Here is a 72,089-nt window from a genome sequence, read left to right on the forward strand (position 1 = left end):
CATCAACAAACTCTTGTCATACTGGGGGAGGTGCATTTTCTCCCCGTGAAGCCATCCATACCGTATACCACTGAATCAAGACATCTCTCAATCTATATGACGCTAACTCCACTGACTCGGTGTCCGAAGCATGCATCAACTGGAGCGTCCTTAGCATACCATCAATAAAGTCCTGGGGATCCTCCTCTGGTTTTGACCCAAAGAATTCTGGAGGGTTCAAAGTAATGAAATCACGGGCTCTTGCACTAACAGCCCTATCATCATACCCTGAACTGTGCCTCTGAGCCTGGGCCGCAACCAATTGAGTCAATAAAGTAATGGCCTCTTTTACATCTTGGCCCGAAGCATTTGGTGGAGGAGCTGGAGGTGCTGGAGCTGGGGCTGAGGCTCCCTCACTCTCTTCAGAGACGGGCACTGTCTGGGAGGACTGAGATTGAGCCGCACCCTGGGACTCACTTTCCTATACTACCGGTGGCGGTGCTTTCGTAGCCCGCTTCTCTGCCACCGTCTTGCCTTTTTGGGCTACCGTAGTCTTTCCCATTTTAGGCATCTCTGAAATACACAACACACGATTTAGGAGCAAGAATTTCCTACATCATAGCTCTATCGCACGATTCTTATGAAGAAAGAAGGTCATTTATTCCTAAAATGTCCGCAGCTTCTTGTTTATAAGTGTGGCGCGCAACACACCCATAACCAAGACTCTACTAGACATGGCTCGTAGACACACCCTAGGGCTGAACTGCTCTGATACCACTTTTGTCACGACCTGACTCGGGGCCGCGACAAGCACCCGGTTCTAGCCCACCCGGGCACCCTCTTAGCTTACTCTTATGCTTACATCTAGGTGAGCCACATAATTATACATGCATTTCCATTCATTCGTCAACTAGTCCCATTTGGACAACAGCACATTTATATCATCATAGGCATCTATGCCACATCAATGTACATGGGCCAACGTGGCCGACAAAATGATATACAAAACATAGGCCGACAAGGCCAAACACATCTACCCACACACACACATGTCTACGAGCCTCTAAGAGTATAACATATCATATTAACGGGACAGGACCCCGCTATGCCTATAATTATATACACAAACGAATGAGTACCCAAAAGATATGGCTCCGAAGGAAATGGAGCTCTCTATGTAATCTCTGAATAGGCAGCTATGGATCAAGTCTGTCTCCCTGTGCACCTGCGGGCATGACGCAACGTCCACAAACAAAAGGACGTCAGTACGAAGAATGTACTGAGTATGTAAAGTATGAGAAACATCAATAAATAAGCATCATGAACAACATATGAAATAGCATAGGAGGGGGAGACAATAATATCATTGTAACACCTCGTAACTTCGGACTAAAGTTTGACTATAAGATGATAATATAATGGAACCAAGATGAGGATTATAGGAAGTGTTTTGAAAACCAATTAAGTCATAAGAAATGTCTTTGGGCAAAGAAAAGTTGGAAGCCACTCTACGGGGCGTGTTTTCAAACGAGCTTTTGGAAGGTCTTACTTCCAACGACCATAACCCCTCTATTAATTTTGAATTTGGGAAAACTTCCTTGTTTATAGTTGTAGCCCCTTGAAATATATTTCCAACGGTATATTACGGGCCTCAATCGGACATCTGTACGAAACGTTATGCCCATTATACGACAGACTGTCCGAGCAGAAGAATTTTGACGGACCATTTGACGGTCCGTAGAATATTTGACGGTCCGTATAACATTTATACGGTCCGTCAAATGGTCACAGAGGGTCACATTTTGCTGGGCAGTTTTACGCTTCATTTTTACGGTCCGTATAAATTTTGACGGTCCGTAAAACAGTTATACGGTCCGTAAAATGGTCACAGAAGACCATGTTTTGCTGGGCAGTTTTACGGTTCATTTTGACGGTCCGTAAAACAATTATACGGTCCGTCAAATTGACTCAGGCCAGCGTAAAATGGTCACAGAAACTCATTTTTTTGCTGGGTAGTTTTACGGACCATTTTGACGGTCCGTAAAAATGGGCGTAGAATTGCCCGATGGGTCAGATTTTAAGATATTAATAAGAGACCCAAAATCATTTTTTCATTCCCATTTCTCTTACACAACTCAAGGGTTCTCTAGAGCCATCCAAACACTTCATATGCAAGAATCCAAGTGAAACTAAAGATCCACTTCATTAATTCACAAAACTAAGTGTGAGAAACACATCAAATCCATTCAAGTCAAGAAATTCCATAGAAGGTGGAACTAGGGTTTTGTTCAAGTGAAGCTTTTCAACTCAAGGATTATTCCTACAATAACTAAGGTAAGTTTTATGATGTTTCATGATGATTAAAGTGTTGATACGTTCTTGGGAGAATAGTAAATGGGTTTGATAAAGAAAATTATATGAACTATGCTAGGGTTTTTGGATTGTTGACTTGGGATTGTTGTATTCATATGGGTGATGAGGAATGATGTTAATTACATCTAATTAAGATTGTAGAATCACCTAGAAGTCATAGAATGGGGATTGGGTGAAGAAAACACCATTAATGAAGGTTGTAGAGCTTCATGCCCACTAAGTGTTTGATAAAATGCTTAGATGACCAAAGCATGAATATTATTGCTAATATAGAATCCCTTTAACTTGTATTGATATAGATCAAAGTTGAGAGGGTTGACGAACATTGTATTACGCTCAAAGGCTGGAATTAAGGTATGTGAGGCTAACTATCTACGTTAGGGAATAATCATGATTCTCCCTATGCCTCATTCTTCATGCTTGTCAGAAATTTGACTCAGAACATAGTTTAGCCTAGTTTCATGATATGATATAGAACTGTAATCTTCTAGGGTTGCAGTTACAGAATTCGTTCATGGTTGTCACTTTGAACATCATGAACTCAGCACTTAATGTTTATAGACTTATGCATTATTATCACATGAGTCTCAGTCAGTGTATAACCAGTTATTTGCAAGCGTCCCATAATCAGAAGCAGTTATCATGCTATCAGCTATAGCCAGAATCAATTTTGTAAATTGTTAATGTTGAACACCTGTATCTGTACTTTTGGGCCCTAGGCCACAGTTTATGCATACGTATTGCTTGGGCCAGAGGCCACAGTTTTTGTGCACATTATTTGGGCCCTAGGCCACAGTTATATTTATAGTTTTACAGGTGATTCTTCATCCAGAACAGGGAGTACTTCAGCTTCTTGCTTTCCTGTTTAGTTCAGTTTCAGTTTTCAGTTTCAGTTCCAGTATTTTTATTGCTTCAGTTGCTTTATATACCAGTACAATCCAAATGTACTGATGTCCCTTTTTATTGCTTGGGGGCCTGCATCTCGCGATGCAGGTAACGATACACAGGTTGACGACCCAGCTAATTAGGAGTGCAAGTATCAGCTACTGGTGAGCCCCACATTCCTTCGGGGCGTTGTCAGCTACCTAGTTATTTCAGTTTATAGACAGCTCTATCATTCAGTACTCTTAGAGGCTTCATAGACACAGTTCAGACAGTTAGATATTTATTATGATAGCCTTGTTGGCAGTTGTTAAATCGTTTTGGTTTAGCCATGTAGGCTACTGTCAGATATATTTCAGATTGTCTAAGTATTTCCGCATTATGATATTTCAGTGAGACTTTTAGTTAATCAGCATGTGTTAGTTTTATTTTATAAACTAGTCATGTTTTGGTATCACATGTTGATTCAGCCAGCCAGATGGTTCGCTCGGTCACATGCAGTCAGGCACCGGGTGCCGTGTTACGTCCAGGCCCAGGTTCGGGGCGTGACAAAGCTTGGTATCAGAGCCCTATGTTCAAGTGTCTTAGGGAGTCTATGAAGCCGTGTCTAGTGGGGTCTCTTTTATATGTGTGAGGGCCCCACACATATAAACAGTTGACCACCAAGACATTCAGGATTTGTTTCATTTCTTTCATACACTAGATCGTGCAAGATAGAGTAATGCTTTTAGGAATTCTTCTAACTCGTGCGAATTACGTATTTCAGACATGGCTCCAAAAAGGAAGTACAACAAGAAAAATGCGGCCACTACCCAGAAGGCAACCGTTGACGCAGCAACAGAAGGGGGCACTCAGGCCCAGGCAGCCGCCACAGCTAATGTCACTGCTACGCCTTCCAATACTTCTGATGCAGATGTTAGAGGAGCTATTCAGCTGCTCACTCAAATTTTGGCAAATCAAGCCCAGCGACAGGAAACGGCCCCTAGCTCAGGCGCTAGTAGTGGGTCAAACAGTTCTAGGACTCAGGAGTTTATGCGGATGAAGCCGCCAGTGTTCACAGGGTTAAAGAAGGAGGAAGACCCCCAGAATTTCATTGATGGACTCCAGAAAATATTTCGTGTGATGCATGCTACTGATACAGAGGCAGCAGAATTCGGGGCTTTCCAGCTGCAAGATGTGGCCCATATTTGGTATGAGACATGGGAACAGTCCCGAGGGGAGGATGCACCTTCTGCTACTTGGGACGAATTTGCAGACGCTTTTATTGAACACTTCATGCCAATTGAGGTTAGAGAAGCCAAGGCTATAGAGTTTGAGAATCTAAGGCAGAAGGACATGACTGTTCAGGACTATTACCTCAAGTTCGTGTCATTGTCCAGACATGCTCCTCACATGGTTCCTGATATGAGAGCCGTGGTTAGGAGATTTGTACTTGGGCTTAAACCCGAGTTGCACAGGGATGCCAACACAGTTGCTCAGAACGACAAGATGACTATTTCCAAGATACTGGCATTTGTGCAAGGTAACGAGACAAGAATGAAGGAAGAAGAAGCCCTACAAAAGCAAAAAGATAGGGAGTTCAGCAAGAGGGCTAAGTCTGCTGGTAATTTCAGTTATGGGGGATCTCAAGGTGATGGCAACCGTCAGTTTTTTAAGAATAGGTCATCAAGACCTACTCCCTCAACAGCTAGTGCTCCATTTCAAAGGTCCAAGTTTAACCAGAAAGACCGGAACTCCGGAACGGCAAGCTCACATTCACAGGCCAGCGTGACCAACCGTGGTTTTCAACACCCTACATGCAACACTTGTGGTAAGAAACATTCAGGAGTATGCCGTTTGGGCATGGATGGTTGTTTTGGGTGTGGTCAGCCGGGTCATTTTCTGCGGGATTGTCCGTCCGCAAGACGGAATACCGGAGGTAACAATAATGTAGCTCAGTCCACAAATTCAGCAACTCCCCGAACTTTCCAAGCCCAGCAGGGGCGCGGAGCAGCAAAGCCCGGTAATACGAGCGGTGGTCAGAATCGTCTATATGCACTGTCAGGTCGCCAGGATACAGAGGCTCGTGGAGATGTTGTCACAGGTATGCTAACAGTCTTCACCTTCGATGTATTCACTCTTATGGACCCAGGATCCACTCTATCTTATGTAACCCCATATATTGCTAAGAAATTTGGGATAGAGCCCGAAAAGTTGCAAGAACCTTTCGAAGTATCCACACCAGTTGGGGAATCAGTTATAGCTAGGCGTATTCATAGAGGTTGTCCAGTGTTAATCTACCATCGCAGCACCATAGCAGACTTAATAGAATTAGAGATGGTAGATTTCGACGTGATTATGGGTATGGATTGGTTAGAGTCTTGTTATGCCTCTGTGGGTTGTAGAACCAAAACTGTGACATTTGATTTTCCCGATGAACTTATAGAATGGAAAGGTAATTCAGTAGCACCTAGGGGTAGATTTATTTCCTACCTTAGAGCCAGAAAGATGATCTCCAAGGGGTGTATTTATCACTTAGTTCGAGTCAGGGATGCAGATGCCCAGACTCCAGCTCTTCAGTCAGTACCAGTTGTCAGTGAATTTCCAGAAGTCTTTCCAGATGACCTACCCGGAGTCCCTCCTGATAGGGAAATTGATTTTGGAATTGACCTACTTCCCGGCACTAAGCCGATATCTATTCCACCGTATAGGATGGCCCCAGCAGAGTTAAAGGAGTTAAAAGTTCAGTTGAAGGATCTTCTTGATAAGGGATTTATAAGGCCAAGTGTCTCACCTTGGGGCGCACCGGTCTTGTTTGTCCGAAAGAAGGATGGATCCTTGCGTATGTGTATAGACTACCGCCAGTTGAACAAGGTCACCATTAAAAATAAGTATCCTCTTCCCAGAATAGATGACCTATTTGATCAACTTCAGGGTGCTCAGTGTTATTCCAAGATTGACCTCAGATCAGGCTACCATCAGTTAAAGGTTAAGGAAGTTGACATTCCGAAGACCGCTTTCAGAACCCGTTATGGTCATTTTGAATTTCTTGTCATGTCGTTTGGGTTGACGAATGCACCAGCAGCTTTCATGGATCTTATGAACAGAGTATTCAAGCCTTATCTTGATTTATTCGTCATTGTGTTTATTGATGACATATTGGTGTATTCCGGTAGTGAGACAGATCATGCAGAGCATCTCAGAATAGTGTTGCAGACTCTCAAGGATCGTGAGTTTTATGCAAAATTCTCAAAGTGCGAGTTTTGGCTCAAGTCAGTGGCATTCCTAGGCCATGTAATTTCAGGTGAAGGTATTAAGGTGGACCTTCAGAAAATTGACGCTGTCAAGAACTGGCCCAGACCCACCTCAGCAACAAACATCCGAAGTTTCTTGGGTCTAGCAGGTTATTATAGGCGTTTTGTTGAGGGATTTTCCTCTATCTCAGCTCCGCTGACTAAGCTGACTCAGAAGAAAGTCAAATTCCAATGGTCAGAGGTATGTGAGCAGAGTTTCGAAGAGTTGAAGAAGAGATTGACTTCTGCTCCAGTTTTGACACTACCAGAGGGAACCGAGGGATTCGTTGTCTATTGCGATGCTTCGGGAGTTGGTCTCGGATGTGTTTTGATGCAGCATGGTAAGGTTGTTGCTTTTGCGTCCAGACAACTTAAGACTCATGAGAAGAATTATCCAACCCATGACTTAGAGTTAGCAGCTGTGATTTTTGCACTCAAGATATGGCGGCACTATTTATATGGAGTACATGTGGATATTTTCACCGATCATAAAAGCCTGCAATATATTTTCAAGCAAAGAGAGTTGAATCTTAGGCAGAGAAGATGGCTCGAATTGCTTAAGGATTATGATGTGGATATTCTTTATCATCCGGGGAAAGCGAATGTTGTAGCTGATGCTCTTAGTCGGCGTTCCATGGGAAGTTTAGCCCACGTGAACGTGGATAGGAGAGTTATGACAAAGGAAGTTCACCGTTTGGCCAATCTTGGAGTTCGACTTTTGGACTCGGAGAATGGTGGTGTGGTTGTTCAGAACATGGCACTTTCCTCTTTAGTCGTGGAAGTCAAGGAGAAACAGCTTAATGATCCCTACTTGTTGCAGCTAAAAGAGGGAATTCACAAGCATAAGACAACGGCTTTCGAACAGGGGGGAGATGATGGTACCTTGAGGTACCGAGGTAGATTGTGTGTTCCAGATGTAGATGGGCTCAGGGAGCGAATCATGCCAGAAGCTCACAATTCCAGGTATTCCATCCACCCAGGTTCCACTAAGATGTACCATGATCTTAAAGAGATTTATTGGTGGAATGATATGAAGAAGAATGTAGCAGATTTTGTAGCTAAGTGCCCGAATTGTCAGCAAGTGAAAGCCGAACACCAGAGGCCTGGTGGCTTAGCTCAGAACATTGATATTCCTGTCTGGAAATGGGAAATGATCAATATGGACTTTGTATCAAGACTACCTCATTCCGCTAGGAGACATGACTCTATTTGGGTGATCGTTGACCGGCTTACTAAGTCAGCGCACTTTTTGCCAGTCAAGACCACGGATTCAGCAGAAGATTATGCCAAGCTGTATGTTAATGAGATTGTCAGATTGCATGGGACACCAGTGTCCATTATTTCAGATCGTGGTGCTCAGTTTACAGCGAACTTCTGGAAATCCTTTCAGAAAGGATTGGGAACCAAGGTGAACCTCAGCACAGCTTTTCATCCACAAACAGATGGTCAGGCAGAGCGTACTATCCAGACTCTAGAGGACATGTTAAGAGCATGCGTTTTGGATTTCAAGGGTAATTGGGATGATCACTTGCCTCTTATCGAGTTTCCTATAATAATAGTTATCATGCCAGCATTGGGATGGCACCATTTGAAGCTCTGTATGGGCGAAGGTGTAGATCACCAATTGGTTGGTTCGAACTAGGTGAAGCAGAGTTGTTAGGACCAGATTTGGTTCATCAGGCCATGGAGAAAGTCAAGTTGATACAGGAGCGTTTGAAAACGGCTCAGAGTCGCCAGAAGTCTTATACAGATGTGAGACGAAGGGATTTGGAATTTTCAGTCGATGATTGGGTGTTCCTTAAAGTCTCACCCATGAAGGGTGTCATGAGATTTGGCAAGAAGGGGAAGCTCAGTCCCAGATATATTGGACCTTACAGAATTCTACGAAAGGTTGGTCTAGTAGCTTATGAACTTGAGTTGCCACAAGATTTGGCTGCTGTTCACCCAGTGTTTCATGTATCCATGTTGAGGAAGTGTGTAGGAGACCCATCGTTGGTTATTCCTGCTAATACTATAACAGTTAAGGATGGCCTCACCTATGAGGAGATCCCTATAGCCATTCTTGATCGCCAGGTTCGTAAATTGAGAACTAAGGAAGTAGCCTCAGTGAAAGTCCTGTGGAGGAGTCAGAAAGTTGAGGAAGCTACATGGGAAGCCGAGGAGGATATGAAATCCAGATACCCGCACTTGTTTCAGCCCGCAGAAGAGATTTATGATGAAGCGCCAAGATTTTGAGGTATGTAAGCTTTCTTTTCATGTTTTTGGTCGTGTGTGGCCAATGTATAATGCTGTTGTGATGTAGCCCTGTGAGGCAATGATATTATGGGTTGTTGTGACAGGTTGGTAGTGCCTTATTACAGGGGAAGCTCTGGCAAAATTATTGTAGAATCTCGAATGGTTATCATTCGAGGACGAATGATCCCAAGGGGGGGATATTGTAACACCTCGTAACTTCGGACTAAAGTTTGACTATAAGATGATAATATAATGGAACCAAGATGAGGATTATAGGAAGTGTTTTGAAAACCAATTAAGTCATAAGAAATGTCTTTGGGCAAAGAAAAGTTGGAAGCCACTCTACGGGGCGTGTTTTCAAACGAGTTTTTGGAAGGTCTTACTTCCAACGACCATACCCCCTCTATTAATTTTGAATTTGGGAAACCTTCCTTGTTTAAAGTTGTATCCCCTTGAAATATCTTTCCAACGGTATATTACGGGCCTCAATCGGACATCTGTGCGAAACGTTATGCCCATTATACGACAGACTGTCCGAGCAGAAGAATTTTGACGGACCATTTGACGGTCCGTAGAATATTTGACGGTCCGTATAACATTTATACGGTCCGTCAAATGGTCACAGAGGGTCACATTTTGCTGGGCAGTTTTACGCTTCATTTTTACGGTCCGTATAAATTTTGACGGTCCGTAAAACAGTTATACGGTCCGTAAAATGGTCACAGAAGACCATGTTTTGCTGGGCAGTTTTACGGTTCATTTTGACGGTCCGTAAAACAATTATACGGTCCGTCAAATTGACTCAGGCCAGCGTAAAATGGTCACAGAAACTCATTTTTTTGCTGGGTAGTTTTACGGACCATTTTGACGGTCCGTCAAACAGTTTGACGGTCCGTAAAAATGGGCGTAGAATTGCCCGATGGGTCAGATTTTAAGATATTAATAAGAGACCCAAAATCATTTTTTCATTCCCATTTCTCTTACACAACTCAAGGGTTCTCTAGAGCCATCCAAACACTTCATATGCAAGAATCCAAGTGAAACTAAAGATCCACTTCATTAATTCACAAAACTAAGTGTGAGAAACACATCAAATCCATTCAAGTCAAGAAATTCCATAGAAGGTGGAACTAGGGTTTTGTTCAAGTGAAGCTTTTCAACTCAAGGATTATTCCTACAATAACTAAGGTAAGTTTTATGATGTTTCATGATGATTAAAGTGTTGATAAGTTCTTGGGAGAATAGTAAATGGGTTTGATAAAGAAAATTATATGAACTACGCTAGGGTTTTTGGATTGTTGACTTGGGATTGTTGTATTCATATGGGTGATGAGGAATGATGTTAATTACATCTAATTAAGATTGTAGAATCACCTAGAAGTCATAGAATGGGGATTGGGTGAAGAAAACACCATTAATGAAGGTTGTAGAGCTTCATGCCCACTAAGTGTTTGATAAAATGCTTAGATGACCAAAGCATGAATATTATTGCTAATATAGAATCCCTTTAACTTGTATTGATATAGATCAAAATTGAGAGGGTTGACGAACATTGTATTACGCTCAAAGGCTGGAATTAAGGTATGTGAGGCTAACTATCTACGTTAGGGAATATTCATGATTCTCCCTATGCCTCATTCTTCATGCTTGTCAGAAATTTGACTCAGAACATAGTTTAGCCTAGTTTCATGATATGATATAGAACTGTTATCTTCTAGGGTTGCAGTTACAGAATTCGTTCATGGTTGTCACTTTGAACATCATGAACTCAGCACTTAATGTTTATAGACTTATGCATTATTATCACATGAGTCTCAGTCAGTGTATAACCAGTTATTTGCAAGAGTCCCATAATCAGAAGCAGTTATCATGCTATCAGCTATAGCCAGAATCAATTTTGTAAATTGTTAAAGTTGAACACCTGTATCTGTACTTTTGGGCCCTAGGCCACAGTTTATGCATACGTATTGCTTGGGCCAGAGGCCACAGTTTTTGTGCACATTATTTGGGCCCTAGGCCACAGTTATATTTACAGTTTTACAGGTGATTCTTCATCCAGAACAGGGAGTACTTCAGCTTCTTGCTTTCCTGTTTAGTTCAGTTTCAGTTTTCAGTTTCAGTTCCAGTATTTTTATTGCTTCAGTTGCTTTATATACCAGTACAATTCAAATGTACTAATGTCCCTTTTTATTGCTTGGGGGCCTGCATCTCGCGATGCAGGTAACGATACACAGGTTGACGACCCAGCTAATTAGGAGTGCAAGTATCAGCTACTGGTGAGCCCCACATTCCTTCGGGGCGTTGTCAGCTACCCAGTTATTTCAGTTTATAGACAGCTCTATCATTCAGTACTCTTAGAGGCTTCATAGACACAGTTTAGACAGTTAGATATTTATTATGATAGCCTTGTTGGCAGTTGTTAAATCGTTTTGGTTTAGCCATGTAGGCTACTGTCAGATATATTTCAGATTGTCTAAGTATTTCCGCATTATGATATTTCAGTGAGACTTTTAGTTAATCAGCATGTGTTAGTTTTATTATATAAACTAGTCATGTTTTGGTATCACATGTTGATTCAGCCAGCCAGATGGTTCGCTCGGTCACATGCAGTCAGGCACCGGGTGCCGTGTTACGTCCAGGCCCAGGTTCGGGGCGTGACAATCATCGTCATAGCACTTACCTGCCTTTCGTAGGACTTTCCATTTTCCATACGTATTTGTACACCTACGTCATCATTCGTATTCCATAATAGTACTCATACCATACTTGTACTCATATTCGTATACATGTCCCTATTCGTATTCTTATACATAGTCTTATCACATTCATATTCATATTATATACATAGTTGTTTCATAGACATAGCATTTACATAGCATACCCGACCTCATAGGATCGGTGTTTCATACATACTTGGCCAACCAAGGCTCAAGGTTACTCATACCTGGCCCTACCAAGGCTTCAGGGTTATCCGTACCATCTGCGGAGGTGTGCGCGCGTTTCGTAATCGTATACATACTTTATACATATTCATATACATATATCCTACCCGGCGTTATAAGCTCGGGGTGTCATTATAGCCCTTCATAGGCACATGTAAGTATAATAGCCCATAGGCACCTTTAGCATCATTATTATTATCATCGTCATCACTATCATCATCATTTTTGCTACATATATATCTTATGCTTACTCGTCATATGGGGTGCGTAGTACAATCGTAGTACATATCGAGGATCGTGAGCTTATGAGCTCGGAGTGTCAATCATTTGAATACAACATACTCATATAGAGGATTTAAGAGTTTGACCAAGGAACCACGCCTTATGAAAGAAGGGTTAGCCTTACATACCTTTTCGTCGGACTATTCTACACTTGCACGCTTCCTTCCAATGCTAGCGTCTATACCTTCATTAATATCATAACAATGGCCATTAGTCATTCACATTATCCACATTGTCTAGATTCCTTAATTTGCCTCTAATTCACCCATATTCATGGTCATAACATCCAACTTCGTCCATTCGTCTAAAGTGTCTAGTTCATGATCTTAGTACCATTTATAATACATTCATATCACAACACAACAACATTCGTGATTCAATTCGAACTATTCCTCAAAATGTCACTATTCATCATTCATGACCTACTTGACCATATTTTCTACAATCCATGTATTTCAACTCTTCAATATCTTAAACATCATGTAAAAATCATGAATCTTACCTTAGAGGTTGTAGGAACAAACTTTGGTTAATAATACTCCACTTTGAGCAAAACCCTAGTTTTTCTCCATTTGGATTTCTTGACCTAGATGATCTTTGATGATGTTCTTACTCTTGGTTCACCTTGTTTTATGTTGTTGATCCTCAAATATCCTTGAAAACTTGTATAATAAATGTAGAGAGAGGTTTTAGAGAGAAGTGTGTAATGTTGTAATGAAATAAAACAAGTGTTGGTCCCTTTATTTAATGACTTGCAAAATCTGTGCTGAGGTGAACAGTGGTCGTCCATCATGGTTTACGGACCGTCCCCCGCGATCGTCTTTAACCATTTCCAGAACCAGAAGTTTTGACTGCTTGCATGGTGATTTACGACCATGGTTTACGGGCCGTAAATCACTTTACGGTCCGTCCTCCAGGTCGTATTTTACCATTTCTCGACTGGCAGAAAGTTGAAGCCTTGCATGGCAGATTACGACCTGCTAGTTTACGGACCGTATACCAGTTTACGGTCCGTCCTAGCACTTTACGACCACTGGGCAGTTGCAATTCTGCAACTTCCCATATTTCTCAGACTTCTCATTTTAACCACCCACGTCCATGCACATGCATTGCTCACCTTATATCTCATCTTAATTTAGTCAACTTTCTCATCTCACATCGAATACCTTCGAAATCTCGCCTAAGGTCATCAAACGTCGTTTCTTGCTCATGGACATCATGCACTCATACTTATCACTAGTTCGTTCACTTACGTACCAACGGAAAATCTTTCTGAGGTGTAACAGATACAATATGTACCTGTTATTTAAAGAATGATGACTTCACTCGGAGGAAATAAGGGAGGAATAGGAAGAAAGAAATAAATATATAGGAGATTCGCAAGTTCTTCGGTCAAGGTGAAACAACTAGCTAAGGGAAAACAAGCAAAGGAAAAAAGGCAAAGGGAGAAATGAAGTACTAATGAAGGGCAAAGAGAAGCAGCTAGAAAAGTAGCACACAACTCAGTTGCCTCTAAGGCTCATGACATATTTGTAGCATTGGTGGCCAGGAAAGTTTCTCAACTGATAACCGAATAAGAGGAATTAGGCGCTAACATCACGCTTCGACCCTGATTCCTATGAACAATATTCTTCCACCACACCAAGAATAGAATGAGAAGAAAAGAAATTTTTGGGAACAGAATACTCACGGAGCCCGATGGGAATAGCTAACTCCGGTTAAAAGCAAGCCCAGTGGCGAGAGATAAGGATGACGTTCAGAGTCTAGTCTGGGAAAGTGGAACAATAGGCGATGTATGGATAAAAGTACGTTAAGATATTAAGAGCATGATGATAAAAGTAAACTACGAGGATGAGGCCGAACGAATACAGGGACTGATGTCTACGGATAGCCAATACATAACCAGCTATACGCATGTATTGTTGAATTATCTTATGATCCGTTAGGTTCTATTAATGAGACCAACCCCTACATTCGAGGACGAATGTTCTTAAGGAGGGAAGGATGTTATTTCGCACCAGACGTTATATTTCGCACCATTCGAGTGATTAATCCGTTTCAAGATAGTTGGAATACGTTTGGGGAAAAGATCTTCCCTTGAGCTTATAAGGTGACTTAACTACGTCAATCCTAAATGAAGGGGGAGAGAGGTAATATTAAGGTCGCACCCCGTACCTTTTAAGTTAACCGCGTTGCGTGTTTTGGACATAAGCCAGAAACCTCGTAGACCCTCATCTAAAGAAAACTTAAGTCCAACAAGTTACGTATGTCGCAACTTTTCAGATAGACAATTAAGAGAAGTGCGTATATTAGATGATCAGTAAGAATTCTGAATCTCTTGAGGAGATAAGGAAGATCCCGTCTATCAACTTAGAACTATTAGGTAACCTACACGTATAGAAAGATTGTGAGGATTACGCGTTATGAAATAGCATTATAAAACAATGGTACGAAAAGAAACTCAAATTCACCATCTGGTAGTTTAAAAAGTGAAATTGTTCTACCGAACAAATGGCCAGTCTAAAGCTAACAAAGAATTGAGATATTGAGTCGAAAAAAAAATGAATTAGCAGGTAACTGCAGGTATTATTATGCATGAATAACCTAATGGTACAGCATGACAAGCGGATATATATGGATAATAATAAGATCGGTCTTATAAGAAACCTCAGAGGTACTACGCCAATAGGAATACAAATGAGATTATATAAGAAACAAAAAGGGGAAAGAAGGGTCGAGCGTTCAAAAGTAATCGTCTAGCCGAGCGTAATATGTTGAATGTCTCAAGATTATTAAAGATTAGAAGTACCCCGGTGCATCCTAACATTCGAGGACGAATGTTCCTAAGGGGAGAAGAATGTTACACCTCGCAATTTCGCGTCATTTGTATCGTCAGTAAGCTAACGTAAGCCCGGAGAGGCCATGGAACTCCTATGAGGTTAAGTAAGGATTTTAACAAGTGTTAAACAGGTATCTTAAGGCTCTGGGATCAATCAAATAGAAGAAACTAAGTTGTCAAAAATTTGGAGAAGATTTGGCAGAATTTCGAACAGAAATTTTGGGAGGCATATCTCCTACTGTATAAGGAGTTATGGAACGCATAACCTATGCAAATTCAAGTTTAGAGAGTCCTCTTTCTAACACAACTGACAGTTCGCCAATCTGAGAAGTACTGGCTGAGATACGTCCCGTACAAAAATATACGTCTTGGACGAAAACAAAGTACGAGACGTACTTGGAAGTCGGTTCCACCGACTTTAAGTTGAATATATACCCAATTTAACCCATTTTCACCTCATTTCTTATCCTTAGGAGCTCTAGAACAGTGTCTACCCCTTTCTTAACATCTTTTTGCAATTAAATCGAGGATCATAAGGATTGTACATAGATTAGCTCGGGATTGCATCATAGTCCTTGTATTCGTGCACGGGATGAGTTGAGGAGATTAGAATCTCGAACTCAAGTCCAGCAAGGAGCAATCTAAGCTTAATAAGGTAAGATCCCCACTTCATGATGTCAGAATTAAGTAGATTAAGCTCATAATGGTAAGATTATCACGTATTTAGTCGAATTGCACGAAAGACGGATAAGCCTTGGGTTGAATGTTGTTGATTGAGGAATATGGGTATTGAATTGGATTATATGTTGTAAATGTTGAATTGGATATTGTTGTAACTTTGGAAACGTAGTAGAAATAGAGAAATTTTGCCCGAATTCTCGTAACCCGAATCATCCTTCGATATACAACTTATATAAGTTGATGTATAAATATGATGGGATGTGACTAAGGATATACCATTCAATATAGGTTCGATTGAAGGGAGAGCATCGAAATAAGGACTCATTCACAGTGACGGCTCGAAGATTAAGGTATGTAAGGTGTTGCTATCCTCACTTCCTTGGCACGAATCTTAGTTAAGTCTATTAGCGTGCATAGCGTAACGACTCTACTCTATTTTACTCCAATGTTCCTATAAGTGTCCTTTGTTGGAAATGCTGATTGATTCCTAAACATGTTGATATGTTCCATACTAATTCTTATAATGATATTATGATTGATTTCATTGAGTCCTTTCTTGACCTCGATATGAGTTCATAATGTATTCGGAGGTTACGACCTTACGTTACTCTGAAAGGCTCGGGTACGACATGTAGATATGCAACCACTGATCAGTTGGGTATTCACACCGAGTCCTGAAAAGGCCGGGTACGTTATGAAGATGATGTTTCCCCGGACGCGGGATGATGATGATATGATGATGATACGATGATGACATATATTATATGTATATATTTGCATATGATTTTCAAAAACTCATGCATTGCATATTGCACGTTCTTCAGATGTCCCAGGTTCTACTATCCTATTATGCTTATGTCTTACTTATGTTATTATTTCCTGCCTTAGATACTCAGTACTTTTATCCGTACTGGCCGTCCCACTTCATGGGGCGCTGCATTTCGTGCTGCAAGTCTTGACAGGCAGAGTAGAGGACCTCCACAGTAGGATTCCACCGTTCTAGCGGGTGTCTGCAAGTGCCACTACTCCAGACTTGCTCCCTGGTATATATGTTATGACTTTACGATATGTATATGCAACTTTTGGGTACGACGGGGCCCTGTCCCGTCCAGTATGTTATGTATATATACTCCTAGAGGCTCATAGACAGTATAGTGTATGTCGATGTCATGTATGGTTCAGTTTGGTCATGTTGTTCATGTGATAGCCTCGCCGGCTATATGTCATTTTGAGTATAACCATGGCAGCCTCTTTGGCTAGCATATGTATATATGTATGTATGGTTATGCATATGTCTTCTATAGTATTGGGTCTTTTCTGCATGCAGGTATGTTTCTATGTACATTTGAATCCTACTACAGGTCGGGATAGTTGTACTACGATTAAGTTAGCATACAGTTAGGTGATACTCGATCGCTAGGGTCGGGTGCCCGTCATGCCCCTCGTCGGGGTGTGACAGAAATGTTACTATTAAAATTTAAATCTTGTAAATTAGTATACCTCAACTATTCTTTCCTTCAGTTCTTTCGCGGACTTTCTTATTAGCTGCATCTTGCAAAACTAACTCAATGGAATACAGTATTTTGAGTTTGAATTTCTCCGGGACTTCCCATAATCGAGCTACATGACCTTGTAGATTTCATTGCATGGAACAACTTGAAACTTGTCTGCTATAGTGAACGGTTGAAGGCATTGTTGAAAACAAAGGGAATGAAAAACCAAGGGTAAATAAGAATCGACAAACAGGGAATGAAAAACACAAGGTAAATAAGAATTAAAATCAAACATAAATAAGTTATATGTTTAAGAGAACGTGGATGAGGTAGTTTAATATTGTTGGATTGTTCCCACGTTTTCTTTTATTACTTGTTGAACGATATAGTTGTGGGAATTTGAATTTCTAGGGTTCTTTTATCCGATCAGTTGTTTTTCTTTTTTAGGATTTATGTGTTAAATGATTTATTTTTAGGATTTATATGTTCTACGATTTAATTTTATGTTTGAAACATTTCCCAGAGAATTGCCGAAAACTGTAAATAACAGTTTTTTCTTTTGTCCTAATTATTATGTTAGTATTTTAAAAAAATAAGGGATACATTTCTTAAATGAAGCCTTAATTTCTCAAAAGTAGGATAGAAACATATATTTTAGAATTAAAAAAGTGTTTTTATTGAATTTATAAATTTAATTTTTTAAAATTGTTAACCGTGCACGTGTTTGTGAGTTAGTGGCTGGCGAATAGGGGTATGGGACGTGGTAAGTTAGTTTTTCTTATATATATATATATTTTTTTTTTTTTTATCTTTTTGTCTTTTCTTTTTATTTTTTATTATCTTTTTTTTATTTTATTTATTAAATACGATTTTTCTGATTATGACTCATGCTTTTGCCTCTACTGTATATTATATAGATAGATAGATACATGGATAGATTTGACCCTTCATTATAGTACACGTACCCAAAAAAAGGTTTCTTCGCCCTGTTTATTGTGAAGAGAGCTGTATGGTCCAGAAGTTGGAACAAGAAACTCATCTTAGTTGCTTCCATACAAATGAGGTTTCGAACCAATCAGTCATGGTCACTCACTTGGCTTCGATCACTACCTGCTTCTTCTACACGCTCTTTCTCTCTGCTTCCACTACAGTTGTGTATATCATTACATTACATTAAATACATTACACACACACATATTCTCCTTTTCTTATTACTATGTCTTAATTTGAATGGTTTTGATCAGGTGTTCATCATGTGGGATAACGTTTGACATAAATGGGGTTATACTCCGTGGCCGAAATCCAATTGGAAATTCTCCCAATGCACTTCGTAGACTGTATGACGAGTCCGGTATAGTTTTGTTATAGCTTACAGCTTGCATGCATGTTTCTTCTCAACGGGTTAGTCCGTAGAGGCTCTAATTGCATCAAAATTTCATTCTCTGTGTTTAGCGAGTTTAATTGTTGCATTTTACCTGGGGGGTCTTTATGATAAATCTGAGATATTTCTACATTGTATCGTATGTGCTAGTGGGATCAACATGTAGGAACCATTTCTACTTTATGAAATCCTTGGGTTAAGGCATAGAAACAACTATGGCGAAATCGCCAACTACACCTAAACTATGGGTGGTCGTATGACCCTCCTTGAACTTATTTCTTTCGTATAATTTGCCCCCTTGTTTTAAACTAAAAAAATGGATCTTAATGTCTTTTTCTTCATTTAATTCCTTTAAACCCAAACAACCTGACATTCATCAAGTGATTTAGAAAAGAAAAAGAAAAAACAAAAAGAAGAGATGGAGATCGTAACAGTGAAAGAAAGAGGACAAAGGATTTGAGAGAGGATTAGGGTTCGTTCGTTTGGGTTTGAAAGAATCAAATGAGAAAAGACATTAAGACCCCTTTCTTTTAGTATAGGATAAGAACGTGTTTGCAGAGGCGAATACAGGATTTCAAGAGGATGGTTTCACCTTAGAAAAGAAAAATTAAGAAAAAAGACACAAAAGTGCATTTAGTAGGGTTTGATCCGACAACCTAAAGGTATTAAATCCAACACTTAACCAGTGCTCCACTTGATCTAATTTGACCATGTGTTCCTTCAGTTAATATTAGATATATTTTAAGAATTATATACATAATATACCGAGTTTTGTCGGATGGCGATGTGTTCACGTGACCCAAATTTTGCACATAGATTCGCCCCTGTGTGTTTGCACATGCTGCGTTTTTACTTATTTTCTTTAACAGGTAATTAGGGAAGGGGGTAAATAATTCAAAAAAATTAGTTCAGGGGGGTAGATATTACAAAAAATAATAGTTTAAGTGTGTAGTAGGCAATTTTGCCATAGTTTAGGGGTGTTTTTATGCTTTATCCCTAAATCCTTTTGACTTCTTTATATGATATATTGTAGGCTTGTAAAATAGACTAGATTGAGGTAAAAGAGACATGTCTGTTGTAATGTTGATAAACAATTTTTTTTATATATACTGAATGATAAAAGATTTGTACTTTTATACTTGTCATTTAGTTAATGCTTTTTCCTTGACGCAGGCAATCTGAAGCTTCCCTTTTTGTTCTTGACAAATGGTTAGTTCTATCAATGAACTGACATGCTTTTAGCTTATCATTTGAGACATAAGCCTGTTTTTCTTTTGATCAAATAAATCTGGTTGGTCATTCACAAAATTGATCCATGGCTAACATTCACATTCTTAACAATCCGTTTTGTCTAAAATTTTCTAGGAATTCAGTGTTTATATTCAGTGGCTGAAATATTTGCTAGGGTAGTGGTTTGCTCATCTACTAGATAGAATTTAGTTGTCACTGTCTCAATACTGACTGAAATTAGGAGGGCTCAACTAGAATCCACATTTGTGGACGTTTCGTATGTCCTCTTTCCAGATTTATGGCGATTGGTGAGGTCCAAAAAAATAGACAGGTGTCCAGAACGTTATCCTTGTTCCCCTAAATTGAATTTAGCATCTTGAGTAGATGATTTCCTGGAAATCTGTACTGGAAAAACTTGTGGCTTCTGCCTGAGCTTTGACATGATAAAATTAAGCACTACGTACAAATGAGTTGATATGTGTATACATTTTTTTCTCCTCTCTGTTTCACAATATTGACATTTATAGACGAATCATCGTTAGGTACAATTCTAAGAAGTGACGTTCTGCTCTAAGACATGATGAATAGACAGCAAAGTTTTATGTTGATTTGTCCGTCTGTGATCTTTCTGCAGGAGGTGGTACCCCAGAGTCTAAAAGAGCCTCTGAGTTAAGTGAACTCCTTGGAGTGAACATCTTACCTTCTCAGGTAATCTTCCGAGATCGAAGAAATAATAGTAGGCTTTTTGTTGTGTTGCTTCGCTTTTCAGCTGGATGCACCATCCTTGTTCCCCTATTGCTTACATAGTACTAACTCTTACAGGATAGGGACTACCGAAAATAAGAAAAAACTGTTAGGAGAGGGAGAGAGATCTAAATTGTATGTTTGTGGGTGCAGGTCCTGCTGGGGCACTCACCTTTTAGGAATTTGCTAAAGAGGTATATGCGCTACATAACATTATTTGGAGTAGGTCCTCTTGGATATAATTCTTCTTCTTCTTCTTCTGCTTGCTTAATCTTTAACATGTTGTTTCTGAAAGGAAAGGTGCCACAAGAGAGCACTTCTCACGTTGCCATTTACATAAAAGGGGGTGCTAATATATCAATCCATCAACAATCTTTTGTGTTAATAAAGATATTATTGTTGAAGACATTAAAAGTGTCTACAAATTTCGGATTTGGTAATAACAACAGCAAAGTTTTCCTTGATTTATGCAGATAACTAAGCAATAGAGTTTTATTTTGTTTGCCCTAGTCTCCTGTGTTGTTCTGCAGTTTAAGAGTCTTCATGAAACTGCTTCAGTCTTCCAAAATATACCATGCAAATCCTGGAAATTCAAATTCTTTCATTGGTTTTTTCTTTTACTAGATTTGAGAATGAGCTCATTGTTGTCACTGGAAAAGGTGAACCTGCTGAAGTGATGTCTGAATATGGTTTCAAGTAAGATTTAGCTTTTATATTAGCCTTCAAATTTTGCAAGTTCTCCTGGAAGAAGTACGTTTACTTCTTTTCCTATCAAACTATGGCCAGAAAAGTTCTCTCCCTGGAAGAGTATGCATCATACTTTGATGACATTGACCCCGTAGCTCAGTTCAAAAGGTGGACAAGAACAGCAAAGCCCTTAAAGTGGCCAAGAAATTCGTCAGAGTTGGTGGCACCACAAATAGTTGTTTTGTCTGATAGAGTTAAAGCATTATTTGTTGCCAGTGATCCTGTTGATTGGGGGAGGGATATACAGGTAAATTTTCTTCCTTTTCTTGGTAAATGGACAAAGATGATGGTTTTAGTTTCTTCTTTGATCTTGAACTAATAGTTCCATTGTTAGTTGTTTTTTTAATCTAAGGGACTATGAAATTATAGGTGTGTTTTTAGTAACTTAGCCCGAGATTGATTTTTCACAAATTATCAAATACACGTCTTCACCTTGTAGAAGGGGGGAAGAAATGAGCTTTATATATAGCTAACATTTTGTCTCTGTTTGTTACGCTAAAGATCCTTCTTATCTGTAGGACTTCTTGATGCTTCGTATAGAAATTATTCATAGTTACAGGTTATGGAAAAAAATGGTCTTTGGATGTGTTCTCTTAGCCAAATAAGGAGGCATTTCAGTCCTACTTGTAGCTATTTTTTCAAACAATAATCTATTTTCAGACAGTAGAAAATACCTGGACTATACCATCATATGTTTTTCTCAGTTAAGATGGTTAGTCTGGCACCAGCAATTTTAGCCATAAACAACAGCAACTACCACATCATCGAAGTCATTCCAAATGCTTTTACCTAAAATACTGAGCTTTGAGCTGCATCATGTAGGCACAAGAACGAAGTTTAGCAGATTGGTTGAGGACAAATCTTTTGGATGGCTTGAATTGCTTGATATTGGGCCTTATTTATTTTGGAATGCATCTTTCTTCGCCTGTTTGTTTCATCATATTAAAACCTTTGAAGAACATCACTAGAGAGCTAAGTGTGAAGGGAAAACAGGAATTGACAGATCATCAACCCTTTCCCTTTCTTTTCCATATGGGAACTAGGGTGTAAATGAAAAATCAAAAATATTTTAATTTCATTCTCTCTCTCCCCCCTGCCCTCCCCCGCCCCTAATGGTGTATCCCTGGCGCATACTTCGGCTGGTTTTCTCTAATTTACTTTCATGCATTCTGCTTCTTCTCACTAGCTGAATGATACAGGTTCTCTGTGATATTTTGACATCTGGAGGTCTTCCTGGAAAGGAGAGTGAGCATCAGCCATATTTATATTTTGCCGCCGATGATCTCGAATACCAGGTTGCTAATAAAGCTAATCCTAGATATACCTCACTCACTTTTGTTAGTATCCAGTACATCTGCAGAACTGCACGGCTTTTCAAGAAAAATGTTATTCCTTAAAAATGATTCTGATCTTCTCAGAATTAATTGAATCATGGAATCAAAGGAAAAAATCATCAAAAGAGGATGCTATTAATCATCAAGTACGACATAGGAGAATGGAGATAGTAGATGCTTTGTCTAAGCAGTTGCTATTTGCAAGTGTTGATTCTCTGCATGCATCTTCAATACTATGACATTATGGGTCAAGTCTGTCATATTTTCTTATTTTGCATATATAATTACTGGCATAGCTTCTGGTCTAACCTCTTATATGATGTTTGCTTATTGAGAGTACTGATCAGGCGTCAACTTAGGCAGGCAGCATTTTCTTGCGAGCATCTTGGTGCACATTCAGAATTGCCCTAGAAAGTGTCTTTAACAGGTAGTTCTATTTTCTTCCAACTTCTCACTTCTGCCTTTTGAGATATCTAATATACAGTAGCAGTATGGACAGACTAAAGATGTGCAAGAGATATTAAAATTTAGATCTCATGCTAAGAAATTCACAGAATTCACATGAAGCCTTTGGAGTATACAACTTTTGGGAAGCCAAATCCATTTGTTTTCCAAAATGCTGCGGCCTTATTGAGAAATCTTCAACTCTCTAGTCAAAGTAATGACTTCTCCGGCGATGGATACACTGTACATGTTTTCAGAACCCTGTACATGATTGGTGACAATCCTTTTGTTGACATAAAAGGTGCACGTCAGGTTAGTGGCTTGTTTACATGATTCCATCACACCCTGATTGCTTCTGATAATCACTATCTTGAAGTTCATTGTCTATATGAATGTAACGAGCATGCTGTTCAATTTTAGGCAGGGCATCCTTGGTTTTCAATTTTGACAAGGACTGGTGTTTTCAAGGAAAGAGGAAATCATGCAGAATTTCCTGCTGATCTAGTAAGTTTGTCTATTCTGTACTGATGCATAAGTTCCCTTGCTCATTATCAACTAGTGAAGTAGCCCACGCTTCGCGCGGTACAACCACGACATTAATGTATAGAGGATATAATTGATACCATTATAATTTACTCATGACATAATAGATTAAATTTCTTATGTATATACATATATAGTAATTAATTTTATATTAAATAAAATTTATAGTACAACAACAACAACAATCCAGTGAAATCCCACAACGTGGGGTCTGGGGAAGGTAGAGTGTACGCAGACCTTACTCCTACCAAGGTAGGACGGCTGTTTCCAAAAGACCCTCGGCTCAATAAAAAGCATAAAAAAGGTCAGATAAGGCTAAGAAATTCAAAGTGATATGAAAATGCAAATAACGAAAGCGACACAGATAAAATAGGATAATCAAAGTACAGGAAATAACAGATAATAGCAGAAATCAAAGCACAAGAAATTATACTGCGATAATGCGCCTACTAATAAGGAAGGATAACGAGACTATCTACTAGCCTACTACCCTAATCTGGGTCCTCCAAACCCTCCTATTTAAGGTCATGTCCTCGGTAAGCTGTAATTGCGCCATGTCCTGTCTAATCACCTCTCCCTAATACTTCTTCGGCCTACCCCTACCTCTTCTGAAACCATCCATGGCCAACCTCTCACACCTCCGCACTGGGGCATCTGTGTCTCTCCTCTTCACATGCCCAAATCATCTTAGTCTCGCTTCCCGCATCTTTTCTTCCACCGAGGCCACTCCCACCTTGTCCCAAATAGACTCATTCCTAATCCTGTCACTCCTGGTGTGCCCACACATCCATCTCAACATTCTCATCTCGGCAACTTTCATCTTTTGAACATGAGAGATCTTAACTAGCCAACACTCCGCCCCATACAACATAGTCGGTCTAACCACCACTTTGTAGAACTTGCCCTTAAGTTGTGGCGGCACCTTCTTGTCACATAGCACTCCGGAAGCGAGCCTCCATTTCATCCACCCTGCCCCAATACGATGTGTGACATCATCGTCAATCTCCCCGCTGCCTTGCATGAATGACCCAAGATACTTGAAACTACTTTTCTTCTGGATGGCCTGGGTACCAAGCCTCACTTCCACGCCAACCTCCTGAGGTGCTTCACTGAACTTGCACTCCAAGTACTCTGTCTTGGTCCTACTCAGCTTAAACCCTTTAGACTCCAAGGTATGTCTCCAACCCTCCAGCTTAGCGTTAACTCCGCTATGAGTCTCGTCAATCAGGACTATGTCATCCGCGAAAAGCATACACCATGGCACCTCACCTTGAATTTGCCGCGTCAATCCATCCGTCACCAAGGCAAATAAAAACGGACTAAGAGCTGATCCTTGGTGCAACCCCATCACAACTGGGAAGTGCTCTGAGTCTCCTCTTACTGTCCTTACCCTGGTTTTGGCTCCCTCATACATGTCTTTGATCACCCTAATATACGCCACAGGTACACCTTTAGCCTCCAAGCTCTTCATAGGATCTCTCTTGGAATTTTGTTGTAAGCCTTTTCTAGGTCGATGAATACCATGTGTAAGTCCCTCTTCCTTTCCCTATACTGCTCCACCAGTCTCCTCACAAGATGGATGGCTTCTCTAGTTGAGCGTCCTGGCATGAATCCGAACTGGTTCTCTGAAATAGACACGCCTCTCCTCACCCTCATCTCCACCACCCTTTTCCACACTTTCATAGTATGGCTTAGCTGCTTGATACCTCTATAGTTGTTGCAACTCTGGATATCCCCCTTGTTCTTGTATAGAGGGATCATTACACTCGACCTCCATTCTTCGGGCATCCTTGCCGTCTTAAAGATGACATTAAACAACCTAGTCATCCACTCCAAACCTACCGAGCCCACGCTCTTCCAAAATTTCCCAGGAATCTCGTCAGGTCCGGTCGCTCTTCCCCTGCGCATCCTACGAACAACACCCTTAACCTCCTAAACCTTAATACTCCTGCAATACCCAAAATCGTGATGCCTCCCTGTATGTTCCAAATCTCCCAACACAATGTCTCTGTCCCCTTCTTCATTCAAGAGTTTGTGGAAGTATGACTGTCATCTCTGTCTAATGAGAGTCTCCTCTACCAGTACTTTGTCATGCTCGTCCTTGATGCACTTCACTTGATCCACATCACGTGCCCTTCTCTCCCTCGCCTTGGCTAGCCTGAACAATTTGTGATCCCCGCCTTTCTCCTTTAGTTCAGCATAAAGGCGTTCAAAAGCTGCCGTTTTTTGCCGTCGAAACCGCCAACTTCGCCTCCTTCCTCACTATCTTATAAAGTTCCCTATTCGTCCATTTCTCCACCTCATCCTTACTTTCTATCAACTTCGCATACGCCACCTTCTTTGCTTCCACCTTCCCTTGAACTTCTCCATTCCACCACCAGTCCCATCGATGCCGACCACGACTACCTGTCGAGACCCCCAACACTTCCCTTGCTACAACCCTAATGCAACTAGCCGTCCTATCCCACATACTGGTCGCATCCCCACTACTATCCCAGGCCCCCATATTCTTCAATTTCTCTCCCATCTCCAGGGCATTAGTCGTGGTCAAACTCCCCCATCTGATCCTAGGTCGGTCATTCACGACCCTCTTCATCCTCGTCATCTTGATCCCTAAATCCATCACCAAGAGCTTATGTCGGGTTGTAAGGTTATCGCTCGGAATGACCTTACAGTCTTTGCACAGACCTTTATCATCCTTCCTAAGGAGTAAAAAGTCTATCTGAGTCTTAGCCACCGAACTACGGAAGGTTACCAAGTGCTCCTCCTTCTTTGGGAAACTCGAATTAGCTATCACCAACCTAAAAGCTCTAGCAAAATCCAAAAGTGACACTCCTCCATTCCTGTCCCCGAAGCCAAAGCCTCCATGCACATCATCATAACATCCCGAAATAGGCCCGATGCGCCCATTGAAATCCCTTCCCACGAAAAGTTTCTCAGTAGGCGGTATGCCTCCCATTAACTCATCCAAATCCTCCCAAAAGCTCCTTTTCTCCTCCTCGCCTAAGCCCGCTTGCGGCGCATATGCACTAATAATATTCAAAGAGAGCCCTTCAACGACCACCTTAACCGACATCATCCTATCAGTGACTCTCCTAACCTCTACCACCTGATCCCTTAATTCACTATCTACTACAATGCCTACCCCATTCCTATATTTCGACCTACCGGAGAACCAAAGCTTATACCTGTCTACCTCCTTAGCTTTAGGACCTACCCATTTGGTCTCTTGAACACAAGCTATATTAACCTTCCTCTTCTTAAGAATCTTAACTAGCTCTATGGACTTCCCCGTCAACGTCCCAATGTTCCAAGATCCTACTCTCAACCTAGACGCTCATTTAACCCACTTACCTCTCCTAACCCTCGCCCCCTTCCCTGAACGAGAACATGACCCTAGTCTACCATCAATACCCAAAGCCACGAAAATGAGTATGAACTAATAAATTATTCAAAGGTCTAAAGTCAGCAAAATGTAACTACAAGTGTATGAACAAAGAATAGATATGGCAACCGGAGGTACCAACTCCAGTTGAACTGAACCTGGTCGCCGCCAGGAACACTGTTCACCGTCGGAGGTACTGTTCACAAAGACCTGAAAGGGAGAAGAAAAGAGGGGGGAAAGGAGAGAGAAAGAGAGGACTGGCCGGAAAATGATGCCGGAAAAGGTCGTCGGCGACGGAGCAGCGATGTTCTGGCAGCGCCAGAAGCAGATAACAAAGGGAAAAAAAAGAGAAGAGAAGAAGAAGAGGAGAAGAAGAAAAGAGAAGAGAGAAGAACAGTAAATCTGGCCGGAAAAGTGGTCGGCGTTACCTGGTCGCCGGCGTTACCTGAACGTGACAGTGGCCGGAAAATCGTTACCTGGATCTGAACAGTGAATCTTACCGTTGGGTTGGGTGAGCAGAGGAGAATTTTATTTTTTAAAAAATAAAATTTATAGTATGTTTTAAACATAGGTAAATGAAAAAGTATATATATATATATATATAAATTTATAGATATTTGTTTTTGAAAACTTTTTGACTTCAAATCTAGATCAAATTTTAACGTCTGTATGTTAATTTATTTTAACACTTTTATATTTTTCTCTATTTTTTATTCTAAATTAATGATAACAACAATAAAAGAAGAAGGAATGGAAAAAATAAAATAAAAACTGAATAAATATAATCTGAAATTCCCTGAGTTAAATCGTAAGAATCTCGTCTACATATAGTCCTGTCAGTTTTCCTTTTATTTTTCTCTCTCTAGTTTTAATTTTCTTTCTTAATTCCCTACTTTGCCATTTTCCACAAAAATGTCAAATTCGTTTATGCGCAAGTGGAAGAGAGCAGTTTAAATTCAATATGTAATTACAAGCTTCTTGTACAATAGTAGTTTAAAACAATTTTGAGAATACAAGTGTTTAATTGGATTAGTTTCTTAAATAAAATTGAAAAGTATAAGTTTATTTTTTATTTCAATCAGATATTTGTAGAAGATAAAATCATAAATTACCACTATTTATGAACCATAACTTAAACCTAAAATATGATTAAAACTCGTCATCTATGATAGAATAACTAAATTATTTCAGCAAAATATACATACTATCAAATTAAAAGGTCTAATGAAATAAACAGATTTTATGGCTTTCCATTTCTACAACTCCACCTTTGTCTTCTTCCATTATTTTCTTCGTTGGACAATTAATTCTTGTCTTCGCATATATATAGAGAGAATAATTAAGAAAAGAAAAGATAGGAAACCGAATATCTTAGAGATAACCTTGCAAGCTATTGCACAGGAGCTGGGTTTACTTTGTGCGCACCCGAAGGGTAGCGGCTGCCGGTTCCCATGTCATAAAAAAAAAAGGAATATAATAAAGTATGGAATTGCATTTGTATTTTTTTGAGATTATAACATTATATCAAGGACCTCAAGAATGGCCTTGTCTCTTCCGTCTTTCAACAGTATTTTAATCCTGCTTGAATCATCGAAAAATTCAAGGAAGCTCCTTTAAGGTCTTAATCCTAAAAGCGGACAAAATAGAAAAAAAGATCTGGTACATTATATTAGTTTCGATAAAGCGTAAAAGAAATCGACGCATTGAATCATAGTTCCTAGACTTTTGCCAGAGCAGGAAAAGGAAAAAAAAATACAACAATCTAAGATTCACAATAGCACCAAAATTAAACTGAAAAATTTATGATAGAACAAATCAAACTAATTATATTAGAAACAAAAGAACAATGTAGGAACCAACAGAAAATAAATAATACTACTCCCTCAAATTGTTGGAAGAACAAAAGAACACAATATTACCCTATCATATTCAAGAATTTAGTTGGATGAACAAACTTAAAGTGCGTGAAAGATTTATTGCAACCTTCTTATTTCCCACTTAAATAGTTGAAGAATTCCTATGCTCTATTGATTAATAATTTAATTTAAAAAAAACGGTTACAAGTGACTTTATTAGAGAAATGTAAAGAAAACAAGCGGCTAGAGGTGGAGGAAAGGTGTAGTGAAAATAATTAAGAGGTGTAATTAAGAGAATTAAGAGAGTGGCTTTTGAATTATTTAATAGATAGCATATTGATTTTAAAGTGAGAGGAAATCCAAAAAAAAAAGGAGAAAAAAGATAAATGATATTCTAGGCCATGGAGAGGTGTCATCTCACCTTGTTTATCCCTAGCTTTATATTATATATAGATATAGATATAGATTCCTGTGCTTCAGTTTTCAAAGTTCCTTCGCTTATTATCAGTTCCTGTGCTTCAATTTTCAAAACTCCCTTACCCTTAAATAATCCAATCATTGCTGATGTAATTATTACCATATTACCATGCTTGGTTGCATGAATGGGAGAGAATGGTAAATTTACTCCTGGCCTTTTGGTAAGAATGGAAGAAGTAAAAGATATAGTTCCCCTGGACAATCGACTTCAGAGAAACCAAAAAATGGTATTTGAGTGTTCCATTTTCACTTGCCCTTTTTTACTTCCTTATCAATAGGTGGAACTAACCCTCACTTTTACTGCTTCTCCACCCACCGTTCCTCTTTTAGCTCCAATCAAACATCGCGTTTGTTTCCAACCTGGCGAGTAATTTACTTAGCCTTTAAAGCTCTCCAGTGTCATTCTCTCAGTAGATGGAACTATTATTTCATATCATTTACACGCGTTTTCCTGTAAACCCCTCCTCCTAATGTACTTCCCCTTAAAGAATTTACATTTCATCAGGAGGACAATTTTTTGTTTGAAGCTCTTGAGAGGTTTGAACATAGATCGTCCTGACCTTCCAAAATGAACTTTTTACAAATATTTTATGAATAAGCACCATTTCACTTTTATTTGCTGCTTCTGCAGGTGGTCGACTCTGTCGAAGAGGCAGTAGATTTCATTTTGAAGAGGGAGTCCAGTGAGTAGCATTGAGAGTTTAATTTTCTGACTTACTGCCGTGTTTCCTTTGCACGTAGATATTTGTGATCTTCAAGTTGAAGTTTGTTAAAGTAACTCAAATAGTAATTTTGTTGTCAGGACTAACATTATCGTTAGCATGTTAGCGAACTTGAACTGCTATTTTGTTAATTACACCTTAGTTTCATTTCTTCATTCTTTAGTAATCCCCCTCTTCTCAACTCAGGACTGTCATATCATTCATTATTTTTATAGATAACAGAAATGATGTTCGTCCAAGAGCATGGCCTAGTCGTTAATGATGTAGCAAAACCATGAGATACAATCCAAATCGAAGCAGAGGCAAAAAACACTAAATTATTTCATGTAGATTTGCATGTTAATGAAATTAAATTTCGTTTGTTTTGAGAGATAAATTTGAGCAAAATTTGAGCAAGTTTTTCAATAATAAGGGTCTCATAGTTGAGAGGCAAACTTGAGCCAGTCCACTAATGATAGAGGCATATTTAGGACCAAATTTAAATGGAGGGCCTGCATGTTTTATTTCTCATGGACTTTTTTTGCTTTTCCGTAAATAAATATTACAGACTGCAAAAGACTTTTAATAAAAATAACTTATAAAAATATTAATTCAATTGAGAATACTACAGAAAGTTTAGATAACTAAACAAACAAACAAAAAAATACAAGACAGATTGCTGAAAAAAGAAGGAATTTCCATTAACAATTGGAGAGAGATCCACCCAAAAAAGATGCAAATACGTGTAGTAATAAAAAAGAAAGGAACTTCATTTTTCAGACCTTTGATATTATCATTCTTCTCTCCATTCTCACGCTACCTTCAATTTAAATAATGCATGATTACTACCCTTGCAGATTCTCACGCTACCTTCAATTTAAATAATGCATAATTACTTAATGTAGATTCATCATACATATTGATACGGCTCATTATTGTCGAGATAATGATCCAGTTTTCACATTTGTCTTGTAATGCATTCGATTAATAATAAACAAGAAAATCATGGTATCTACTTTTGAGTTTTAGCAAAGGCGTAGATATGCTTGGTGGGGACCATCCCAATCACAACTTAATCATAAATTTAGTATGTTTTTTTTTTTTTTATTCTTTTATCTTATTTATATTTCCGATTAAAGACCTTTTGCACAGGAAGTATTTATGTTGAATCACTCCATAAATAAAATAATTAGCTCACCTTACGTTTTAGAAACCAAATAAGGAATAACACGTATAGCACAAATCAAAACCATACTTTTTCCTTCATCCTCATACGTCATACACTCTTTGACTTGCAAATCCAACTTCGAATTGAATTGTTGTTCAACACGAAATTATGATTTTCGTCGTACGGATCTTCACTATTCAACAATATTTGTTAGAGTATAATATACTAGATAATTCTGATCCCCAAGACTTAAGTAGAAATTACCTGTCATTTTTATCTCCGTTGGGACTAAATAAACAACATTTGTTCTTCAGGTAAGAAAAATATTTATCAAAGCTCAATACATGCATTAAATAGATAAACATGCTACCTATGATTATACATTAAGAGTGTGCTCGGTATGGAGGAAAATGTTTTTCTGAAAAATGCGTTTTGGAAAATAAGTGAGTTTCTACTTATTTTCTCATATTCGGTAGGGTAGTGAAAAATAAGTGCTTACTTATTTTCTCATGTTTAGTTGGTTAGTAGCAAACATTTTTCGGGAAATACCCACCCAAGCCTGACCAACCCTACCCCACACCCACGACCCACCATCCACCACCCACCCATCCACCCATCCCCCAACCAAATCCCACCCTTACCCAACCACCACCCTCGAACACACTTCATCTTCACCTATCCACCACCCACTCCACTCCAATTTAACCACACAAACTTCTCATTTTTTTTATAGGGGGTGGGTAGAGTGGGTGGGTGGTGTAGAAAACAAAAGAAAAAACTTTTCAAAACTTTTTTAACAAAACAAAATTGATTTTTTCGGAGGGGATCACTACAACACAGTGTACCTATAGCTACGAAATTTAAGCTATGAATTTAAAAAGCATAGCTATTACCTAGCAATAGCCACAAATTTTGGAATTCCGTAGCTATTTATAAATTCGTAAAATTTCTTAGCCACGAAAATCAAATTGGCAAAGCTAATTCCTTATTTTTGTTATAATTGCTAACAATCGTGGCAATAACAACCTAAATAGCTATAACTTTATTGCTACAATAAAATTTTGTAGCTGATAATAAGTTTTTGCCACGTAATGAAAATTATTGTATAGTAACTTTTTAGCCACAATAAATTATTTGAAACAAAATGTTGTAGCTAAAGAAATATTTTTGCTTCAAGTTATAAAAATTTGAGGCAATAGTTAAACAATATAGCCACAAATTTTTTGTTACACCTCGAAAATTTCAGGTCATTGTGCGGTGAATGGACTGATGCAAGTCAAGGTGTATATGACGTTCCTACAAGTAAGAAGGGATACTTAGTGATTCTAATTAAGATTCCAAAGACACTTGAGGCAAGAGAAGAAAGTTCGTCGAAGGAAGTGAAGTATAAGTTGTGTTCGGAAGGGGTTTTGTAACAACCGAGCTAAGGTTGATTTAGGAATGTCTTGAAGAGAAGCTATAAGGCTTCTTAGATGGTTAATGAAGTATTATACAAGTGCTAAGAAGGTTCCATAAGGATTGGAGGTCAAACGAATCAACGAGAATGACTTTGGAAAAATGTGAGTTGTACGACCATTTATACGGTCCGTATAACTTTATACGACCGTATAAAGGTCCGTATAACGGTCACAGTGAGGGGTCAGTCTTGGTGAGATTATACGGTCACTTATACGGACCATATAAAATTATACGGACCGTATAAGTGTCCGTATAACAGTTACAGTATGGGTTGATTGTTGATGCAATTCTACGGTCACTTATACGGACCGTATAAGTGTCCGTATAAATCGTGTCGGGTCAGATTTTCTAATTTATAAATAGAAGACCCCAAATTTCTTATTTTCATTTCTCATTTCCTCCACACCTCTTGAAACCTCTAGAACACTCTATACATCTTATTAACACAAATTTAAAAGGAGATCAAAGATCAAATGCCAAAAATTAGTGGAATCAAGTACAAGGATGCTAACTAGGGTTAAGGAAGCTAAAAATCCCTTTGGAATTGAAGTTGGGATTTTCTCCAAGTGAAGTAGTTTCATCCGAAGCCCATTCCTACATAATCAAAGGTGAGTTTTTCATTTATTTCATGTTATTAAGAGTATTGAATGGTTGAAAGACTTGGATTATGGAAGAAAATAGAGTATGAGGATCAAATATGGAAAAGGTGAAATTTTTGAATGGTAACATGACATGAATCATACTTCTTGCTATGCCATGAGCATAATCTTGTTAGGAATGATATTAAAGATGTTGAACAAGTATTATATGTGAATGAATATGACGCTGTGTTGTAATTATGGTTATGGATACCCTTGAAGGGGAATTATGAGAATTGAATAATGCTTAACTTGAAGAGGTTTATTGATTATGACATTGTGGGTGTTATTGATGATGTTTGGGAGTTGTATATTCTATGGAGGAAGTTGTTGAAACAAAGGAAATGCTGCCCAATTTTCATTAGCTCTTAGTTGCTTTAGCTTAAGCTTAAGTATGTTTCTGGTTGTCTAATCTTAGTACAAATTCTCTTGAATGTAGAATCGTGAGCTTAGAAGGAAAGCGTTTAGTCGATAAAGTTGAAGAGACGTAAAGGTATGTAAGGCTAGTCCCCTTCGTTCAAAGGCATGACTTCTATATTATGATTTCTTCTCTATACTTCCATGACCTTTTTACATCCCAAAGATGAAAATTAAAGATTCCTAAGAGCTTCTTATGAGATAGAGATGAGATATGCTCTTTGATAATGATTATGATAATGATGCTTTCATATGTTGATAATCCTAATTCTATGATTTCATTGATGTTACTTCTTATTGTTATCTCACCTCATGACATTGGTGAGGCATAGCGATGATGATTATTCCATAATGTAATCGGAGGTCCCCGACCTTACATCACTCCGATAGAGTTATAGATTTTACTTGAGCTCTCATGCATGCCTCATATTATGTATATATATGATAACACTGCGCCGCCCTATAGGCGGCCGGGCAGACACACCACTGTAGTGGGCAGCTTACGCCCTGGACACAGGAGGCCTGGACGTGGGCTAATAATGATCACAGCGTACCTCTATGGTCGGGCAGCTTATATATGTACGATATGATATTATTTTTACTATAACAGTTAGCATGCATGACTCGGCCTTAAGAGGCAATAAGCTACAGGTTTGCTCTTCGTCTTATGCTCCTTTATTTCTTTATTATGCCGTTGTACATGCCTTACATACTCAGTACATTGTTCATACTTACGTCATTTCTTTTATGGACGCTGTGTTTGTGCCCACAGGTAGACAGGGAGATGGTGCAGACGCTTAGGAGCTCACTCGGTAGATTTGTAGGAGCACTCCACTACTCCGAAGTCGCCATTCCTTGGTATATTCTTTTGTGTACATGGTGGGGCATGGCGAAGTCCTGTCCCGTCCTTATGATTTCAGTACTTCAGTTAGAGGCTCGTAGATACTTATATGTGTGGGTTGTAGATGGTATGAGACTTCTTCAGTGTATATTTTTTACATCGTTTTGTAGCCTCGTGGGCTTATGCATATATACATGTTTTGGGAGATTGAAAATTGGTTTATGACAAGAACTATGTTGAAAACGATGTATGTGTCTAGATTGAGTATGATAGATAGCATGATGAGTGGTGCTCGGTAGCCAGCTCCGGGTACCCGTCATGGCCCACTAGTTGGGTCGTAACAAAAGTGGTATCAGAGTAGTTCCATCCTAGGGTGAGTCTACGAGTCGTGTCCAGTAGAGTCTTGCTTATGGGTGTGAAGCGCGCCACACTTATTGTCACGACCCGACTCGGGGCCGCGACGAGCACCCGGTGCTAGCCCACCCGAGCACCCTCTTGGCTTACTCTTATGCTTACATCTAGGTGAGCCACATAATTATACATGCATTTCCATTCATTCGTCAACTAGTCTCATTTGGACAACAGCACATTTATATCATCATAGGCATCTATGCCATATCAATGTACATGGGCCAACGTGGCCGACAAAATGATATACAAAACATAGGCCGACAAGGCCAAACACATCTACCCACACACACACATGTCTACGAGCCTCTAAGAGTATAACATATCACATTAGCGGGACAGGACCCCGCTATGCCCATAATTATATACACAAAATAATGAGTACCCAAAAGATATGGCTCCGAAGGAAATGGAGCTCTCTATGTAATCTCTGAATAGGCAGCTATGGATCAAGTCTGTCTCCCTATGCACCTGCGGGCATGACGCAGCGTCCACAAACAAAAGGACGTCAGTACGAAGAATGTACTGAGTATGTAAAGCATGAGCAACATCAATAAATAAGCATCATGAACAACATATGAAATAGCATAGGAGGGGGAGACAATAATATCATCGTCATAGCACTTACCTGCCTTTCGTAGGACTTTCCATTTTTCATACGTATTTGTACACCTACGTCATCATCCGTATTCCATAATAGTACTCGTACCATACTTGTGCTCATATTCGTATACATGTCCTTATTCGTATTCTTATACATAGTCTTATCACATTCATATTCATATTATATACATAGTCATTTCATATACATAGCATACCCGACCTCATAGGATCGGTGTTTCATACATACTTGGCCAACCAAGGCTCAAGGTTACTCATACCTGGCCCTACCAAGGCTTCAGGGTTATCCGTACCATCTGCAGAGGTGTGCGCGCGTTTCGTAATCGTATACATACTTTATACATATTCATATACATATATCCTACCCGGCGTTATAAGCTCGGGGTGTCATTATAGCCCTTCATAGGCACATGTAAGTATAATAGCCCGTAGGCACCTTTAGCATCATTATTATTATCATCGTCATCACTATCATCATCATTTTCGCTACATCTATATCTTATGCTTACTCGTCATATGGGGTGCGTAGTACAATCGTAGCACATATTGAGGATCGTGAGCTTATGAGCTCGGAGTGTCAATCATTTGAATACAACATACTCATATAGAGGATTTAAGAGTTTGGCCAAGGAACCATGCCTTATGAAAGAAGGGTTAGCCTTACATACCTTTTCGTCGGACTATTCTACACTTGCATGCTTCCTTCCAATGCTAGCGTCTATACCTTCATTAATATCATAACAATGGCCATTAGTCATTCACATTATCCACATTATCTAGATTCCTTAATTTGCCTCTAATTCACCCATATTCGTGGTCATAACATCCAACTTCGTCCATTCGTCTAAAGTGTCTAGTTCATGATCTTAGTACCATTTATAATGCATTCATATCACAACACAACAACATTCATGATTAAATTCAAACTATTCCTCAAAATGTCACTATTCATCATTCATGACCTACTTGACCATATTTTCTACAATCCATGTATTTCAACTCTTCAATATCTTAAACATCATGTAAAAATCATGAATCTTACCTTAGAGGTTGTAGGAACAAACTTTGGTTAATAATACTCCACTTTGAGCAAAACCCTAGTTTTTCTCCATTTGGATTTCTTGACCTAGATGATCTTTGATGATGTTCTTACTCTTGATTCACCTTGTTTTATGTTGTTGATCCTCAAATATCCTTGAAAAATTGTATAATAAATGTAGAGAGAGGTTTTAGAGAGAAGTGGTGTAATGTTGTAATGAAATAAAACAAGTGTTGGTCCCTTTATTTAATGACTTGCAAAATTTGTGCTGAGGTGAACAGTGGTCGTCCATCATGGTTTACGGCCCGTATTGTAGTTTACGGACCGTCCCTCGGGATCGTCTTTAACCATTTCCAGAACTAGAAGCTTTGGCTGCTTGCATGGTGATTTACGACCATGGTTTACGGGCCGTAAATCACCTTACGGTCCGTCCTCCCGGTCGTATTTTACCATTTCTCGGCTGGCAGAAAGTTGAAGCCTTGCATGGCAGTTTACGACCTGCTAGTTTACGGACCGTATACCAGTTTACGGTCAGTCCTAGCACTTTACGACCACTGGGCAGTGCAATTCTGTAACTTCCCATATTTCTTAGACTTCTCATTTTAATCACCCACGTCCATGCACATGCATTACTCACCTTATATCTCATCTTAATTTAGCCAACTTTCTCATCTCACATCGGATACCTTCGAAATCTCGCCTAAGGTCATCAAACATCGTTTCTTGCTCATGGACATCATGCACTCATACTTATCACTAGTTCGTTCACTTACGTACCAACGGAAAATTTTACCGAGGTGTAACATTCTTCCCCCCTTAAGAACATTCGTCCCCGAATGTTAAAGTGCTCGGGAATTCTACAGAAATTTCGCCAGAGTTTCCCTTATAATATGGCGCTACCATCCTGCCACAACAACCCATAATATCGATGCCACACAGGGCCACAACATAACAACATAAAATTTTGGCCACACATGACCCAAAAGCATAAAAGGAAAATATACATACCTTATGATCTTGACGTCTCATCTTGGGCTTCTTCCAAGGGCTTAAATAAAAGTGGGTATTTGGATCGCATACTTTCTTCTGCTTCCCATGTCATCTCCTCTCGTTTACTGCTCCTCCATAGAACCTTAACCGAGGCCACCTCTTTGTTTCTAAGCCTCCATACTTGCCTGTCTAATATGGCAATGGGTACCTCTTCATAAGTCAATTTCTCTGTCACTTGCACATCATTTACTGGGACGATCCTAGTGGGATCTCCAACACATTTTCGAAGCATCGAGACATGAAATACTGGATGGACTGACTCCAATTCCGGAGGTAGATCTAACTCATAGGCCACTTTGCCTATTTTGCGCACAATCTCATATGATCCAATATACCGGGGACTAAGCTTCCCCTTTTTTCCAAATCTCATAACGCCTTTCATTGGCGACACTTTCAAGAATACCCAATCCTTCACTTTGAACTCCAAGTCTCTTCGACGATTATCCGCATAGGACTTCTGACGACTTTGGGCTGCTAACAACCGATCTTGTATAAGCTTGACTTTCTATATAGCTTGCTGGACCAAATCTGGCCCTATCAATTTAGTTTCTCCGGTTTCAAACCACCCAATTGGGGATCTACACTTTCGCCCATATAAAGCTTCATATGGTGCCATTTGAATGCTGGAATGATAACTATTATTGTAAGCAAATTCAATGAGTGGCAAATGATCATCCCAATTTCCTCCAAAATCTATCATACATGCTCGTAACATATCCTCAAGTGTCTGAATAGTACGTTCAGCTTGTCCATCAGTCTGGGGATGAAATGTCGTGCTAAGGCTAACTCGGGTCCCTAAACCCTCTTGGAAAGACCTCCAAAACTTAGCTGTAAACTGAGTCCCTCTGTCGGAGATAATAGATACCGGGACGCCATGGAGTTTTACTATCTCTTTAAGATAAAGCTTCGCATAATCTTCTGCCTCATAGGTCGTCCTGACCGGTAAGAAATGAGCTGACTTGGTGAGTCTATCCACAATCATCCATATGGAATCATACTTACGTCGAGAACGGGGTAAGCCTGAAATGAAGTCCATGTTAATCACTTCCCACTTCCAAGCTGGGATTTCTATAGCTTGCAACAATCCACCCGACTTTTAGTGTTCAATCTTCACTTGTTGGCAATTAGGACACTGAGCTACGAATTCCGCTATATCTTTCTTCATCCCATTCCACCAATATATAGACTTAAGATCATGATACATCTTCGTCGCTCCGGGGTGAACAGAATAACGGGAACTATGAGCTTCTCTCAAAATCTGGTGGCGTAAACTTGCCACATCGGGAACACATAATCTTCCTCTACATCGGAGAACTCCGTCTCCTGAAATGTCAAATGATGAATCCTTTTTCTGAGGGAGTGTATTTCTGTACTGCATTAGCATGGGATCCTCATATTGTCGCTCTTTCACTTCTGCTACTAGCGACGAGACTGCTGTATTCTGGATAGTAGCTCCGCTGCTACCTAAGTCCACTACTCGGACTCCTAGGCTAGCTAACTGTTGAAGCTCACGGTCCATCTCTTTCTTTTCTGGTCATACATCACTTAGACTTCCCATCGACCTACGGCTAAGAGCATCAACCACCACATTTGCCTTTCCGGGGTGGTACAGGATCTCAACATCATAGTCTTTTAGCAACTCTAGCCATCGTCGTTGCCGCAAATTCAACTCTTTCTGCTTGAAGATGTATTGAAGACTCTTATGATCTGTGTAAATATCCACGTGGACACCATATAAGTAATGTCTCCATATCTTTAATGCATGGACCACCGCGGCCAATTCTAAGTCATGGGTAGGATAATTATGCTCATGTTTTCGCAATTGCCTTGAAGCATACGCAATCACTTTGCCATGTTGCATCAACACACAGCCTAGCCCAACACCTGAAGCGTCGCAATACACAACGTATCCTTCCAATCCCTCTGGAAGTGTCAGAACTGGGGCAGAAGTCAACCGACCCTTTAACTCTTGGAAACTACGTTCACAAGCATCTGTCCATTGAAACTTGGCTGATTTCTGTGTCAACTTTGTGAGTGGTGCAGAAATAGAGGAAAAACCTTCAATGAATCTCCTGTAATAACCTGCTAAGCCCAGAAAGCTACGAACCTCTGTAGGAGTCGTGGGTCTTGGCCAAGTCTTCACGGCCTCAATCTTTTGACTATCCACTCGAATACCATCGGCTGTCATATGCCCTAAAAATGCCACTGAGTTCAACCAGAACTCACATTTGGAAAACTTTGCAAACAATTCTCGAGTTCGAAGAACTCCAAGGACAATACGCAAATGATCCGCATGTTCTGCTTCGGATCTAGAATACACCAAAATATCATCAATGAATACGATTACAAATAAGTCCAGAAAGGACCTGAACACATTATTCATCAAATCCATAAATACCGCTGGCGCATTAGTTAGCCCAAATGACATCACCCGGAATTCAAAATGACCATATCTCGTTCTGAAGGCTGTCTTAGGGATATCTTTCTCCCTAACTCTCACTTGATGATACCCGGACCTCAAATCAATCTTTGAAAACCATTTGGCACCTTGCAATTGATCAAATAAGTCATCAATCCTTGGGAGAGGATATTTATTCTTAATCGTTACTTTATTCAATTGCCTATAATCAATGCACATTCTCAGGGAGCCATCTTTCTTTCGGACGAACAATACGGGCGCTCCCCACGGGGATGAACTAGGCCTAATGAAGCCTTTATCAAGCAAGTCCTTCAATTGCTCCTTTAACTCTTTCAATTCTGCGGGTGCCATTCTATATGGAGGAATAGATATAGGTGTGGTGCCTGGCAACACATCAATGGTAAAATCAATCTCCCGTTCGGGAGGAAGGCCTAGAAGCTCTTCCGGGAACACATCCGGAAATTCGTTCACTACGGGAACTGACTGGAGAGTCGGCGATTCAGCTTCTACCTCTTGAACTCGCACTAGATGATAAATACATCCTTTCGTGATCATCTTCCTTGCCTTTAGATAGGAAATAAATCTACCTTTTGGTGATGCCGCATTCCTTTTCCATTCTAAGACCGGTTCTCCCGGAAACTGGAAACGAACCATCTTCATTCGGCAATCAACATTGGCATAACAAGAAGCCAACCAATCCATGCCCATAATAACATCAAAATCTACCATTTCTAGCTCATGCAAATCAATCATGGTACGACGGTCACAAATCGTGACTATACAATCCCTATATACTTGGCTAGCTATTACCGATTCACCCACGGGTGTGGACACCTCAAAAGGTTTGATCGACTCCGGCTCAACTATAAACTGACCCGCAATATAAGGTGTAACATATGATAACGTGGATCCCGGATCAATCAAAGAATATACATCATGATATAATACCGATAATATACCTGTGACCACGTCAGGAGAAGACTCTAGATCTTGGCGTCCAGCCAAGGCATAAATACGGTGCTGAGGGCCGCTAGTACTGGGAGCTCTGCCTCTACCTCTACCATGGCTGACTGGCGCATGTGAACCTGGCCCCGTAGGGCGTACAGATGCCGAAGATCCGGCTACCGACCCTGATGGTTGGGTCCTACCTCTACCATATACTGAGGGGCAATCACGCATAATATGGCCTGGTCGACCACATGAATAGCAAACATCTGAACCCAATCGGCATTGACCCCAATGCGACTTCCCACACTGGGAACATCGTGGTATAGGTGGCTTTGACTGGCCTGAATCACCTCTAAACTGGGACCCCGAATAACTCTGACTCGGCCCGGGATGAGTAGATCTATCAAGGCTCTGGCCTGAAAACCGTGGAGGGGCACTGGTCATAGAATAGCCCGAATGTCTAGGGAACTGTTTCCTGTGTCCGCCTCTGGACTCCCTTATTGGGCCCGAAGATCTGGCCCTCTTGCTATGTCCCCTATCCTGTTCACGTTCACTTCTCCGCTGCTGTAGGCTTTCCTCTAAGTTCTGAGCATGTGCCTGAATGCGTGCAATATCCATACCGTCCTGAAGGGACGCAGTCAAGCATTTGTCCATCAGATGGGGCCCTAGGCCCTTTACAAATCGGTGTACCCTGTCACCCATATCTGCTACCATGGCCGAAGCATACCTGGCCAAGGAGTTAAAATGGAGGCTATACTCTAGGGCACTCATACTGCCTTGCCTCGAATTTAAGAATTTATCGGCCCTAGCTCGCCGAACTTCTGGGGGCATATAATGACGGAGAAAAGCATCAACAAACTCTTGCCATACCGGGGGAGGTGCATTTGCTCCCCGTGAAGCCATCCATACCGTATACCACTGAATCGAGACATCTCTCAATCTATATGACGCTAACTCCACTGACTCGGTGTCCGAAGCATGTATCAACCGGAGCGTCCTTAGCATACCATCAATAAAGTCCCGGGGATCCTCCTCCGGTTTTGACCCAAAGAATTCCGGAGGGTTCAAAGTAATGAAATCACGGGCTCTTGCACTAACAGCCCTATCACCATACCCTGAACTGTGCCTCTAAGCCTGGGCCGCAACCAATTGAGTCAATAAAGTAATGGCCTCTTTTACATCTTGGCCCGAAGAATTTGGTGGAGGAGCTGGGGCTGAGGCTGCCTCACGCTCCTCAGATACGGGCACTGTCTGGGAGGACTGAGATTGAGCCGCACCCTGGGACTCACTTTCCTCTACTACCGGTGGCGGTGCTTTCTTAGCCCGCTTCTCTGCCACCGTCTTGCCCTTTTGGGATGCCGTACTCTTTCCCTTTTTAGGCATCTCTGAAATACACAACACACGATTTAGGAGCAAGAATTTCCTACATCATAGCTCTATTGCACGATTCTTATGAAGAAAGAAGGTCATTTATTCCTAAAATGTCCGCAGCTTTTTGTTTATAAGTGTGGCGCGCAACACATCTATAACCAAGACTCTACTAGACACGGCTCGTAGACACACCCTAGGACTGAACTGCTATGATACCACTTTTGTCACGACCCGACTTGGGGCCGCGACGAGCACCCGGTGCTAGCCCACCCGGGCACCCTCTTGGCTTACTCTTATGCTTATATCTAGGTGAGCCACATAATTATACATGCATTTCCATTCATTCGTCAACTAGTCCCATTTGGACAACAGCACATTTATATCATCATAGGCATCTATGCCACATCAATGTACATGGGCCAACGTGGCCGACAAAATGATATACAAAACATAGGCTGAGATGGCCAAACACATCTACCCACACACACACATGTCTACGAGCCTCTAAGAGTATAACATATCACATTAGCGGGACAGGACCCCGCTATGCCCATAATTATATACACAAAATAATGAGTACCCAAAAGATATGGCTCCGAAGGAAATGGAGCTCTCTATGTAATCTGCGAATAGGCAGCTATGGATCAAGTCTGTCTCCCTGTGCACCTGCGGGCATGACGCAGCGTCCACAAACAAAAGGACGTCAGTACGAAGAATGTACTGAGTATGTAAAGCATGAGCAACATCAATAAATAAGCATCATGAACAACATATGAAATAGCATAGGAGGGGGAGACAATAATATCATCGTCATAGCACTTACCTGCCTTTCGTAGGACTTTCCATTTTTCATACGTATTTGTACACCTACGTCATCATCCGTATTCCATAATAGTACTCGTACCATACTTGAGCTCATATTCGTATACATGTCCTTATTCGTATTCTTATACATAGTCTTATCACATCCATATTCATATTATATACATAGTCATTTCATATACATAGCATACCCGACCTCATAGGATCGGTGTTTCATACATACTTGGCCAACCAAGGCTCAAGGTTACTCATACCTGGCCCTACCAAGGCTTCAGGGTTATCCGTACCATCTGCAGAGGTGTGCGCGCGTTTCGTAATCGTATACATACTTTATACATATTCATATACATATATCCTACCCGGCGTTATAAGCTCGGGGTGTCATTATAGCCCTTCATAGGCACATGTAAGTATAATAGCCCGTAGGCACCTTTAGCATCATTATTATTATCATCGTCATCACTATCATCATCATTTTCGCTACATCTATATCTTATGCTTACTCGTCATATGGGGTGCGTAGTACAATCGTAGCACATATCGAGGATCGTGAGCTTATGAGCTCGGAGTGTCAATCATTTAAATACAGCATACTCATATAGAGGATTTAAGAGTTTGTCCAAGGAACCATGCCTTATGAAAGAAGGGTTAGCCTTACATACCTTTTCGTCGGACTATTCTACACTTGCATGCTTCCTTCCAATGCTAGCATCTATACCTTCATTAATATCATAACAATGGCCATTAGTCATTCACATTATCCACATTATCTAGATTCCTTAATTTGCCTCTAATTCACCCATATTCGTGGTCATAACATCCAACTTCGTCCAATCATCTAAAGTGTCTAGTTCATGATCTTAGTACCATTTATAATGCATTCATATCACAACACAACAACATTCATGATTAAATTCAAACTATTCCTCAAAATGTCACTATTCATCATTCATGACCTACTTGACCATATTTTCTACAATCCATGAATTTCAACTCTTCAATACCTTAAACATCATGTAAAAATCATGAATCTTACCTTAGAGGTTGTAGGAACAAGCTTTGGTTAATAATACTCCACTTTGAGCAAAACCCTAGTTTTTCTCCATTTGGATTTCTTGGCCTAGATGATCTTTGATGATGTTCTTACTCCTGATTCACCTTGTTTTATGTTGTTGATCCTCAAATATCCTTGAAAACTTGTATAATAAATGTAGAGAGAGGTTTTAGAGAGAAGTGGTGTAATGTTGTAATGAAATAAAACAAGTGTTGGTCCCTTTATTTAATGACTTGCAAAATCTGTGCTGAGGTGAACAGTGGTCGTCCATCATAGTTTACGGCCCGTATTGCAGTTTACGGACCGTCCCTCGCGATCGCCTTTAACCATTTCCAGAACCAGAAGCTTTGGTTGCTTGCATGGTGATTTACGACCATGGTTTATGGTCCGTCCTCCAGGTCGTATTTTACTATTTCTCGGCTGGCAGAAAGTTGAAGCCTTGCATGGCAGTTTACGACCTGCTAGTTTACGGACCGTATACCAGTTTACGGTCCGTCCTAGCACTTTACGACCACTGGGCAGTTGCAATTCTGCAACTTCCCATATTTCTGAGACTTCTCATTTCAATCACCCACGTCCATGCACATGCATTGCTCACCTTATATCTCATCTTAATTTAGCCAACTTTCTCATCTCACATCGGATACCTTCGAAATCTCGCCTAAGGTCATCAAACGTCGTTTCTTGCTCTTGGACATCATGCACTCATACTTATCACTAGTCGTTCACTTACGTACCAACGAAAAAAAATTCTGAGGTGTAACACTTATAAACAAGAGGATGCGGGGCAATTAGGAATAATGACCGTCTTTTTTCTTTATAGATCGTGCGATAGAGCTATGTTATAAGATTTTCTTTCTTCCTAATTGTGCGTTATGATTTCAGCGGTGCCGGTAAAGAGGAAAGCGAAACCGCCCAGAAGGGCAAGACTGTGACAGGAAGGCGGGTTGAACAGGAGCTGTCGGTAAATATAGAGAAGGGTGAGTCCCATAACGAGGCTCCATCGCGGACTTCTCACACTCCGCCTAACCTAGAGGAGCATAAAGGTGCCTCAGCTCCAGTCCCAGTGCCTCCAGTTCCTCCACCGGGTGCTTCGGGTCAACAGATGACTCAGGTCATTCAGTTACTGACCCAAATAGTTGCTGCTCAAGCTCAGCGGCAGGGTGCGGGTCCAGGTGACAAGGCGGCAAGTGCAAGAGCCCGTGATTTTATGAGTTTGAATCCTTCGAAACTCCTCGGGCAAAGTCGGATGAAGACCCACGGGGTTTTATAGATGAGATGTTGAGGACGCTGAGGATTATACATGCTTCAGATACAGAGTCAGTGAAGTTGGAGTCCTATAGGTTGTGGGATGTAACCGTTCTTTGGTATAATAATTGGATGCCTTCAAGGAAGGAAAATGCGCCTGCCCCGGTTTGGTAGGAATTCGTGGATGCTTTTATTCTCCATTATATGCCACCCGAGGTCCGTCGAGCCCGAGCTGACAAGTTTTTGAATCTAAAGCAAGGGAATATGAGTGCTCGGGAGTATAGTCTTTGTTTCAACTCATTGGCCCGGTATGCTCCGACTATGGTAGCCAATATGGGAGACCGGGTGCATAGATTTGTGAGTGGCTTAGGGCCACATTTGATCAAAGATTGCTTGACAGCTTCACTTCAGGATGGGATGGACATTTCCCGTATTCCGGCCCACTCCCAGAATCTAGAAGAGCAGCAGCAGCCACCCCGAGGTGAGCGTGATATTGATAAAGGGCAGAGCAAGAGGGCCAGATCGGCTGGTGCTAGTAATGAGTATAGAGGTCAGCGACAACAGTACTTCATATATTCAAGCTAGTCTGCAACTAGTGTACCTCCTCGATTTGCGGGCAGGAGGTTCGATCGCCTCGTTTATTCTGGACCAGGTCAGAGTTCGAGAGTTTCGATTTTCCAGTTTGGACATGATCCCAGTCAGAGGAGACCACCGTTACCACGATGTAGCCAGTGTGGTAGGTTTCATTCGGGTCCATGTCGCTGAGGCTCCGATTCTTGTTATGCCTGTGGTCAGATTGGGCACATAATGCGTGATTGTCCCTCTATGAATGGCAAAGATAGGGCTCAGCCTACAGCATCAGTAGCCGGTTCTTCTTCATTTGTGTGCCCCGTAGGACAGACTCCTCAGATTTCAGCAGGTTGTGGTAGGGGCAGAGGGGAAGCATCCAGCTCAGGTGGTTCCCAGCCCCGTATTTATGCTTTAGCTGGACGCTAGGATCTTGAGTCCTTCCCTGATGTGGTTACAGTTATACTATCCATGTTCTCTCATGATATTTATGCATTGATTGATTCGGCTTCTACCTTATCATATATTACTCCGTATATTGTTGATCGTGTTCAGGTGAAACCCGAGCCAATTAAACCTTTTAAGGTGTCTACTCCTGTTAGCGACCCGGTAATAGCTAAACAAGTATATAGAAATTGTGTGATTGTGGTATGTAATCGTCATACTATAGCTGACTTGGTTGAGCTGGAAATGTTGTATTTTGATGTGATTATGGGCATAGATTGGTTGGCCTCTTGTTACGCTAATGTGGATTGTAGAACGAAAATGGTTCGATTCCAATTTCAGGAGAACTAGTGCTTGAGTGGAAAGGTAATATAGCGTCTCCAAGAGGTAGGTTTATTTCCTATCTCAAATCGAGGAAGATGATTGCAAAAGGCTATATTTATCATTTGGTCTAGGTTCATGACACCGAAGCAAAGCCACCAACTCTTCAATCCGTCCCGGTAGTAAATGAGTTTCCAGATGTATTTTCAGATGAACTTCCAGGCCTTCCACCGGAACGAGAAATTGATTTTACTATCGATGTGTTGCCGGACACCGAACCCATATCTATTCCCCCTTACTGAATGGCTCCTGCAGAATTGAAGTAGCTAAAGGCACCTGTCTTATTCGTAAGAAAGAAAGATGGTTATTTATGAATATGCATTGACTATAGGCGGTTGAACAAGGTGATGATAAAGAATAAATATCAGCTTCCAGGAATCGATGATTTGTTTGATCAACTGCAGGGTGCTAAGTGGTTTTCCAAGATTGATCTGAGATCGGGGTATCATCAAGTGAGAGTTAGAGAAGAAGATATTCTAAAAGCGACTTTCAGAACCAGATATGTCCATTATGAATTTCGGATAATGTCATTTGGGTTAACTAACGCTCCGGCAGTGTTTATGAATTTGATGAATAATGTATTCAGGCCTTTTTTAGATCTATTTGTGATCGTGTTCATCGATGACATTTTGGTATATTCTCGGTCGGAAACAGAGCATGCAGACCACTTGCGTATTGTCCTTGGAATTCTTCAGACTCGAGAACTATATGCCAAATTTTCAAAATGTGAGTTCTGGTTGAATTCTGCGACGTTTTTGGGTCATATTATCTCAACTAATGGTATTTGAGTAGATACTCAGAAAATTGAAGCCGTGAAGACTTGATGCCTACAGAAATCCGTAGCTTTCTGGGATTAGCAAGTTATTACAGAAGATTTGTGGAAGGATTCTCTCCTATTTATGCACCATTGATGAAGCTAACTCAGAAATCAGCAAAATTTCAATGGACCGATGCTTGTGAATGCAGTTTCCAGGAATTGAAAGATAGATTGACTTCAGCCCCAATCCTGACACTTCCAGAAGGATCAGAAGGCTATGTTGTTTATTATGATGCCTCTGGTGTAGGGTTGGGTTGTGTGCTGATGCAACGCGATAAGGTTATAGCCTATGCTTCCAGGCAGTTGAGGAAACATGAGAAGAATTACTCGACCTATGATCTTGAATTAGCTACAGTTATTCATGCACTAAAGATATGGAGACATTATTTGTATGGTGTACATGTTGATATTTATACAGATCATAAGAGTCTCCCGTATATCATCCCGGGAAAGCAAATATGGTTGTCGATGCTCTTAGCCGTAAATCCATGGGCAGTCTGTGCTGTCACGACTCGACGAGGGGCCATGACAGGCACCCGGAGCTAACTACCGAGTACCACTCATTTTAATACTCATCAAACTTACCCTGCATACATTTATTATCCTCACATATCTAATCATAAGGAAAACCATTTTTCAATTTGAAGCATATCTGCCTTTATATACATAAGCCCTTCGGCTATCAAAATAATATATATATATATATATATATATATATATATATACAATGAGGGAAATCATGAGACCATATCACCCACTCATCCGTATCTACGAGCCTCTACTAGAGTACTAGACATAAGGACGGGACAGGACCCCGCCGTGCCCAAATAAGTACACAAAATAATAAATCAAATAGCACCTGCGGAATAATGGAGTGCTCTCGTAAATCTGCTGGTCAGCTTCTACGAATCTGGGTCGCCTCCCTGTCTACCTGTGGGCATGAACACAACGTCTAAAGAAAAGGACGTCAATACGAACATTGTACTGAGTATGTAAGGCATAAGCAATAACGACATATCAATAATTAAGGAGACATCATCTGGAGAACAACATGTAACTGACTGTCACTTAAGAAGGAAATAATGCATGCTAACTTACTTCATAAACATCATCATGTCATGTATGCATATACATATATAAGTTGCCCAACCATATAGGTACGGTGTGATAATCATTAGCCCGCATCCAGGCCTCCCGCGTCTGGGGTAACCATCTCATGCCGCCCATTAGTGGTGTCTGCCTATGCCATCTAGACATGGTGTATACGCTGCCCGCCTTAGCGGTGTCTGCCCGACCATATAGGCGCGGTGTAATATCATCATCATGTACTCAACATAATGCATGCATAGGAACTCAAAGACAACTATACTTTATCGGGATGACATAAGGTCGTGAACCCCCGATTTCATTATGGAGTTTCATAAGTATTCTGCCTCACCTTAAAGGAATTAGCATATAAGGTGAGTGTAGCACAAAGAACGACATCAATTAATCATAATTAGGATTATTAGCTTTGTAGAAACACCATATCATGAACTTTAGAATCTTTAGACTTAAGCCCATCATCATCATTATCATACTCATAACGTATCTCTTATCTTTATCTCCGTCTCTACTGCTCTATGTATAGTTACTTGGGATTGAAGGTCACATCTCAAACACACTTTCTTCCCCTGAGGCTCTTCATGAACATAGACTCATAATTTCCGGAATGTAAGGAGGTCATGGAGAATAAAGGAAAATCATGTCATAAGATTCATGCCTTAGAAAGGAAGGGACTAGCCTCACATACCTTTTCGTTTAGCTACTCTATCACTTGAACGTTCCTCTCCAATATTCACGTTTCTACCTTCAAGAGAGTTCATACTAATATTAGATAATCGATAACGTAAACACGCTTGAACTAAAGCTAGAGAAAATTGGGCAGCATCTCCTTTGTTTAGACAACTTTATCCATATCATATATCAACTCCCAATCATCAATGATAACATTCATAATATCTTAATCAATAACTTTTGTCAAGTTCATCATTATCCAACTCCCACAACTCCCTCTCAAGGTCATCCATAATCATGATCATAATACAATATTACATTCATCCTCATCTAATGTTTCTCCTATGTTCTTAACATCATTCATAACAGAATTACAATCACAACATATCAAGAATCTTGTTTTATATTAATCTACTACTCAACAATGTCACTATTCTCATGTTTGTAACCCATTTTCTACTTCCTTCCATAATCCAAGTCTTTCAACCTCTCAATACTTTAAACAACATGGAATAGTCATAAAACTTACCTTTGATTGAGTACGAATGAGTTTTGGATAGCAATACTCCACTTGAAGAAAACCCTAGTTCCACTTCCAAAGGGATTTCTTGCCTTGGATGAACCCTAGTGAGCTTCTTGCACTTGATTCACTTGAATTTATGATATGGACCTTTGATTTCCTTTGTATTCTTGAAGATGAAATGCGTAGAACCCTCTAGAAGTCTTGAGAGAGATGGAGAAGTGGAAAGAATGAGAAAATAAGAGTGGGAACATGTATTTATACTTGCAACTTATTCAGCCCGTCGGGTATTATACGGACCACTTATACGGTCCGTATAACATTGTACGACCCGTATAAGTGTCCGTGATTCACCATCAGGGAAAACATCTTCCTGTTGGGTGTTATACAGACCCTTATACGGATCGTATAATGTTATACGGACCGTATAAGCGGTCGTATAACCCCATTTCTCAGAAATTGTTTCCGTCGTTCGTTTGATCTCCAAATCCTTATGGAACCTTCTTGAAACTTGTTTAACACTTCATTACCAATCTAAGGAGCGTTATAACTCTTTTTTAAGACATCATCAAGTCGACATTAACTCGATACTTCACACATCCTTCTTCAAAATACAACTTGTGCTCAACATTCTTTAACAAACTTTCTTCTCTTACTTACAACATCTTTGGAATCTTAATTAAAATTTTTAAATAACCTTTCTTACTTATAGAAACATCATGTACTCCTTACCCTGCGTTAGCCTATTCACTAGGCAATGACATGAAATTTTCCGAGGTATAACATGTGCGACGTTCAACCGGAAAAGTAAGAATTAGTCTGTGAGCTCCACCAACTAGCTAGCCTAGGAGTTCGTTTAATCGATTCGGGCAACGCAGGAGTCATTGTTCATAACCCAGTTGTTTCATCCTTAGATATGGAAGTGAAAAGGCGCCAATATGAAAATCCCCAGTTGAGCCGCTATAGAGATACACTTCCTCAGAAAGAGGAGTCACCATTTGGAATTTCTGTAGATGGGATTCTCCGGTACCGAGGCAGGCTATGTGTTCTAGATGTTGCAAGACTATGTCGTTAGATTCTGGAAGAAGCTCATTACTCTTGTTATTCTATTCATCCAGAAGCAATAAAGATGTATCATGATCTTAAGTCAATATATTGATGGAATGGAATGAAGAAGGATATAGCGTTGTTTGTAGCTCAATGCTCGAATTGAGCTACAAAAGCCAGGAGGATTGTTGCAAGACATGGAAATTCCAACCTAGAAATGGGAGGTGGTCAACATGGATTTTGTTTGTAGTTTTGCCTCGTTCTTGGCGTACGTATGATTCCATATAGGTAATCATGAACAGACTTACAAAATCAGCCCATTTTCTTCCAATCAAAACTACATATTCAGCAGAAGAATATGCAAGGTTGTATCTTAAGAAGATAGTGTGACTTCATGGTGTTCCAATATCCATTATCACAGATAGAGGGACACAATTTACAGCTAAATTCTCGAAGTCTTTTCAAGAACTCAAGTGAGACTCAGTAAAGCATTTCATCCACAGACCGATGGACAAGCTGAATGTACTATTCAGACCGTGGAGGATATGTTGCGGGTATGTGTATTAGATTTCGGAGGCAATTGGGATAATCATTTTCCACTTATTGAATTTGCCTACAACAATAGTTATCATTCCAGCATCCAGATGGCTCCGTATGAAGCTCTGTATGGAAAGAAGTGTAGGTCGCCAGTTGGATGGTTTGAAGTTGGAGAGACACAACTGATAGGTCCAGAATTGGTTCAGCAAGCGATGGAAAATATCAAGCTTATCAGAGACCGATTGTTGACAGCCCAAAGTTGCCAAAAGTCCTATGCGGACAATCGCCGACGGAACTTGGAATTCCAAATCAATGATTCAGTGTTCTTAAAAGTGTCGCCGATGAAAGGCATAATGAGATTCGGCAAGAAGGGTAAACTTAGTCCCCGTTATATTGGACCTTATAAGACTGTGCGCAAAGTGGGCCAAGTGGCTTACGAACTAGATTTACCTCTAGAACTTGAATTAGTTCATCCAGTTTTCCATGTGTCAATGCTCCGTAAATGTGTTGGAGCCCCTTCTAGAATCGTGTCAGTGGATGATGTTCAAGTTACTGAAAAATTGATTTATGAAGAGGTGCCTGTTGCAATACTAGATAGGCAAGTACGAAAACTCAGAAACAAAGAGGTAGCCTCAGTTAAGGTTCGGTGGAGAAATAACAACAGAGAAGAGATTACTTGGGAGGTAGAAGAAGATATGAAGTCCAAATATTTACATTTGTTTCCACCCCCAGTAGAGATTCAAGAGAAGACACCATTGTCGTAAGGTATGTGATACTTTCTCTTAATGTTTTTGGTCATGCGTGGCCATGTTTTCTTGTTGTTGTTGTTGTAGCCCTGTGAGGCGATATTATTTTAGGTTGCTGTGAAAGGATGGTAGTGCAATATTACAGGGGAAACTCTGGCGAAATTTTTGTAAAATTCCCGAGAATTTAACATTCGGGGACGAATGTTCTTAAGGGAGGGAGAATGTTACACCTCGAAAATTTCATGTCATTGTGCGGTGAATGGACTGATGCAAGTTAAGGTGTGTATGACATCCCTATAAGCAAGAAGGGATACTTAGTGATTCTAATTAAGATTCCAAAGACACTTGAGGCAAGAGAAGACAGTTCGTCGAAGGAAGTGAAGTATAAGTTGTGCTCGGAAGGGGTTTTGTAACAACCGAGCTAAGGTTGATTTAGGAATGTCTTGAAGAAAAGCTATAAGGCTTCTTATATGGTTAATGAAGTATTATACAAGTGCTAAGAAAGTTCCACAAGGATTGGAGGTCAAACGAATCAACGAGAACAACTTTGAAAAAATGTGAGTTGTACAACCATTAATACGGTCCGTATAACTTTATACGGCCGTATAAAGGTCCTTACAACGGTCACAGTGAGGGGTCAGTCTTGGTGAGATTGTACGACCATATAAGATTATACAGACCGTATAAGTGTCCGTATAACAGTTACAGTATGGGTTGATTGTTGATGCAATTCTACGATCACTTATACGGACCGTATAAGTATCCGTATAAATCATGTCGGGTTAGATTTTCTAATTTATAAATATAAGACCCTAAAGTTCTTATTTTTATTTCTCATTTCCTCCACACCTCTTGGAACCTCTAGAACACTCTATACATCTTATTAACATAAATTCAAGGGAGATCAAAGATCAAATGCCAAAAATTAGTGGAATCAAGTACAAGGATGCTAATTAGGGTTAAGGGAAGCTGGAAATCCCTTTGGAATTAAAGTTGGGGTTTTCTCCAAGTGAAGTAGTTTCATCCAAAGCCCATTCCTACATAAGCAAAGGTGAGTTTTTTGTTTATTTCATGTTATTAAGAGTATTGAATGGTTGAAAGACTTGGATTATGGAAGAAAAGAGTATGAAGTGCAACTATGGAAAAGGTGAAATTCTTGAATGGTAACATGACATGAATTATAGTTCTTGCTATGTCATGAGCATAATCTTGTTATGAATGATATTATGGATGTTGAAGGAATGAATATGACGTTGTATTGTAATTATGGTTATGGATACCCTCGAAGGGGAATTATGAGAATTGAATAATGCTTAACTTGAAGAAGTTTATTGATTATGACATTGTGGGTGTTATTGATGATGTTGGGGAGTTGTATATTATATAACACCTCGTAAAATTCGTACTAAACCATATCCATGACTCAGGAGGTTAGAAACCCAAGAAGGAGAGTGTTGGAATCAAAAATATGCTTCAGTTCAGTAAATCTTGTGTTACGCTCCAAGGGACGGCCCGTAATATATGTTACGGCCTGTCTCTCATACCGTAACAGGCACGCTTGGAAAATTACCTTCTCATCACTTTTGGACCAGAGGACGGTTCATCGTTACGGACCGTAACACGTAACATGGCAGCGTATCATAACCTCAGAAAATCAGACATCACTGGAATTTTCACTCATGTTACGGTCTGGTGTTACGGACCGTAACACGTGTTACGGCCCGTAACAGGTGACCGTAACCGACCTCCAAACTAAGTTGTTCACTGGAATTTTGGCCCATGTTACGGTCCAGTGTTACAGACTGTAACATGTGTTACAGACCGTGTCTGTAACATGTGTTACGGACCGTAACACGATCCGTAACGGTGCCGCGACTGAAACGTTAAAAGAACGGGAATTCAGTTTTATTTCTATATTTCCATTCCTCTCAAGCCCTAACACTAAAACCCTCTCCTCTCAACTTCTCCAAGCATCAAGGTAATCCTCTTAACACTATCCTAAGTGAATTCCATTAATTTCCCTTGTATCCTAAGTAGAATCTTATGCTCTTAACATAGGGTTTTCAAGAAAACCCAACTATAGGAATTCAAGACCAAGGGTTAGGATTCTTCTTCCAAGATCATATTTTTGTTGCAAATTGGAACATTACTAGGTATGTAGACGCTATCCACGTGTGGGAACATCTTTGTTCTTCCCCATGTTTCAGTATTCCATGTTTATACACACTAGGTTTCGGATTCTAGGTATACTCATGATAAACCCTAGACACTTGAACCATGATATATTATATTGTCAGTTATAATTACGTTTAATTAGTCTTAATTTACTCTTTTGATGATTGAGACTCAATCTGTAATCTATGAAAACCATAATTTGCATCCCATGGGTTCTATAACACAAGATATGAGATATTATGCTTATTTCCATGAAAAGCTTGTATATATGTATTTGTTGTCATGTATTCATGTGTCCATGTTCATGCTAAGAATCAGAAATCATGTCTTCAGTTACCTTTCATGTTCGGGAGTTGTATTAATACCGAGAAGGCTCAGATAGCCCGAAACTACGTATGCTCACGTAGGATAAGGTTCGCTCCGCCCAGTTAGGACGATTCCTTCATGTTTTCCCCATTGAAGGATTTTGGATCCATTCATGTTCATGTCTTGTACCCTGGCATAGTACAAGATGGCTTAGCTGATCAGGATGAGATCAGACTCCACATTTCTCCCCGTGGTGGTTCATGTCGGTATTACAGTTATTATCATTTTTATCTCGGTTACAGATTATTTCATGTTTTCAGTATTCATGTTCATGTTCAGTTTCGTTATTCAGTTTCAGCATTCATGTTCAGTTTCAGTTTCATGTCTATATATTATGTGTCTGCTTATTTCTCTCATGTGTTTACATACCAGTACATTCAAAGTACTGACGTCCCCTTTTATTGCCTTGGGGGCCTGCATTTTACGATGCATGTACTGATTTACAGGACGATGCCTCTACTCATTAGGATCTACACGTACCAGCTTATTGGTAAGCCCCATATCATCCGGGGTTTAGATATTGTCCTTCTTTATTTGATTTTGCATCTAAAGGTATGTTAGGGGCCTTGTCCCAGCAAGTATGTTTTCATGTTCAGACTCACGTTAGAGGTTTCATAGACTAGACAAGCCAGTATGTCAGGTCATACTTTCATAGTCGATTAGCCATTTTGACTCAATTATGATATTATCCTCGTTTATGTTTTAAACTAGTATTTTACAGATTATTATAACTTCATGTATTTTCTTCAAGCCTATCATGTTTCATGTTATATTTCCGCTCATGTATGCCTCATGATAATTCAGCAAGCTATGTGGTTCGCTCGGTCACATGCAGTCAAGCACCGAGTGCCATGTTACACCCAGGCCATAGTTCGGGGCGTGACAAAACTTCGTATCAGAGCCTAGGCTCAGTTATAACTAGGAAGTATATGAAACTGTATCCAGCGGGGTCACTTTTATAGGTGTGAGGGCCCCACACGTATAAACAGTTGACCACCAAGACATTTAGGATTGTCTCACTTCTTTCATACTCTAGATCGTGCTGTTAGAGCAGCCCTATCAGGATGTCTTTCTAATTCGTGCGTGTACGTATTTTCAGAAAATGCCTGTGAAAAGGAAATATACCAGAAAGGCCACAGTCACCAGCCAGAGGGCTACCGCTGAAGTAGCTCACGAATAGACCGTTCCAACTCAGACAACAGCTTTTGACTCAATTATGATATTATCCGCATTTATGTTGTCTTGTTTGTCCAAAAGAAGGCTGGTATCTTACGCATGTTTATTGACTACCGCTAGTTGAACAAAGTTACCATTAAGAATAGGTATCCTCTTCCCAGAATAGATGACTTATTTGATCAATTTCAGGGTGCCCAATGTTATTCCAAGATTGACCTTGGATCAAGGTACTATCAGTTAAAGGTTAAGGAAGTCGATATTCCGAAGACCGCTTTCAGAACCCGTTATGGTCACTTTGAATTTCTTGTTATGTCATTTGGGTTGACAAATGCGCCAGCTGCTTTCATGGATCTTATGAACATAGTCTTCGGGCTTATCTCGATCTATTCGTCATTGTCTTCATTGATGACATTTTGGTGTATTCCCGTAGCGAGGCTAAACATGCAGAGCATCTCAGAATAGTGTTGCAGACTCTTCAGGATCGCGAACTTTTTGCAAAATTCTCAAAGTATGAGTTTTGGCTTAAGTCAGTGGCATTCTTAGGCTATGTGATCTCAGGTGAAGGCGTTAAGGTTGATTCTCAGAAGATTGATGCCGTAAGGAGTTCACCCAAACCCAATTCAGTTTCTGATATAAGAAGTTTCTTGGGTCTAGCAGGCTATTATAGGCATTTCATAGAAGGATTTTCCTCTATTTCTGCTCCATTGACTAGGTTGCCTCAGAAAAATGTTAAGTTCCAATGGTTGGATGCTTGTGAGTGAAGCTTCGAAGAGTTGAAAAAGAGACTAACTTCTACTCCAGTTTTGACGCTACCCGAAGGAACCGAAGGGTTCATGGTTTATTGTGATGCTTCGGGAGTTGGTCTCGGATGTGTCTTAATGTAGCATGGTAAGGTTGTAGCTTATGCATCTCGTCAGCTCAAGGTTCACGAAAAGAATTACTCGACTTATGATTTAGAGTTAGCAGCCGTGAGTTTTGCAATAAACATATAGCGTCATTATTTGTATGGAGTGCATGTTGAGATTTTCACAGACCACAAAAGCCTGCATTATATCTTCAGGCAAAGGGAGCCAAATCTTAAACAGATGAGATGGCTCGAATTGCTTAAGGATTATGATGTGGATATCCTTTACTATCCGGAGAAAGCAAATGTCATGGCTGATGCCCCTAGTCGGCGTTCCATGGGGAGTTTGGCCCACGTTGACGAAGATAAGAAAGTTATAACCAAGGAAGTTCACCGTTTGGCCAGTCTTAGAGTTCGACTTTTGGACTCCGAGGATGGTGGTGTGGTTGTTCAGAATAGAGCTCTTTCATTTTTAATCGTTGAAGTCAAGGAGAAACAGTTTAGTGATCCCTATTTGTTGCAGCTAAATGAGGGAATTCACAAGCATAAGACGATGACTTTTGAACAGGGGGGGGGGGGGGAGATGATGGTACCCTGAGGTACCGAGGCAGGTTATGTGTTCCAGATGTGGATGGACTCAGAGAGCGAATCATGTCAGAAGCTCACAACTCCAGGTGTTCCATTCACCCAAGTTCCACTAAGATGTACCATGATCTTAAGGAGATTTATTGGTGGAATGATATGAAGAAGAATGTGGCAGATTTTGTAGCTAAGTGTCCAAATTGTCAGCAAGTGAAAGCTGAACACCAGAGGCCTGGTGGCTTGGCTCAGAATATTGATGTTCTTGTATGGAAATGGGAAATGATCAACATGGACTTTGTATCAGGTCTACCTCGTTCAGCTAGGAGGTATGACTCTATATGGGTAATCGTTGACCGGCTTACTAAGTCGGCGCACTTTCTGCCAGTCAAGACCACAAATTCAGCAGAGGATTACGCCAAGTTATATGTTAAGGAAATTGTCAGATTGCATGGGACCCCAGTGTCTATTATTTCAGATCGTGGTTCTCAGTTCACAGCGAACTTCTGAAAATCCTTTCAGAAAGGATTAGGTACCAAGGTGAATCTCAGCACAGCTTTTCATCCGCAGACAGATGGCCAGGCAGAGCGTACTATTCAAACTCTTGAGGATATGTAGAGAGCATGTGTCCTAGATTTCAAAGGTAATTGGGACGATCACTTACCTCTCATTGAGTTCTCCTATAATAACAGTTTATCATACTAGCATTGGGATGGCGCCATTCGAAGCTCTGTATGGGCGAAGGTGTAGGTCACCAATTGGTTGGTTTGAAATTAGTGAAGTAGAATTGTTAGGACCAGATTTGGTTTATCAGGCGATGGAAAAATTCAACTTGATTCAAGAACATTTGAAAACGGCTCAGAGTCGCCAGAAGTCTTACACAGATGTGAGGTGAAGGGATTTAGAATTTCAAGTTAATGATTGGGTGTTTCTTAAAGTTTCACCTATAAAGGGTGTTATGAGATTTGGCAAGAAAGGGAAGCTCAGTCCCAGATATATTGGACCTTACAGAATTCTGCGAAAGGTCGGTCTGGTAGCTTATGAACTTGAGTTGCCATAAGAGTTGGTTGTTATACATCCAGTGTTTCATGTGTCCATGTTGAGTAAGTGTGTAGGAGACCCATCGTTGGTTGTTCTTGCTGATACTGTAACAGTTAAGGATGGTCTGACCTACGAGGACATCCCCGTAGCCATTCTAGATCGTCAGGTTTGCAAGTTGAGAACAAAGGAGGTAGCCTCAGTGAAAATCATGTGGAGGAGCCAAAAAGTTAAAGAGGCTACATGGGAAGCAGAAGAGGATATGAAATCCAGATACCCCCATTTGTTCGAAGAGTGAGCAGAGAACGCTCAAGGTAAACTTTCATAGCCCTTGTCACGTCATGTCTCATATTTCACGCTCATGTCACGCATCTCAGCACTCATGTCTCATATCTCATGCTTTGGTATTCATGTTTCCATGTAATCACGTCATTTCATGTCCCATGTTTAATGTCATGTTTCCTTCACGTTCATATATTCAAGCCATGTCCAGTCCCAATATTAACCACGGCCCATCATTCGAGGACGAATGATCCCAAGGGAGAGATATTGTCACACCTCGAAAATCCGTACTAAACCATATCCATGACTCAAGAGGTTAGAAACCCAAGAAGGAGAGTGTTGGAATCAAAAATATGTTTCAGTTCAGTAAATCATGTGTTACCCTCCAAGGGACGGCCTGTAATATGTGTCACGGCACGTCTCTCATACCGTAATAGGCATGCTTGGAAAATCACCGTCTCAGAACTTTTGGACCAAAGGACAGTTCATCGTTACAGACCGTAACACTTGTTATGGCCCGTAACGTGGCAACGTATCATAACCTCAGAAAATCAGACATCACTGGAATTTTCACTCATGTTACGGTCTAGTATTACGGACCGTAACACTTGTTATAGCCCGTAACAGGTGACCATAACCTAACCTCCAAACTAAGTTGTTCACTGGAATTTTGGCCCATGTTACGGACCGTAACATGTGTTACGGACCGTAACACGGTCCGTAACGGTGCCGCGACTGAAACGTTAAAAGAACGGGAATTCAATTTTATTTCATTATTTCCATTTCTCTCAAGCCCTAACATGAAAACCCTCTCCTCTCAACCTCTCCAAACATCAAGGTAAGCCTCTTAACACTATCCTAAGTGAATTCCATTAATTTTCCTTGTATCCTAAGTAGAATCTCATGCTTTTAACATAGGGTTTTCAAGAAAACCCAATTATAGGAATTCAAGACCAAGGGTTAGGATTCTTCTTCCAAGATCAGATTTTTGTTGCAAATTGGAACATTACCAGGTATGTAGACGTTATCCACGTGTGGGAACATCCTTGTTCTTCCCCATGTTTTAGTATTCCATGTTTACATACACTAGGTTTAGGATTCTAGGTATGCTCATGATAAAATCTAGACACTTGAACCATGATATATTATATTGTCAGTTATAATTCCATTTAATTAGTCTTAATTTACTGTTTTGGTGATTGAGACTCAGTCCGTAATCTATGAAAACCCATAATTTGCATCCCATGGGTTCTATAACATAAGATATGAGATATTATGCTTATTTCCATGAAAAGCTTGTATATATGTATTTGTTTTCATGTCTTCATGTGTCCATGTTCATATTAACAATCAGAAATCATGTCTTCAGTTGCCTTTCATGTCCGGGAGTTGTATTAATACTAAGAAGGCTCAGATAGCCCGAAGCTACGTATGCCAACGTAGGATAAGGATCGCTCCACCTAGTTAGGGCGATTCATTCATGTTTTCCCCATTGAGGGATTTTGGATCCATTCATGTCATGTTCATGTCTTGAACCCTGGCACGGTACAAGATTGCTTAGCTGATCGGGCCGAGATCAGACTGCACGTTTCTCCCCGTGGTGGTTCATGTCGATATTACATTTATTATCATGTTGTCATCTCGGTTACAGATTATTTCATGTTTTCAGTATTCATGTTCATGTTCATGTTCAGTTTCGGTATTCAGTTTCAGCATTCATGTTCAGTTTCAATTTCATGTCTATATATTATGTGCCTGCTTATTTCTCTCATATGTTTACATACCAGTACATTCAAAGTACTGACTTCCCCTTTTATTGCCTTGGGGGCCTGCATTTTACGATGCAGGTACTGATTTACAGGACGATGCCTCTGCTCATTAGGATCTACACGTACTAGCTTATTGGGGAGCCCCATATCATCCGGGGTTTAGATATTGTCCTTCTTTATTTGATTTTGCATCTAAAGGTATGCTGGGGGCCTTGTCCCAGCAAGTATGTTTTCATGTTCAGACTCATGTTAGAGGTTTCATAGACTAGACAAGCCAGTATGTCATGTCAGACTTTCAGAGTCGGTTAGCCATTTTGACTCAGTTATGATATTATCTGCGTTTATGTTTCAAACTAGTATTTTACAGATTATTATGACTTCATGAATTTTCTTCAAGCCTATCATGTTTCATGTTATATTTTTGCTCATGTATGCCTCATATAATTCAGCAAGCCATGTGGTTCACTCAGTCACATGCAGTCAGGCACTGAGTGTCGTGTTACGCTCAGGTCATGGTTCGAGGCGTGACATATTACATGGAGGAAGTTGTTGAAACAAAGGAAATGCTGCCCAATTTTCATTAGCTCTTAGTTGCTTTAGCTTAAGCTTAAGTATGTTTTCGGTTGTCTAATCTTAGTACAAATTCTCTTAAATGTAGAATCGTGAGCTTAGAAGAAAAGCGTTTAGTCGATAAAGTTGATGAGACGTAAAGGTATGTAAGGCTAGTCTTTCAAAGGCATGACTTCTATACTATGATTTCTTCTCTATACTTCCATGACCTTCTTACTGTTTTCATATTTCTTTCATTTCATTTCATTTTCATTTCTTTTTGTTCTGTAAATATCTTTATTTATTTTAATAAAATCCAACAGCATCAGGCTGATTGGCTTTGCTTAAAAAAAAAAACCTTCTTACTAGGGCTGGCTAATGGGCTATTTGGGCTGATCAAGATGGGCTGAATCCATAGATGGGCTAATGTCCAACCCTGCCCAAAGTGCATTTGGGCCAGGATAGGCTGGGTAAAAATGGGCTAAACAATGGGCCGTAACCCAACCCGTCCAACTTGACCCAATTCTTTACAATATTTTCAACTTTTAAGCAAATCAAAAATTTATAATTTTTTAAAAAAAAAAATTATAAATTTATTTTTTCAAGCTATACTATATCAAGCTACAGTTAGTGTTTTTGCACAAATAACCAAAACCATCAACAAATATTTACCCATTTTCAAAAGGAAATGATTTTTTTTGCAACCTAAGAACGGAACAGTTATCATGACAAAAACTAATCACATCAACGTTATCCATGTATGAGTTATCATATCCCCTAAAATTGACTTGAGTGAAAGTACTAGAGTTTGACTTACTGTTCTATATCTAAAGCTCCTTAAAACTGCCTTCACAGATCAAAATTTATTCTCTCGCTCATACTTTTTTAAATAAATGGTGTTTTGAAAAAAATCAAATTTAAACACTTTTTGGATATAAAAAAAAATCAAAGGTATGCTTTTTACTCAAAATTATAAAGATATTCACTGTAAATATTTCCTCAAAAGTTATCCCAGTACATAAATTATATTCAAAATGATTTCGAAAAGTAAATCAAAAGAAAATTACATGTTAATTGACGTAATGAATAGTGATTTTGTCAAATTTTCTCTCTTTTACCCCTTTGTCTTATTTATATATTTTTATGGTTGTCTTGTACATAACTAAGAGTGGCAAACGTGTGTCGGTATGGGTGGGTCGAAAAATAGGTTAAACAAAAATGGATAAGCATAGAGCCTAAGGAAAAAACAATTAAAAACTTAAAAACAAAAAATTTCTAGTAAAAACTTTAAAATAAGGAAATTTAAAAAAAAACTAAAAAAAATCTAAAAAAAAAATAAAAATAAACATTTTAAAAAGTAAAAATAATTATAAAAATAAATCTAAATAATAATTAAAAAAGAAGTTAATCATGTTTTGTAGCTTTTATACATATGAATTGATGGGTCAGTTTGGACTCATTTGATGGGCCAATTTGGGCTGATGATTAGTGATGGGTCAACTTGGGCTAGCCCAAATCAGCCCATCTTCAAAATCACTCTAGCCTAAACCCATTAAAGCTTGGGCGGGTCAAATGGGTTTGGGCTGGTTTTGTCACCCCTACTTCTTACATCCCAAAGATAAAAGTTAAAGATTCCTAAGAGCTTCTTATGAGATAGAGATAAGATATGCTCTTTGATAATGATGATGATAATGATGCTTTCATGAGTTGATAATCCTATTTCTATGATTTCATTGATGTTACTTCTTGTTGTTGTCTCACCTCATGACATTGGTCCTTTCAAGGTGAGGCATAGCGATGATGATTATTTCATAATGTAATCGAAGGTCCCCGACCTTTCGTCATTCCGGTAGAGTTATAACTTTTACTTGAGCTCCCATGCATGCCTCATATTATGTATATGTATGATAACACCGCGCCGCCCTATAGGCGGCCGTAGGGCTGGGCATAAAATACCGAAAACCGAATTACCAAACCGAACCGGCTATTTCGGTATTCGATACTGAAATATAAAATTTAGTATTTCGGGTTCGGTATTCGGTATTTACAATTATACCGTTCGGTAATTCGGTAAATACCAAATACCGAAATTACAGTAGTGTGTTGCACACAGTTCTCTTAAATATCCTCTTCTCTTTCACTACATTATGAAACTGAAAAGTCCTAGTATTTTGCGAAACGTAAATTGCGGCTTTTAGATATCCTTTTTTCTGTTGCTCATTTCCCATAATGTATCAAATAAAATATTCATGAAATAAAAAGAGAGAACTCTAGAAATGAATCTAAGCAATATATGGAGAATGATAATGCTGCAAATTTGTACCTTTATGAAAATGGACCACTAGCCAAACAAGGTCCAATACCATCAATAGCATACATGAGGCTTTGGAATGACTTCATGGCTTACAGAATACAGTATCCCGATTGCATGGTCTATTATTTGCCTTTAACCTAACCATCTTAAAATGCTATAAGTTTAGTGATAGTTCTGCCTGTTTCCTATAGTTCTGCTGGTTTCCTTGCTTAACATACAATAGTGATAGTTATAGTTCTGCCTGTTTCCTATAGTTCTGCTGGTTTCCTTGCTTAACATATTCCATAGAAACTTTTTCCTGAAAATTGAGGGGTAATTGTCATGTGAACTCTTGCACATGATGAATGAATGCAGCTGCTAGCAAAAAAATGGTATTATCGAATACCGTATCGAACCGAAATTTGATTTACCGATTCCCGAATTACCGAACCGAAGTTTGAAAGTTCAGTATTTGGTATATACTTTCAATTACCGAATTACCGAACCCGAACTTTAAAAATACCGAACCGAATACCGAACGCCCAGCCCTAGGCGGCCGGGCAGACACACCACTGTAGTGGGCAGCTTACGTCCCGAACGCGGGAGGCCTGGACGCGAGGCAATGATGATCACACCGTACCTATATGGTCGGGCAACTTATATATGTACGGTATGATATTATTTTTACTATAACAGTTAGCATGTATGACTCGTCCTTAAGAGGCAATCAGTTACAGGTTCGCTCTTCGTCTTATGCTCCTTTATTTCTTTATTATGCTATTGTACATGCCTTACATACTCAGTACATTATTCGTACTGTCGTCCTTTATTTTATGGACACTGTGTTCGTGCCCACAGGTAGACAGGGAGACGGCGCAGACACTTAGGAGCTCACTCAATAGATTTGTAGGAGCACTGCACTACTCCGGAGTTACCATTCCTTGGTATATTCTTTTGTGTACATGGTGGGGCATGGCAGGGTCCTGTCCCATCCTTATGATTTCAGTACTTCAGTTAGAGGCTCGTAGATACTTATATGTGTGGGTTGTAGATGGTATGAGACTTCTTCAGTGTATATTTTGTACATCGTTTTGTAGCCTCGTGGGCTTATGCATATATACATGTTTTAGGAGATTGAAAATTGGTTTATGACAAGAACTATGTTGAAAACGATGTATGTGTCCAGGTTGAGTATGATAGATAGCATGATGAGTGGTGCTCGGTAGCCAGCTCCGGGTACCCGTCATGACCCGCTAATTAGTAATTTTTACCACGAGTTGAAACTTACTACAGCAATAGTAACCTTTTAGCTACAATAAATCATTTGAAATAAATTGTTGTAGCTAAATTAATATTTTTGCTTCAAGTTATAAAAAGTTGTGGCAATAGTTAAATATTATAGCCACAAATTTTTTTGCTATAACAAATTTTCATGACTAATTATTAACTTTTGCCACGAGTTAAACTTACTATAGCAATAGTAACCTTTTAGCAACAAAAGTTATTTAAAATAAAATATTATAGTTAAATAATTATTTTAGCTTCGGGTACAAAAAGTTATGGTAATAGTTGACTTAGTAGCTACAATTATTTGCCATGATGAAATAATATAGTCACAAATTTATTTTTGTGATAAAATTCGTAGCTAATCATTATTTTTTACCACGAGTTGAAATTTGTTATAGCAATACTAATCTTTGGCCACATTAAATTTTCTTACAATAAAAATTACCATAAATATAGTAATAATATAATCACATAATTAGTTGTAAGAAATATATATAGTTAGATGAATAGTTACAGAAATATGCACGTGTACATGTACTTTCCTAGAGAACTTACATTCTGGTAGATATAATTATTTGCATAAGAAAGTTCTTTTTATATTATCATAAAATCAAATATGCATTAAATCAGTATATAAATTGAAGACACAAATTCATAAAAGTGCAGAATTAAATTAAAGAGATAATTTTTATGGTAAAATCACATAACATGAGAAATAATTATAATATGTTCCATGACTAGGACCCCTTCGAACAATACCTTTATGGAGCTGTAACAAAATTTCATAGCTAATTATTAACTTTTGTCACAAGTTAAACTTACTATAGCAATAGTGATATTTTATTCACGAATTTTTTTTTAAAATAAAATATTATAACTAAATAAATATATTTTATTCGAGTGCTAAAAAGTTGTGACATAATTGACTTAATAGCTACAATTATTTTCATGGTGAAATGATATAGCTACAAATTTATTATTATGCTAAAATTCATAGCTAATTATTATTTTTTACCACGAATTCAAATTTGTTACTGCGACGGTAATATTTTAGCTATATTAAAAAAAAAATTGTGAAATTGAAGTAACAATAAAAATAGTATTAATAGAATCACAACAAATTAATTGAAACAATTTTGAATAGCTAGATGAATAGTTATAGAAATATGTATGTATATGTGGAGAGTTTTCTACATTTTGATAGGTATAGTTGCTGGCATAAACAAGTTCTTACATGATATCATAAAATTAAAGGGTGAAAAATCATTTACGTCACCTAACTTTGCTTTAAAAAATCAAACTCCCCCTCAACTTTGAACAATAGACATTCCTATCCCCCGGCTCAACTTTGAACAATAGACATTCCTCTCCCCCGACTCCTGACTGAACTTTCTAAATGCCTATTTTACCCTTACATTATTAACCTTTATCTTTTTTTTACTTATTTAAAAAACTAGTTTTTTTTAATCTATGTATAATATTTTCTATGAGAAAAATAAATATTATTTCAGACCAAAAAAGAAAAGTGAGAAATATTGATTGAGTATATAAGTTAGTGACGTTTTATAATGAAATAAATGAGCAAAATAAAAGACAATTTTATTAATAATAATCAAACTCTTATCTATTTATGCAAATGAAAATAATAAATTAATAACAACTTTTCAAACATATTTAATGCAGGTAATATAAACATAGGAATATATTTTATAATAAATTTCTAAAAAATTGTCTATTTATGTTGTAAATAAATTTCAAGTTATAATTTAGAAAATATTTCATTATTGACAACCAAAATTTGTCTATCTATATATACAATAGAGAAAAGAAATGATTGAGACATGCATATATATACATGCCTACTGCATGTAATACCATAATAACAATTATAAAAAATAACATTAGATTTTTCGGGATTATTCTACTTATAATATTAATGAACTTAACAAAATTACGTTACCCAATTTTGTTTTAAAAATCAAACTCTCCCTCAACTTTGAACAATGGACATTCCTCACCCCTACACCCCACCCCCCACCCTCCCCATACACTCCTAATTGGCCTTTCTAAATGCCTATTTTACCCTTACTTTATCAACCTTTATCTTTTTTTCATTTCTTTTTTACTTCACTAAAAAACTGGTGTTTTTAATCTATGTATCAAATTTTATACGAGAAAAATAAATATTATTTTCAGACAAAAAAAAAATTGAAAAATACTGATTGAGTATATAAGTTAGTGACGTTTTATGATGAAATAAAAGAGCAGAATAAAAAGATAATTTTATTAATAATAATAATAATCAAACTCTTATCTATTTATACAAGTGAAAATAATAAGTAATAACAACTTTACAAACATATTTAATGCAGGTAATATACAAATGAGAATATATTTTATAATAAATTTCTAAAAAATCATCTATTTATGTTGTAAATAAATTTCAAGTTATGATTTAGAAAATATTTCATTATTGACAACCAAAATTCGTCTATCTATATAGACAATAGAGAAAAGAAAGAATTGAAACACACACACACACACACACATATATATATATATATATATATATATATATATATATATATATATATATATACACATACATACATACATATATATAGACACACACATACATACATGTACATATAGACACACACACACACACGTACATACATGCCTACTGCATATAATACCAAAATAACAATTATAAAAAATAACATTAGATTTTCGAGGATTATTCTACTTAATATTAGTGAATTTAGTAAAAATTACGTCACCCAACGTTGCTTTAAAAAATCAAACTCCCCCCCCCCCCCCCCCGACCTCACACTCCTAATTGAACTTTCTAAATGCCTATTTTACCCTTACATTATCAACTCTCTCTTTTTAACTTCTTTAAAAAATTGGGTTTTTTAATCTATGTATCAAATTTTCTATGAGAAAAATAAATATTATTTTCAGACCAAAAAAGAAAATAGATAAATACTGATTGCGTATATAAGTTAGTGACGTTTTATACCGAAATACAACAACAACAACCCAGTGAAATTCCACAACGTGGGGTCTAGGAGGGTAGAGCGTACGCATGCCTTACTCCTACCAAGGTAGAACGGCTGTTTCCGAAATGACCAGAATAAAAAGATAATGTTATTAATAATAATCAAACTCTTATCTATTTATACAAGTGAAAATAATAAGTAATAAATTTGATGCAAGTAATATAAAAATAGGAATATATTTTATAATAAATTTCTAAAAAATTATCTATTTATGTTGTAAATAAATTTCAAGTTACAATTTAGAAAATATTTCATTATTGACAACCAAAATTCGTCTATCTATATAGACAACAGTGAAAAGAAATAATTGAAACATGCATCTATATTTCTATTATATATAAGCGTGGATGAGGGACAAACACCGCTCCTCCAGCTTGTACCATGAGCTTCGCAAATTGTACACGCAATAAATGCTTGTATCATAAGCTATATAACTTGTACACTTTATCCAACTATTTTTATATCCTACATAGACATATGTTATAATACTTAATATTTATTCCCTTCTCATGTATAGATGTATGCACTTCTATTTTAATTCTCCGACACATATTTATTTCCTCCGTGCACTTTCACTTGTTTACTTTTAACTTTTTGCGTTTTTGCTGAATATTTATTTTCTTCCCATGTATACATGTATGCACTTCAATTTTAATTATCCGACACATATTTAATTTCTCCGTGCATTTTTACTTGTTCATTTTTTACTTTTCACGTTATTTAAGAATTAATAAATGGAGTACTCCTTCCGTCTCATATTTCTTGGCCACATTACTTGACTTTTCACGTTCTTTAAGAATTAATAAATGAAGTATTCTCTTCGTCCCATTTTACTTGGCCACATTACTATATTTGACTTTTCACGTTCTTTAAGAATTAATAAAAATGAAGTACTCCCTTCGTCCATATTACTTGGTCACATTACTAAAAATATATGTCTATTTTTCTATTCTATATTTTTCTTCTTTTCTATTTCTAATATATCTAAGTGTGAAGAGAGGACTAACACAAAAATAGAAATTTGTACCACAAACTATATAAATTGAACATTTTAACCGACTCTTTTTTTATCCCACGTGGTCATATGTCATAGTACTGAATATTTATTTCTTCTCATGTATACACGTATGCACTTCAAATTTAATTCTTCGACATATTTATTTCCTCCGTGCACTTATACTTGTTGACTTTTGACTTTTCAAGTTCTTTAAGAGTTAATAAATGAAGTATTCCCTCTATTCCATATTATTTGGCTACATTACTAAACTACCTTTTTACTGAATATTTATTCTCTGCTCATGTATACAAGTATGCACTTCAATTTTAATTATTCGACACATATTTATTTCGTCTGTACACTTTTACTTGTTCATAAATGAAGTACTCAAAATTACTAAAAATAATATGTCCAAATTACTTGTTCATTAATAATTACCATATTAGTTTCTTTCTCTTGATATGTTAACGTGGACAAGTAAAAGTAAACAGAGGGAGTGACTTTTATTCCCGTTTTCCTTCTTTATCAATACTTTAAACGTGAACAAAGGACGAAATAGCAATGCAAAATTTTACCAAAAGTTACTTTAATTCTCCTACACATAACTTATTCACTTTTGACTTTTCACGTTCTTTGAGAATTAATAAATAAAGTATATATTTTATCATAATATCTATATTTATTAGTATATAGTCTTAATAGCCTCAGAAAATGATTTGAAAATAAATAATTAATGTGAAAGATAAAACAAGAAGAAGATTTTTTTTTCTTGATATGTTAACGTCGACAAGTAAAAGTAAAGGGAGGAAGTGACTTTTATCCCCGTTTTCCTTCATTGTCAATACTTTACTTATTTACTCTCCTTTGCAGTCTCTGATTATTGTTTCATTTTGACACTTTAACTCAAGCTTGTTCCAGTTAAACCCTTTTAACTCACTGTCAGTGTATAAAATTTTTTACACCATCATGTAATTTAAAGGTAAATACAGTAACTTTCTTAATAAAAATGTTTACCTTTCTTACCCTAATAAAACTGCAAATTACATAACAGTAAATAACAATAAAGGGAAGTTGAATCCTACTTGTACTCTAACTAAAATTATTTCCTTATTTTACAGGTAACTAAATTATTTCCTTTTCAACACTGTTTACAATTTTGGGTTTTCATGAATTTTCTAGATTATTACTGATGTAATTCTTTTAACTTCTCAAACATGGTGAACCTTGTAATGATAATCCTTCAATGCCTCATATAATGTGAACTTTGGGAGTTTCTTCTTGTTTAAATGTTAATAGTCCTTATGCATTTTTTAACAAAGTTCAGATTCTTTTTTTCATTTACAAGCATTAAAGAGTTATTTTTCAATTTTAAAATGTCATCACATTGTCCACAATGTCTCGCCATGCTCTTGAGGTTGGTCGGATGGAATTTCAGGAATCAGAAAAGGCCCAAAAATACCCTTAATATATGGGAAATGACTCTAAAATACGCTTTATTCATCAATTGGTTTAAAAATATCCCTAACCTATTCATTTGACTCAAGAATATCCCTCAAACTAACACTCTAAACTTGATAATTTTTTTAGTTTAAAAAAAGCCACATGACTTGTTATGATTGATCACATATATTATTTTAATTTAAGAAGTAAACCCACCCACTTTTCAACTCAAACCCAATGACCCGACCCATTTCTTGTACCCACTCACTTTCATGGGAAATTTAATTATAGGTGACTTTTAAGTTTCAAAATTGAGTGGAGGTAACTTAAGTTTTTTTTTTTTTTATTGAGTAGAGGTGATAATTTTTTGATTAGTGATTAAGGAGTTTTGGACTTGCCTAATAGTTTTGTTTTTAACACTTTGACCCTAAGCTTTATTTTTAACACTTTGCCCCCAAGTTTTATTTTCATCACTTTTCCCCCAAGTTTTATTTTTATCACTTTGACCCAACTTAATAAAATCCTAATTACCTAAAATTGGTGGGGGAAAAAATCCCAAAAAATGCACCAACACCCCCCCCCCTCTCACTCCCTCACCCCGCCACCCCTAACCCCCAAAAAAAAAAATTAAAAAGTTTTGATTTTTTTTACCAGCCACCCCCGCTCTCCCACCCCTCCCCAGAAAAATTGATATTTTATTTTTATTTTTACACCAGCCCCCTATCCTCCTCCGACCCCTCAGCCCTCCCTCCTCCTCCTACCCCACCCCTTACCCCCCCCCCCCCCCCCCCCAAAAAAAAATTAAAAAAAGTTTTGAATTTTTTTAATTTTTTTTCTCCAGCCCCCCCCCCCCCTCCTCCTCCCACCCCTGACCCCCACCTCCCCATGACCCAACACCCCACCACCTCGACCCTCTCAAAAATAAAATTAATGTGGTTTAAAAAAAATTGAAAAGTTTTTGTTTTTGGTTTTTTGCTCCCCCACCCCACCAAAAAAATAATTTTTCTTGAAAAGATTTTTTTTTTTTGGTTTCTTACTCCACCCACCCAAAAAAAAAAATTGTTTTAAAAAAAAGTTTTTGTTTTTGGTTTTTTGCACCACCCACCCACTCCCTACCCAAAAAAAAAAAAAAACTTGAAAAGAAGTTTTGAATTTTTTTGTTTCTTACTCGACCCACCCATCCTCCCCTCCCCCTCCCCCTCCTCCTCTTTTGCTGCTGCCTTCTTTTTCTTCTTTTATTTAGAAAAAAAGTTTCTCAAGAAAAAAAACTCACCCGATTTACGTAGCTGTAGGACCAGATTTCATTCGTGTAGCACTGGGCATTACTTCATGGATTATTTATGTTCATTTGGTAAGTAAAATAATTTTGTTTTATTTCAATTATTCATCTAGGTATAGTTGCTGATTTTCCAACAATTTACAGTAGCAGTTAGAGTTGTTGCAACAAGTGCTAAAGATGTTGTATAAGAGCTTGTGAATTTATTGCAACAGTTGTTGTAATTTTTGCAACAATTTATGCAATTGTTATAACTTCTGTACTAATCTGTTGCAACAACTGCTAAAATGTGTATAAATAATTTTGGCCTACTTGTTGCAACAACTGTGAAAGCTGTTGGACAGGTTCTACTCTTTCCAACAACTCATTGACTTGTCACAACAAGTAGGCTTCCTGTTGCAACAACTACATTAGTTTTTGGACATACAGTTATTGGATGAAACAAAGACAACCGAAGCTGTCACTACCAACTAAGTGATCAGTTGCAACAACTCACCTAAATAATATGTTGATTTTGTTCAAATCACAAATGTATGTTCTGTTGTTAACAGATTGCTGAAAAATTTCCAACAAGTAATAAATATGTTGCAACTGCTCTGTAACATGTTGGGGTTTTTCCAACAAGTAACAGGACTTGTTGCAACAACTAGTTAGTTGTTGAACATATCACAACAAATAGGAGGACTTGTTGAAACAACTATTTATATGTTGGACTTTATCCAATAAGTGACAAGACTGGTTGCAATTAACAAATTTGTTGCAGCAACTAAGTTATTTGTTAGGGTTTGTCCAACAAGTA

At 38.8% G+C, this 72,089-nt stretch overlaps 1 pseudogene; it reads left to right on the forward strand.

Annotated features, from left to right (window-relative positions):
• The first annotated feature begins 19,420 nt into the window (after positions 1–19,420).
• Positions 19,421–29,996, forward strand: LOC132612976 (mitochondrial hydrolase YKR070W-like; annotated as a pseudogene).
• The last annotated feature ends 42,093 nt before the right edge of the window (positions 29,997–72,089 follow it).

This window comes from Lycium barbarum, chromosome 10 (genome assembly GCF_019175385.1).
Source record: "Lycium barbarum isolate Lr01 chromosome 10, ASM1917538v2, whole genome shotgun sequence".
Lineage (NCBI taxonomy): Eukaryota > Viridiplantae > Streptophyta > Magnoliopsida > Solanales > Solanaceae > Lycium > Lycium barbarum.